The sequence below is a fragment of the Medicago sativa genome, chromosome 2 (genome assembly GCF_051527215.1).
Source record: "Medicago sativa cultivar Bolivia chromosome 2, Bolivia_mono, whole genome shotgun sequence".
NCBI classification, from domain to species: Eukaryota; Viridiplantae; Streptophyta; class Magnoliopsida; order Fabales; family Fabaceae; genus Medicago; species Medicago sativa.
The window spans coordinates 65387668-65459756 of record NC_140750.1 but is presented as its reverse complement, the minus strand read 5'-3'; the positions used below and the strand labels follow the sequence as shown (position 1 = coordinate 65459756).

The window sequence follows — 72089 nt, the reverse complement described above, 5'->3', positions numbered from 1 at the left end:
GGGGATGAGTGAGGCGATTAACAATAACACATATTTGAGATTGTGGGCCACGATATGAGAAACATGATTATTTCTTTTCTCACCTTACTCTCTTTTTTCCTCATGTGTCCTATGAATTTCAAATTTTATAATTCGAACAACATAAACGTCTTTTCAAACCCTCCAAAACACTTTCAAATTTTTTTTTTGGATTTTATAATTCGAATTGAGTTTGTAAAAAAAGTATGAAAAAAAAAAATTCAAAAACCTTAAAAAAACCTAAGAATCCATCTACTTTTTTATCCATCCGGTAAAAAACCTAAGTTACCCCACATGTTCAAAGTTGAAACAAGAGCACAAAGACAAAGTTTCATTTTGCCCTTTTCTTTGTTCAACGCAACGCAACGCAACAAACCCTGTCGTTTCGTATTCTTACACATCAAAGGGCAAACAAAGAGTAAAAGGTTCCAATAACCATTAATCAATTTTCCCATTCTCATAACAAATTTCAATTTACTAGAAGGTTCAATTCAATGGGTAACGCGCAAGTGCAAAACGGTGTTGCTGTTCCTTCTTCCTCTGCTTCGAACCAACCAACAGCACCAGCAACTGCAGCAACGCCGGCAGCGCCATCAACAGCAGCAACGCCAGCGACGGCAGAAACGGCGGCAACGCCAGCAGCATGTGAAGTGTCAAATGCTCCGAAGAAGAAGAAAATCTGTTGCGCTTGTCCTGACACGAAGAGGCTGCGAGATGAGTGCATAGTGGAACACGGGGAGGATGCTTGTGCCAAGTGGATTGAAGCTCATCGAATTTGTCTTCGTGCTGAAGGATTCAATGTTTGAGATCAATCGGTAATTCTTTGGAATGATAATAAGAATTGTTATAGGATCATGATAATGATAATGATGATTTTTTGTTTTTGTTTGAATTATAGAATGCTTATTTAGTTCAAATTAAAAAAATATTCAGCGGATTTATGGTTTTATAATTTGGTTTAAATTCTTCTTATGATAGTAGTATAGTGTACTACTGATTGTATTCAGCGAGTTATTTAACATTTGAATAACACTTCTGATAAAAGGCGTGTCTACAGGCCATAGCATAGCAACCGATGTGATTTAATGGATTTATGACATTTTCTCAAATTATTATCATAGTTGTCGTGTCTGTGTCCGTGTTTTACTATTGTTTTGGTTGATGGAATCATATGTTATCCACCACTGCTTTAATTGTAGATTATAGAATCTTAGCTAATCAACTTTAGTCCTTAAATCACAACAGCGTGAGTAGCTGTCTCAACTTGAGTCTTGATTATTTTGTTGCTCTGCTCTGTATCCATCGATTGATGTGAATTGTTTTGATTATATGATGATGAATTACATGAATATGAAGTAATCCTGGTAACCGGCACCCTTGATCGGCATAGTTCAATTTGATATTGTTCTTGAGAGCAAGGATGGCCACGGTTTAAGTTGGTTTGATTACAGTTTACAGAGAACATAGGTCTTTTTTTTCTTTTTTTTTATCTTTGTCAATGTTTGATAAGTCTTTGTAGGTGTAATATTAGTTAGGAAACTAATAAGTGCTTAAACTTTGAAGTTCAAACTCTGACCAAATCAATGTTTATTTAGACTTTACTTAACTTTGGCTGAACTCTAGTCTCTAAAGAATAGAAGTTTCCAAATCATTTAGATTAAAATCATGGGGGGTTGGCTAGCTCAACGGTTTAAACTTTAAAAAGTTGGAGTTCCTGGGTTTAAACCCGGATGAATAGTAACTAACAACTAATTACTAACATTAACCATTAAAAAACTTAGATCAAAATCACTTCTATTTTAGTCCATGACTAACTTAACGATCCATTGTCGTTTGACTAAATCTAAGGAGCCGTTTGGACCTAAATCATGGTTTTGGTAAATCTTCTTCCTCAACCTCTTTGTACCAAAAACATCTTACCTTTCATTCACTTTTGTCTTGTATGCCTACGACTTGTTATTAGTCGACCCCAAAACCCATTTTATGATTTCCAATTTTTCTTCCATAATCACATCATACTTTGTTTGTGAATGAATTTTCCAATTGTTACTGGTCCTACCCTAACAAGAGGGCCACCCAGCCAAGCACATCAACCCTTGATATAGCAGAAATCCCAACTTGTCATATAGAATTCCATTAAACATCCTCTCCATGACCATGGTAGCAGGTTGTATAAGGTTGATAGTCTTCAAAAACAGATCAGTTGTAGTGCAGTCATTTAATGCTTCCCCAAAAATATTTTCAACCCCTTCTTCGTCACCATCATAACACACATATAACTCCCCGCTGCACCACTCCCATCAAGGATGCTGAGTTTATTAACATGGATATTCAAATGCACGAGTATTCCAAATAATTGGTGTTTGCTGTAGTACTGTTTATATTACATATTTTGTATTGTGATTTTTATCGTGATGTTTTAATATCAATTTTGAATTGTTATTTTGATGCCATAATTTGCTAGAATTAGAGATATAAATACCATGTGACTGTGTGAGGGATTTTCTAAAATATTTGACATCTTCGAACAAAAGAATGATGAATGAGTTGTTTCAAAAGTGTCTCGTCATGGATTCAAAATTCAAATTAATAGGGTGTTTTGGTGTATACGCTTAGATGTGTTCAAATCAATCATTGATTAATACATGTTTTCATTTGAACGAATTTATAAAAGAATACAACTCTTTGTTGAGAGTTCTTTGTTCTAGTCAAGTTGTGCATATCAAGAAACTTGAAACTATCTTGAAGAAAATTGGTAGGTACTATGTTTTATCTAGTTTTGAGAAACTACTGAGAACAAATTGAACATAAAATTTAGTATCCACACACTTTTGGAGTAACTGTTCAACATCTTCATATTTATTCTATTTGCTGCAGCATTCTACTCCCATAAAATTTATCCAACATATCATGTATTAGTTTCTTTTGAATAATAGCTAGAGTTATTATAGGATCATGATACTGAAGATTTTTGTTTTTCGCTTGGAATTATGGAATAGTTGTTTAGTTCAAATTAAAATTTCAGGGGATTTATGGCTTATATTTTGGTTAAAATTCTTATGATATATATACTGCTTGTATTCAGCGAATTATTACAATTTTGATTTAAAAACAGAATGCCACATACATGCCTTTTACTATTGTTTTTTATTACTAATGATACATGGACACATCTTTCTCGGACACTTGCGTTACACTTGTTTGATCAAATGCAAAAATATGGTTAATTCAGTTGAGTATTTAGGTTCGTTCAATTCACCATCAACATTGTAGTTAATTCAACTATATGATTTACCAAGTATACTCTAAGCTATCAAATTTAAGCATCACTCGAACAACACATCGTCCTTAGACTGTCTAAACTAAGGAGCAGTTAAAACGTGGATATTCAAATGTAATGTGTACTATCTAATTAATATGGTGATGTTTTAATATCAATTTGAATTGTTATTTATATTGATTTTGATGGCACAACTTGCTAGGGTTAGTGTTTAAATTTTCAGTAAAAAAAAAACGGATCAAATCTACATGGATATGGTTCGACTCGGTTTTACACGTTTTTTAAGACTGGACTGAACCAAACTAACACACTGATATACATAGAAGAAAAAAAACTAGAAAAATATAGAAGAAAAAAAAAAACTAGAAAAAAATACGTATTTTCTTAACGCAGCTACTGCATTTATCATAATCGCAGTAGGAGGTTTTTCTCAAAAAAAAAAAAAAATTGTGGGGATAGTATTACACAGTGATGATATCACTTAGTTTCTCTATTGCTTGCTGCGCAAGTTATTGTAGCTAGGGTTTATATTCTACTGCATGTCCATAATAGCTTACCATAGCATTAGCTTCTTGTATATATATCAGTTGTAAACACTTCATTCAATAATAACAATTCATTTTCTCCTCATTTTACTCGTTTCCTAATATGGTATCACGCGCCTTCTCTTCACAAGAGAAAGGTTGTTACGATCCATAACGGTTTTGTAACCGTTTTTCTCCGCTGCTTCTTCTTCTCCGATCACCATTGTTGATCGTTTCTTTCTTGTTTTCCGGTGCTGATTCTTGTTTATCCACCGTGATTCTCGTTGCTTGTGGTTGTTTCAACCTTGTTGCGCCTTTGTTTTTCGCAAATTCACATTTTTCTTGCTTTGCTTCATCTTCTTCATTGAAGCTTTTCATACTCTGTTTTTCTGCAAACTTGAATTCTTCTCTGAATCTTCTATGGCGCCTCGTAATTCATCACCTGATACTGAATCAGTTTACTTCGTTCATCCTAGTGAGAATCCTAATTCTCTTTCTATTACTCCTAAGCTCACCGGTTCCAATTACATCGCATGGAGTCGCACTGTTGAGCGTTCTTTGGGCACGAAGAACAAACTAGGTTTCATCAATGGTTCCATACCTATGCCTGATGAAGATGACTTGAACCGTTCAGCTTGGGAACGTTGCAATCATCTAGTTCAATCTTGGCTTATCAATTCAGTGTCAGAATCTATTGCACCAACTATTGTGTTTTGTGATACTGCTCTTGAGGTTTGGCTTGATTTGAAAGAAAGATTTTCCAAAATTGATCGAATTCGTATTGCAAATTTACGTTCTTCTATTAACAACTTGAAGCAAGGATCTAAGAGTGTTTTAGAGTATTTCACTGAAATGAAATCTCTTTGGGAAGAACTATCTTCACACAGACCAATTCCCAATTGTGTTTGTGTTCATCCTTGTCGTTGTATTGCTTCAAGAACTGCTAAACTTCATAGGAATGAAGATCAAATAATGCAATTTCTGACTGGTTTAAATGATCAATTCTCTGTTGTAAGAACTCAAGTTCTTCTTCTTGATCCTCTTCCTTCTTTGAACAAAGTTTATTCTTTGGTTGTTCAAGAAGAGAGTAATCATGCTTCTCTCACTTCATTAAGTGTCACTGAAGAGTCTTCTGTTCAGATCAATGCTTCTGATTCAAGGAAACCCCAAGGTCGTGGCAAGGGTTCCTATGGTAACAAACCAACCAGATTTTGCACCTTTTGCAACCGTACAAATCACACTGTGGATTTTTGTTACATGAAGCATGGATACCCCAATGTTAACAAATCCATGCCTCGTGCTAATGCTGCTTGTCAAGAAGATACAGAAACTGGTGCCACATCTTCTTCTGGTTCAGGTGCTTCTGCAAGTTCTCCTTCTGCTGGTTTTTCTCAAGAACAACTTGCTCAGCTTGTATCCATGTTACAACAATCAAATTTGGTAGTTTCAGCAACTCCTCCTTCACAAGCTACTTCAAATCATATCACTTCTACCAGCATTGCAACACCTGATACTTCTGCAGGTATATCTGCTTCTGTTTCTTCTTTTACAAGTAAACCTTCTTTTTGGCTTATTGATTCAGGTGCTAATGAGCACATTTGTTGTGATCTTTCATACTTTAGTTCCTTTTATAGAATTAAGCCTATGCATGTTTCTTTACCTAATGGTAACTTGGTTTTAGCTCATCATGCTGGCACAGTTTCATTCAATTCCAAATTCACTCTTTCTCATGTTCTTTATTCACCCCATTTTAAACTCAATCTCATTTCTGTAGCCAAAGTTTGTGAATCCATGACTTGTTTCTTTCAATTTTATCTTGATAAATGTATTATACAGGACCACCAGTCTTTGAGGATGATTGGTTTGGCTAAACAAGAGGATGGCTTATACAAGTTTTATCCTTCAAGTCAACCTTCACATATGAAGTTTCCTTCTGTTTCTAGTATTTCTTGTAATAATGTTTCCTTTTCAAATTGTAATAAACATGATCATTTTGTTCCTAATGATGCCTTGTGGCACTTTAGACTTGGTCATTTGTCTCATCAGAGACTCCATAAAATGTCTCTTTTGTATCCTGATATTACTTCTAATAATAAAGACACTTGTGATCTTTGTCATTTTGCCAGGCACAAGCATTTACCTTTTACTTCAAGTTCTTCATATGCTTCTGCCAATTTTGAGCTTATACATTTAGATATATGGGGTCCTTTATCTGTTGCTTCTGTACATGGTCATAGATACTTTCTTACTATTTTGGATGACCATAGCAGATTCCTTTGGATTATTCTCCTTAAAACCAAATCTGAAGTGTCTCAACATGTTCAAAACTTTATTCTTATGATTAAAAACCATTTTCATACAACTCCTAAATTTATAAGATCTGATAATGGTCCTGAATTTCATTTACCCATCTTTTATGCATCTCATGGTATTATTCATCAAAAATCTTGTGTTGAAACCCCACAACAAAATGGTAGGGTTGAGAGGAAACATCAACATATCCTCAATGTTGGTAGGGCTTTATTGTATCAATCAAAATTGCCTCCTTCTTTTTGGTCATATGCTATTCATCATGCTGTTTTCCTTATCAATAGAGTTCCTACTCCTATATTGCAAAATCAATCTCCCTATTTCACACTCCATAATAAACTACCTGACATTTCTTTGTTTAAAGTTTTTGGTTGCCTATGTTATGCTTCCACTCTTCATTCTCACAGAACCAAATTACAACCTAGGGCTAGAAAGTCTCTTTTCTTGGGATACAAGACAGGTTATAAGGGTTTTACTCTTTATGATCTGCATACTAGAGAAATATTTGTCTCTAGACATGTTACTTTCCATGAAAACCATCTTCCTTATCATCATTCACCTTCTTCAACTTCACCTGACTGGGAGTATTTCTCTCATCAGTCTCCTTCACCTAATGTTGACACTTCTCCTTCCCAGCTTCCTATTATTGATGATATAGTGTCTTCACCTATTGTCTCCCTTCCTACTCCTATTACTTCACCTGTTGCACCTTTTGTTCCCAGACATTCCTCTAGAAACATTACTACTCCTTCTTATCTGCAAGATTATGTTTGCAGTAACATTCATGCATCTACATATCCCATTTCCAATTATGTTTCTCATCATTCATTATCTAATGCTCACTCTTCTTTTGTGTTGTCCCTTCATTCACAACCTGAGCCAAAATCATATGCTGAAGCTAGTAAACATGATTGTTGGAAGCATGCTATGCAAGTTGAACTTCATGCTCTTGAGAAAACTGGCACCTGGAAGCTTGTGGATTTACCACCCAATGTCAAGCCTATTGGTTGCAGATGGGTCTATAAAATCAAGTTTCATGCTGATGGCTCTATTGAGAGATACAAGGCTAGACTTGTGGCCAAAGGTTATAACCAAATTGAAGGCTTGGACTACTTTGACACCTATTCTCCAGTTGCTAAGCTTACAACTGTCAGACTTGTAATTGCTTTGTCTTCAATCCATAATTGGCATCTTCACCAACTTGATGTTAATAATGCCTTTCTTCATGGAGAACTACAAGAAGATGTGTACATGATAGTTCCTCCTGGCATTAAAACTGACAAACCAAATCAAGTCTGCAAACTGCAAAAGTCTTTATATGGTTTGAAACAAGCTAGTAGAAAGTGGTATGAAAGATTAACTTCTACTCTCTTGTCTCATGACTACCTGCAGGCTGCCTCTGACCATTCCTTGTTTGTGAAGAAAACATCATCATCTTTCACCATTCTTCTGGTTTATGTTGATGATATCCTCCTTGCAGGCACTTCTCTTCAGGAATTCACTCACATCAAATGTGTTTTGGATTCATTGTTTAAAATCAAGGATTTAGGTCAGTTGAAATACTTCTTGGGTATTGAGGTTGCACATTCCAAATCAGGCATTTCTTTGTGTCAGAGAAAGTATTGTTTGGATTTGCTGGATGATTCAGGCACTATAGGTTCCAAACCTGTTTCTACTCCTTCTGATTCATCTATCAAACTTCATCATGATTCTGGTCCATTATTTGATGATGTCCCTGCCTATAGAAGATTGGTTGGTAGACTACTTTATCTCAATACTACAAGACCTGACATCACATTTATTACACAGCAATTGAGTCAGTTCCTCTCTAAACCTACTCAAGCTCATTATCATGCAGCTTTAAGAGTTTTGAAATATCTCAAAGGATGTCCTGGCAATGGCTTGTTCTTTCCCAGAAATGCTTCCCTTACATTGCAAGGTTTCTCAGATGCAGATTGGGCTGGATGCCTTGACACTAGAAAATCTATTTCTGGTCAATGTTTTTTCTTAGGAAGCTCTTTAATATCATGGAGGACAAAGAAACAGATCACAGTATCCAGATCCTCTTCTGAGGCTGAATACAGAGCTCTTGCATCTGCCACATGTGAGCTTCAATGGCTTCTTTACCTTCTCAGGGATCTGCATATCTCTTGTTCCAAGCTTCCTGTACTTTATTGTGACAATCAGAGTGCCATTCATATTGCCTCTAACCCTGTGTTTCATGAAAGAACCAAACACTTAGAGATTGATTGTCACTTGATCAGAGAGAAGTTGAATTCTGGCATCCTCAAGCTACTTCCAGTTTCTTCCCAAGCTCAAGTAGCTGATTTCTTCACCAAAGCTTTACTTCCCAAGACTTTTCATGTTTTGTTATCCAAGTTGGGCTTGATAAACATTTATCAACCTCCAACTTGTGGGGGGATATTACACAGTGATGATATCACTTAGTTTCTCTATTGCTTGCTGCGCAAGTTATTGTAGCTAGGGTTTATATTCTACTGCATGTCCATAATAGCTTACCATAGCATTAGCTTCTTGTATATATATCAGTTGTAAACACTTCATTCAATAATAACAATTCATTTTCTCCTCATTTTACTCGTTTCCTAATAGATAGGATGTCAGATCCAATATAGTAATCAACTCCATTTCGCACGGGGAGAATTGTCTTTTTTCTTCTTTTTCGTTTCTTTCTTTTGATGGTTGATTAAATTAAAATAAGGGCAAAATTAAAATGGAATAGCATTAAATTAAAATAAGGGCAAAATTAAAATGGAATAGCCACATAACTAGTTTAGTCCATTGTCTTTAAAAATCTATTGGGTCATGTTGGATGATTGTTTTTTTTTTTTTTTTTAATTTTGCTTTTCACCCAGCACATTTCGTTCGCGCCCTGCAGTCATTCCTAATATGCCCTTGCGCTAGTTAAGTCACGCAGCGTGACTTAACTAACGCACCTTATAAACTCTGCGTGACTTAAGTCACGCCGAGTGAGTTAACTCACGCACCCTGCGTCAGTTAACTCACGCTAGTACTTTGGGGCAATATCAAACTTCCCTTGCCTTTATCAACATGTGAGAGAAAATTCTGAGAATCAAGGAATGATATTCTATGTGTCAGGTTCATGTTACCATAATAATTACCATAATTTATCCATTGGAATGTGTAGCAGGTAATTGTAGATCTAGAGCACATGAAGAAAGTGAAATGGATTTTAGTCGAGTAATGGACTCAAGTCTCTTTCATCATCATCAAATTTTTTACACTTAATTTTGGATGAAACCAATAAACATTGGGTCATGTTAACTTGTGCCCTAAGGGCACAAGTTAAGAATCTAAAAAAAGAATTAAAACATAAATTTTGTATTGAAAAAATAAGTTTCTGACTTTTCAAGACATTGAATGCACAATTTTCAAAAATAAGTTTCTATATTTGACTACTAAACTTGTGCCTTAAAGGCATAAGTTAACATTTTCCATAAACATTTGACTAATTGTTTAATGACAAAATATGGATCGGTAATGTCTTAACCTTTTATGCATTTAATGTCGGCTGATAATATTCTTTCTTCCATTATTATGGTAGTTCATCCGTTTCAAAATGAGTGTCGCTTTCAGTTTCCAATGCAATAATAACTTTTTCTTTTCAATTGTACCCTCCAATTAATACTCTGCACACTACTTCCAAAGTATTACTTTTAAAACTAACCAATAGTTAATAAGGATAATTTGGTAAAATAACCATTCTCTTTCTTTTAATCATTACATTTCTTAATATGTGTGTAAACACCTAAAACGACACTCATTTTGAAACGGAGGGAGTGCATGATTGGCTTCCAAATGCAACATGTCAGTGAAGTTTTATGCAGTAGTTGTTTCATGTCAGGGAAGTTTGATATTGCCCCAAAGTACTAGCGTGAGTTAACTCACGCAGGGTGCGTGAGTTAACTCACGCAGAGATTATAAGTTGCGTGAGTTAAGTCACGCTGCATGAGTTAAGTCACGCTGTGTGACTTAACTAACGCAAGGGTATTTTTGGCATGACTGCAGGGCGCGGGCGAAATGTGCTGGGTGAAGAGCAAAATTCTTTTTTTTTTTGTCAAGTAGTTTAGTGATTAGAGCTCACACATTTTAAATATGAAGAAGTGGGGTGTCAAGGGTTCGAACCCCTGCCCCTGTATAAAGCCCCTGTATAAATTATGCAATGTCCCTACCAACTGAACTAAGGTCACATGGACTGAACTGGAAGATTGGTTTTTAAAAGGAACAATTTTTTTTTTGAGGGATGGTTTTTTAAAAGGAACATTAATTGTGATCTCATAAAGTAATTTAAACAATAAATACACGTTAAAATGTAGTATAACTTCTGAGAAAAAAATTATTTTATCAATACGAAAGAGAGCAATGCACAACACACTACAAGAAAATGTACCATAAAATTGCAGTGTTTTAGGGATGTTTACGAGTTGAGTCGACTTTAACCAAACTAGTTATCCGACTCAATCAAATTTAAGTGATTTGAATTTGATAAAAAATTCGAATTTTCATGTCAAATTGAAACCAACTTAATTTAATGATGATCAAGTTAGTTTAGATTGGTGAGTTACAAGACTTTTTTTTTTTCAACGTCTAGCTTAAATTTTACTACTCCCTCCGTTTTAAAATGAGTGTCGTTTTAGGTATTGGCACACAGATTAAGAAATGGAATGAAATAATCATTAGATATAACATTTTTACTAAACTGCCCTTTACTTTATAAGTAAAAGACAAACATAAAGTTGCGTTGGAAATTGTGTGAGAGAAAAGTTGGAGTATTTATTGAGGGTAAAGTTGGAAGAAAAAAATTAAAGTTGTATTGAAAATGTAAAACGACATTCATTTTGAAACAATATTTTTTGGCTAAAGCGACACTCATTTTGAAACGGAGGGAGTATTATTTAGAATGTTAACGGTTGAATTTACTTAGGAAAATGTTAACCGGTGTCCGGGGGCACTGGTTAAGGATGCAAATGTAGAAGCTTTTGCTTTGAAAATTGTGTAATCAAGACTTTAAAATTCAAAAAAGTGTATTTTTTTATTTAATTTTTCCTTTTTTAGATACCTTAATCGGTGCCCCGGGGGCACCGGTTAACACAACCCATTTACTTAAAACACTCAAAGTTTAACACAAAAACTTAAAGTATATTAGAAAAAGAAAAATAACAATTTTTTTTAACAGATTAAATGCGCGAATTCACGAAATAATAAACTTGTTACCCGAACTAAATCACCACAAATTTAAAAACAGTTGTTTCAAGTTAGTCCCAAACTTAAACGAATTCAAATAAAATAATTTGAATTAAAGTTTAATTGTGATGGGTTGACAGTCCAAAACAATTTTGCACACACAACCAATCAAAACATTCTGAATCGCCACATCAATTAATGATTTTAATTTATGTGAGTCAAACGTGACAATTCAAAATATTTTGATTGGTTGTGTGTGCAAAACTGCTTTGGACTGTCAACCCACCACCATTAAAGTCTTTGAATTACTAGGTCAGTCCCCGTCCCCAGCTTATTTAAAAAGAAAAAGGTTAGACCCCAATGTTTTTTATATATTTTTTTATTGGATTAATTAAGTAAATGGTCCCTATAAATATTTAGAATTTTGTTTTTAGTCCCTACAAAATAAAATGACACTTTTTAGTTCCTATAAAATTTTCCATCAACATTTTTAGTCCTTATAAAATTTTCCATCAGCATTTTTAGTCCCTGTAAAATTTTTCCATCAGCATTTTTAGTCCCTAAAATGCTTAAGGAAAATGTCACAGGGGCTAAATAGTGTGATTTTATTTTGTAGGGACTAAAAACAAAACTGTAAATATTTATAGGGACTAAAAACTTAATTAACCCTTTTTTATTATAGTTTTTTTTTTGAAATAAATTTATTATAGAATTAAAAACCCCCTCAAATCAAATCAGAAAAAAAAAACCCTTATAAATTGAGAAAATTATTTCCCAAAATTTTCAGTCCCGCGCTATATGTCGCGCCTGTGTTGGAAGAAAACCCTCAAAATGAGAAATTGATCTGACTTTCCCAAATTTTTCACTTTCTTCCTTTCTATCTCGCGCTCGTCCGCCGCCCTCCCTCCGCCGTTCTGTTTCTTCACTCTCTCTCTCTCTCTCTCTCTCTCCACACTTTCATCCCATCTCCCATTCCGCCTCCTTCCAATCCACCGGCGGCAGCGTCTCAGCCGCCCACCACCGCCAATTCTGCCCTCTGCACCGTCTCTCTCCTAGTCTTGCACAATAACAGGTATCCTCTCTCTCTCTCTCTCTCTCTCTCTCTCTCTATTGCGATTTGTGTGACCTTAGCTCCAAAATTTGTGTATGAATTTTACATTTTTTTTGTGAATTAATGTAATGGTAGTTGTTATGGTATCTGATTGGGAATTTGTTTAACCTTTTGATTGGTAATGAAATAAAGATTACAAATTTCACTGTAACAAGTGAAAAAAGTAAACTCATACCACTGTATAAAATTCAAAATCGTGAATTAATCACCATTTCGTAGAAAAAACGTATAGTGATGGAAATGTGAATATTAGTGAATCACTATGAACCACTAACACAATTCTTATTATACCTTAATGGCTTTGCCATTTGATGATCATAAAAACCTCCTCCAAGGGAAAAAGAAGATTGTTGAGGGTGCTGCAATCTACGAGGTACTAACACAGACACAACACTTGCACCGACACGTTGACTGGCAATAATATGAGAAAATGAATTAATTGAAAGTAATCAATGTGCCAGTGTCGGAAACTGAAACGTATCAGAGACTGACACGTGTCCAACACTTCTTAGGTCAGAGGTGTCGGTGCTACAAAGGTTGCAATAGGGTTTGCTGTTGAGTAGTTAAATGCTGAGGAATATCATGCGTTGGTAACTTATCGATATCAGATTAAAGCACCAACTCTTCGATATATTTCTTGCTGGAAGTATCCCTTCAAGTAACCAATAACAACTTTACTAGGTTGATTTAAACCAAGTCTGTCTTGAAGATCATATAACTGAGTTGCTGTGGTACAGACAGCCTATTCTGATGATCTCTTAGTCCACTAATTGTGCACACTTTGCTGTTTCTGTCTTTTCCACTTAACGAACGTGGCACTCTCACTGTTCTTGCGTTTCTTCATGATGTCCACTGTCTTGTTGTAGCTACTGCTGACGCTGCTTTAGAGATTTTATGATCTGTTTTCATTATTCCATGTTGACCATCTTGCTTTGTTGCTTAATTATAAACTTTACTACTTGAGTTTACTACCATCATCAATTTATAACCTTCTTTTCTCCTGCATGCACAACTCATAAACAGTTATGTTTTACTTGATTGCGTTTGCTAATAGAATAGACATCTATGTCTTGGTAAAAGTTGAACAAAATTAAGAAAGAATTGCAGTGGGAACGGAGGGCAGATTTGCACCACGATTCCATCAATTTTTTATTGTTTGTTTCTTCTCATATACAAATGCAAACTTTTATTGAATTTTTAATTTGGTATGCATCTGCGTCACATCTTAATTGTTGTATAAAATCGTGTTTAAAAAAATCTTTTTTTAAGAGGTGATTAAAAAAATTTTGTTTCTTTATTTTGAATAGTTCTTATTTTTATCCTTCAGTTAGGATTATAATGTCTATAGCGGACTCCCTTTTTTTAGTTTGTCTTTAGTTGTAACTTTTTCTTATAAATGAGATCAAAAACTTCTTTTATAATTAAGACCGGAGAGAGTGATACACAGCGTACAATTACAAAGGTAACAATTAAAATATATGTTAAAAAATAATAATAACAATAACGAAATTCCCTTAATTTAGGCTGTCATGCAGCTTCACCAACGTCGACATGCTCCTCCTTCAGTTTGAACTTCTTTTTTCCGCAACCTGCGATTGATAACACTAATGTTTGTATTCATGTGCTAACTACCACTACTTTATATTGGAAAACACTTGTGCTTAATCATTTGGTTGTCTAGACATGCTGCTCTAGATTTCATTAAAATTGAATCCCTCATTCTGCATCAGGAAATAAATGCTCATTCTGCATCAGGAAATAAATGCATATCCTGTTTGACTTGTTTCTCAAAGTGTCTACATATGATGCTTGTTTGTTGATTTGGATGTTGCTCAACATAAACTAATTTTCTAGACATTTATTTTCTAGCTCTAGTTAAGTTTCTAGAAACTAGCTAATTCTTCACTTGTAGATCATTTATTGTAGTTTCCCGTGCTCATATTCATTATTATGCTGCTTGTGAATTGTGATGGACTTGGGGGGCATTGCCTTGGTTGTGTTCAGGTTGAACGAAGCGGTAGTTGCTTTTCTTTTGGTTTTGAGTATAAATTTGGTGCAGTCCAAACTCAAACATAAGTAGTTTTTCTTTATTTATATGTATAATGAGAGTTGCATTGGTCAATAAATCCTTACAGTGAAGTCCTTACTTGTTATTTAGTCAATTACCTTAATTGTTTTATTAATTTTTTTTTATATATTTCATATTTGTAATCAGTGCTGGTACCAACTACCAGGCAAATTATCTCTAATATAATCCACTCCTATACAATCCCCTACACCTCCACACTCACACACAGAGACAGAGAGAAATAAATTTTAAAACCAACCATGTATTGATCTGTATTTTACTCTTTTATTTTGTTTCAGTTAAAAGGTGTTGTTAGGATATGATCTATGGCACTTGCATCACAGCTTTGAAGTCATTGTAAGAGCCCTTTGCTTCTTCTGGTTTTAACTTCAAATCCAATTTGTTAAAAAATTCAGCCTCCGTTGACTTTTTGAAACATTTTCAATTTTCATTTTCTAAAATATGGTAGTTTAAACTTGCTAATAAGAAGATTTGTCACTCTTGAAGTGGACTGTTTTGATGGAGAGAAGATGAAATGCTATTAGGGCTTATGTGATTTTAGAAATAATGAAAACAAACTCTTTGGCATTTTCATTGTTTCCGAAAATGCACAAAATTGTTCACTTCAAGAATCTATTATCTCTTTGTGAGCAAGTAAAATTAACACAAAAACACAAAGAAACCTGATAATGTATTAATCAGATTCTGTGTTTGTTTGTTGCCATTCAAAAAAACAAAAGATTATGTGTTTGTTGCTTCTTAATTAATATTTTTATTATTAATTTTGGTTATGCTATGTCTGAACTTTGAATTTTACTTGACCTATAATAGCCTGCAGTTTTAAATTCATTGTTTAGTTGTGCTGAGATTTCTCAGCAAACAAACAAAGGATTGAGGGAAGTAGTTTATGAAGTTGGTTCTTTTTTGTTTTGTTTTGTTTACTTTTGTTTGATGCATGACACAATATAGTAACGATTGATCAATGTTCCGATGTCCTGTTGAAGAAGATTTCTGTTTTTTTTTGCTTGTGTTATTTTTTAAATTCTGCTTCTATAAGGAATGGTTTTTCTTTTGCAGGAGTTTCAGAGCACTAGTGTTGCAGAACTCATTGAATTTTCAAGTGAAGTTGTCCTCCAAGTGTAATCTTCGGCAGATAAGAATGGAAGGTGGTAACCTTAATTGTAACATAGAGGGTAAAAAGGAGTCTAGAGGTGCCCTTATTGTGCTAGAAGGTTTGGATCGTTCTGGGAAATCTTCCCAGTGTAGCAGACTAGCGTCCTACTTGGAGGGACAAGGGCTCTCTGCTGAACTATGGAGATTTCCTGATAGAACTACGAACGTTGGGCAAATGATATCTGCTTATCTTACAAACTCATCACAGTTGGATGATCATACTATTCACCTTCTCTTTAGTGCTAATCGTTGGGAAAAGAGGTTTGTGCTTTTGTTTTTAGTTCCGTAACATTTATATTATTATTGGTAAAAAGTAGCATGGGAAGAACAAAGAGAATTCTTGATTCATGACTTGGAATTTTATATATGGCCATTGTTAACTGTCTAGCTAGAAATTGGATACAGTATTCCTAGATTGTGATATAAAGCAGGAAATGGAAACCATACCCGCTTAGGCATTTAAGTTTTTTTGATAAAAAAACCCTCGTTTACATAATGATTTTGGAAGCCTAGTAAGTGATATCTTCATTCACACACACACACACACACACACACACACACACACACACACACACACATATATATATATATATATATATATATATATATATATATATATATATTATGAATGAGCAATTCTCCAGTGCATGATGTAATTTAGCAAATAACCCGCATGACTATGTATGTGGCATCACTCTTTTTGTTTAAATCAAATTTTAATTAAAATAAATTTAAAAAACTGAAATAGTGTGTTGGTGGAATACACGGTCGTGTGTATTTTACTACAGCATGTGTCATGCCATTAAGCATTAGTCATTATGAATATATGCTATATATAATCAGAAGAAGCAAGCTGTGTTGCATCACTGCTTTTGATGACATGTAGCGTTGTAAGGCTGACATGGGCTCTGACTCTTCGGGAATTATTCAACGAGCTTGCGACATGGCTCCAGTTATTAAGTTAATATGGCTGTTATGCCTGGTGATATCTTGACTAGTTTTATCCTTGAATGTAGTGCTTATTAGCTGATGTTGCATGCATATTTCTTAGCAAATGTACCACATGCATGTTTCATGACAAGTGAAATTTCATGATTTCTTTGATTAAGTTGTGTTGTCTATGCAGGTCATTGATGGAAACAAAATTGAAAAGTGGAACAACCCTTATTGTTGACCGTTATTCTTATTCTGGGGTGGCTTTCTCCTCTGCTAAGGGACTGGATATTGACTGGTGTAAGGTAAAAGATTCACAAGGAATTCCTAGGAGATCTTCTATTTTAGTTCACTTTAGAATTCGTACAACTGCTTATGTTCTCGATCCATTAGTGAACAGTGAGTTTTAAATTTTGCAGGCCCCAGAAAACGGATTGCTGGCTCCAGATCTAGTAGCATACCTTGACATATCACCAGATGTAAGCAACACTTGCTGTTTGGCCAATATATAGTGATTTGTTTGTTGTAGTATTCTTCATGCTGGAAAAAGTTTTTATTCTGTAAGACCACACTTATATCCTGTGGTGTTTCCTTGATCCCTTTTTTGTGGAGTTGATTTACATAAGTTAGATGTATTACTTTTCTTGAGGGTGGTTCAAGTCCTAATACATAAAAGGGTCCGGCTCTCTTGTTTAAAAAATTTATCCACCTTGATCTTCTGATTTTTTTTTCTTTCACTATTGATTAGCTACATTTTTTGAGTTTGGTCAAGCTCATGCATGCTTCCCTGTTTTTCTTATTTATATTATTTGCACATTCATATCAGAAAGCTGCAGAAAGAGGAGGGTATGGTGATGAGAGATATGAAAAGCTGGAATTCCAGCAGAAAGTTGCCGAACATTACAAAGTTCTTCACGATGCCTCCTGGAAGGTAATGAACTGTTTTTATGACATTTCGTTCTTAGATTGTAAGTTCCGATACTAATACTTTGTGTCATATATGCCAATGTGTCAAAATGATAGATTCTGTTTCTATAATCTCCAAATATTGGCACCAGTTGGAAGAAAAAAAAAACTCCGCATGTCTTGCTTGTTGGCAATGAAAAATAGTATTTTACTGCATTATGCTAAACCTCATTTGGTTCTTGTTTTCTTGTTGTTTTTTCTTTTTCTTTCCCCCGGCTTGATGCAGATTGTAGACGCTTGCCAACCCATAGAAGACGTGGAGAAACAGTTGCAAGAGATTGCACTTGCTTGTGTCAAAGAATGCCAAAAGGGGAAGCCCCTCTCCTCCTTGTGGTCGACATAGACATGCACTATTGAAAGAGATGACATGTATGAACAAACATGCCATATAAATTATGTACACTGAACCTCATTTATGAATAATTCCGGTTGATTTAATCCTACATCACAATGTCAAATTTGTTTGCCAAGTAATTTGAAGACGACTTGGAGACTTTTAATATGCTCAAGTTGGAAGGAATGTACAATTTCTGATTCAACAATTGTCACAACTTTCTCTACCCGGACACGGTCGAAGTTTGACTGTGCCTAAATTTTATCAAGACTAGCATTTGGCCTGCTTCGAGAGTGTTTCATGTATGTGCTGCCAGTTGCCACATAAAATATATTATGAGAAAAAGTCGAATTGGTCCAAAGATTTTTATTAATCGATAAATTGTTACCCTTGTCTATGTGCCTTCAGAGCCACTTGTTTGTTTTTATCAAATCTTGTTTATGTGCACATTAATTTAGACTTTTATTATATATAAGTTTGCCAATATTAATCAGGATTCACTTGACTTTGACTTCAACTTGTCTCACTTTTTTGCCTAGTAAGAATCAATTTTTTTTTTTTTTTTGAAATGAATAAGAATCAATTGTTGGATTGTACAAAATTTAGGTGTTTTATATTTTTATTTTGGTGAATCGGTGTTTTATATTTTTTGTTTATGTTGTTCACCAATTTGGAGTTAGGATATTATCAATGAATCATCGATTAATTACAAAGGTATCAAACACCAATACTCACCTGGGACATGATATTGCTGAAGAAACTTATGTTTTAATCAAGAAAATCACACTTGTTAGAATAATTGTACTGCCACAACCACTGGAGCAAATCGTAGGCATCACACAAAGTCATCCTTATCAGTATATACTGCCTCTAAGATCTTTAACAAGACAGGGTAACCATGGGAGTACAGTGGATCTTTAGTATATGGGATTGGAATGAAATGAGTTGCTGTGTAGGTGGGATTAAGTGAGAGGGTCACTATTTGATATCCACGCATGTTTGGCAATCCAAATGGTGTCAAACCACACTAGAACTCATTGTATGGATATATTTCGTATTCTATAAACTGAACGTGTAAAATGTGTGTCCAGTTTATAGAATTCGAACCTCGAAAACACGAAATGTAATCTAACATTAAAACATGTACTCTTAAAATTAGGGGTGTTCGCGGTGCGGTTTGGTTCGGTTTTGAGCATAAAAGTCATTCAAACCGCGAGATAAAAAAGCATGCGGTTTGGTTTGGTTCGGTTGATTTTTAAAAAGTCATCCAAACCAAACCAAACCAAACCAATGTGGCTTGGATTGGTTCGGTTTGTGCGGTTTATCGCGAGATAAAAAAAATATTACATTAACTATAATATTGCCAACTTGTTACAAAATAAACATAGGACATTTTATTTTGCTGTTTATATGATAAAATATTAGGTAAAACTTATATCAAAATAGGTAAAATTAAGAATAAACATAAGCATGAAACAAATTATTGGGAAGTAAATGAAACAAATTCATCACTGGAAATGATTTGAATGAGATGGAAAAGAATTAGAATCGAACCTAATGGTGCAACAACGGAAAAATCGAATCGAAAGAGATTATTCTTGAGCTATGTAATTAGGCTAGTACATGTTTAAGCAATATTCATTATTCTTGCGGTTTGGTTTGGTTCGGTTGTTGAGATGCAAACCGTAAACCGAACCGAACCGCGCGGTTCAGTGCAAAAGTCATCCGAATTCATCCGAACCTAGTGCGGTTTTTTGCGGTTTCGATTTGGATTGGTTTGGTTTGCGGTTTTTTTATTGGGTTGGTTCGGTTTTGAACACCCCTACTTAAAATAATACCAACAACATGCACTCTTAAATAATAACAACACGCATCAAAACATAATCAAACTCTAATAACCATCAAAATTTGCCGATGAAACTTTGGAAAGGATATCCAATTGCATATGGTTTTATGGTTTATGTGTAGGTAGATTTATCATTTATGGAAAATGAATATAAATTAATTGAAGAGAATAACGTAAGGTTGTTAAGTAAAGTAACGGTGCTAACAAAGTTAACTTTGAGGGGAGGTGAGTGATTTATCAAAACTAGAGGGTGTGTATCTATGAAGCTCGGATACGGATACGGATACGGGTGCGGGTATGATATGATACGGGTACGCGGATACGTAAATTTTTCAAAATTTAGGATACAATACGGCTAAGATACGTTAACAAAAATTTTATACTAAAACTTATATGTATGTAAAATACTTGAAGAAAATAAACATTCATTAAAAGAACTCAACACAAATTTTATCTAATGTTGATTAACTGAATCACCTCTCTCGTTGCTTTCATCCACAAGAAATTTTGGGTCTTTGTTGATTTATCCTTTTTATTTTTAGCGACTAAAATTTATATTATAATATACTCTATCAATTAAAAAAAAATTATAGTTTATTTTTGTAAAAAAAAAAGAAGTTTTTTATTCTAGAATATATAGCCGCTAATTAATTTTATAACTTTATAGCAGACCCAAAAAATCTTTAAAAAAAATATCTATATTCCTAGAATAACTTTTGCAAAACAAAAAAATTAAAGAAAAGAAATGAGATAAAAATACTAGTAATTTCATAATTTACGTAAAAATATATCAATTATTTCGTAAATTCCGTTACTCACTCGCTCTTCCACCCTTTCTCTCTGTTTTCGCCACACGCAAAAGAAGGGTTTGATTCTTCATGGACCAACAACACTCTCGCAAATTCAAAAAGCACAACAAACATATTTCCCTCTTCAAAAAAATGAAGAAAAAGGTTTCAAACTTTTTTCTTTTTTTCAATTTACTTATGAGAGTTTTGTTTTGTTTACTTTTTTGTTTCTTTTCTTTTGTGGGGTGTTTTCACTTTTCAATCTCTTCAAAGTTTTCATTTTTATTAAAATCTTAATCATGGGTTTTCACCTTTCAATCATGATCAGTTTTTAATTTATGTCCCCTGATTGCAACATGTCGATGTAAAAAATATTACACCTTCATACATATGGTGTTTTTCATCATATGCATGCGTTATTTTATTTATGTCTTTATATAGTTTTGCTATACCTAAGTTTTGGATTCAAGTTTTCTCTCTTATATACTACATAAATAAATTATTTTAGAAACCTAGAAAAACCATTTAGGATCTTACAGTTTGAGGATATTTGTTTTGGTTTTCAAAAATAGAAGGGATTGTTTAAGGAGGTTCCTTTAAATGTTTCTTAACATCTGTCTTTTTCTTTATCAACAAATAATCATTGTTTGTTACTTTTGTAGTCCATTGTCCATGATGGGATTGACATTAACAACGGCAACAATGATGATGATAATTTAACAGTACTTGCTGAAATAGCTCATAAACATAACAAGGGGAAGGCACTCGAAGTTGAAGCCATTCATGAGGACGTGCTTGGTAAAACCGGTGCTCTCAGGTCTACCAGAGCTAGACGTAAGAGAAGAGCTAGACCTAAGAGAGCAGCTGCCTCAGGTTTGACAATCCCCAAGGAACCCGAAAATGCAACTCTGAGGAAACTTAGAATGTTTAAGCAATTCAACACTGTCACTGACACTTCAGACCATTACTTTATTAAAAGTCATTCCTCCATGGAGCAGGTTAGTTTTTCTAAACAAAATCTTTTAAAGGCATACTTTGTTTCAGCTCTAATCTTAATTATTCGGATATACATACTATTTCTTGATCAGAATCCAAAGAGTTGGGCTAAAAAAATCCAGGAAGAGTGGAAGATTTTGGAGGAGCATTTGCCGGGTGAGTTTAGTATTCTTGATGCTAAATAGCTTGTAATATTTTCATTGTCATATTACAGATCAGATCACAATTAGTATCAATTTTCCTTTTTTCGAGCTGATGGACTTTACCGTATAGGCTATATCTACATCCAATCATTGTTAATTTTTTCTATCAAACTCTGTTCATTGCTATTGACAATGTAGGTCTAGTTATTGCCCTATTGAAAAGGTCTTGGCTTGTTTTCTTTATGATAAATCCTTGTTGAAAGATTCCCAAATTTTTCCTTGGTGGTGTCCACTCCATACATTTGTTCTAAAGTTGGAATCAAGAACTTATAAATACCGAAATGTGAAACCAGCTTCTGGCATATTGCTCAACATGACAATTTCTTTCACTTTTTTCTTTAATGCTCATCAGATACAATATTTGTGAGAGTCTGCGAATCAAGGATGGATCTCATGAGGGCTGTGATTATTGGAGCAGAAGGGACTCCTTACCATGACGGTCTTTTCTTTTTTGATGTTTACTTTCCCCTTGAATATCCCAATGAACCCCCGGTATGTGGTTGACAATACTTTATTTGGCCGAAATTATTTTCTTGTTCACTCTTTTAAATTCAATTCCGACAACGGGTCCATTTTTTTCATGGCAGCAAGTCCACTACCACTCTGGTGGTCTTCGGCTCAACCCTAATTTGTATGTTTCTGGCAAAGTATGCCTCAGTCTACTTAACACCTGGTCTGGCGACATATATCAGAAATGGACGCCAGGTGTTTCGACAATGCTACAGGTTCTAGTCTCCATACAAGGTCTAATCTTGAATGCAAAGCCTTACTTCAATGAACCTGGATGGGCACCTTTAAAGGGCACACCGGGCGGTGAAGCGAGTTCCCTGCAGTATAATGAGGATACATTCATTCTATCGCTGAAGACAATGATGTATATGATTAGAAAGCCTCCAAAGGTTTGGTTCCACTCTTGGTTCATTTATTTTATATCTCTGCTAAGTTGGCCTTGCCACGTTACACATGTAGCACTTGTTTTTTTATTTTTTTTTATTTTTTTATTTCTTCTTTTTTTCCCCTTCATCTAACATAAGTTTTACACAGACATCTGATTATATTCAACAACAACGTTATGTTATAATATTATCGAATGTCTATAATTTCATTTACACCGTCATTTTCAAGTATTTAAAATCTTTTTCCTTTCTTGGGGTTCAAGAAACTGATTTACGTCATTTTTGGTTTTCAGAATTTTGAAGACCTTGTTGTGGGGCATTTCTACAGCCGAGCACATGATATTCTAGGGTCATGTAAAGCATACATGGAAGGTGTTCAAGTTGGTTGTTTTGTCAAAGGCGGGGTTGAAAATGTTAACAAGGGTAAAGGAAGTTGCTCAACTAAATTTAAGGCTGATTTAGTTGAATATGTGAAAATTCTTGTCAGTGAGTTTGAGAGAATTGGAGTTAAGGACTGTGAGAAAATCACATCTGGTACCGCTTAGCACCCGCGGAAAGTGATTGGCTGATCAAGAAACTTTCTTTTTTAAAACAAAATTGAGACTGATGATTATCAAAGGCTTATTACATCAACTGCAATACTGCATGCAAGTTCTTGTTTTTAACAGTTAGTTAAAAACTTAACATAATTGTATATACTAGTTGCAAATTATTATTGATTAGTTTGTTAGGATTTCGTTAGCGGCGGCCTTAAGCAGCCAGAAAGGCCAAAGTACTCATATTTTTCCCTGCTCTATATTTAATATTTGGATTTTAAATGTCTATTCTCTAACTAAAAAAAGTTTAAGAATCAAGAAAAACTTTGTTGTGTTTTCTTTAAATTTTGACACATCACCAAAAGGGATGGTTAAATCTTCTTGTTAGAAGTTCATTCTGTTTCATTCTTCAGAAATGAAAAAAAAGAACTTCATTCTGTTTCTATAAAAAGTACATTCTCCAAACCTCTGTTTAGCAGTTTCCTTTTCTTTCTTTCTTACATTTATTTTTCATTATCTCACTACTTCTCTTTCTATTGCTTCCTTCCTAATTCAAATCTAAAAATAAATCAACCTCCCAAATTTCTGTCTCACATTTCTTTCTCTCTCTCACTTCCAAACTTTCACACATTCTGCTTCTTATTATCTCTTTAGATTATTCTTTCCACCATCCTTTTCCTTTTCCTCTTCCTCTATTCTTCGAGATCAAATATCATCACTTTTATCTCTATTTTTGTTTTCTTTCTATTATTTTCTTCCTAAAATAAACACATTTAAACTAACAAAAAAGATTATAAAAATAGTTACCAAATGTTACAGGAGATAGAATAGAATAGAATCAACTTGATATGGTTGAGATCTTTAGATGATGGAGAACCGGAAGTAGGCTCCTCGGACAATGGTGTTTGGCCAAAATCTTCGTCTTTGACCCTTTCTAGAGAAAGGGGATGTACCTGCAAAAGATACTCTAACACTCAAGTCGGTAGTGATTGAGGCGGCTGATTTGGGTTGGAATGAACCATACCTTATGAGGTTAGGATGTGATCCTTGTAAACAAGAACTACCTGATAGCTATTCAGAAGTTGGTTATGTTTAGGCCGGTGGAATGTGTCGTCTCTCCTTTTATCTCTGACGTTGGAACTGGGTGGTTCCTGAGACCTCATCGAAGGTTGTTTTCTTGTGTCATATGTCGTTTTGATTCAAGAAGTTTCTTAAGGTGGTGCATGAGGCTGAATCCCATGTTGCACGATGTGATAAGATGAGGTGAACCACCTTAGTGGACTTGGACTTGACTCGTTTATTGAGCCTTAATGTCATATTACTTTATTCTCTGTAACAAGAGAACATTCACTTTTTAGATTCATTCAACAATAAATAATATATGTAATGTATATTAGAAACTAAATACTCTAATTATTAAATGAATTTTAATTTTTTTTTTCTTCTTAGAACAAAGATCAGATGGATCATTCTTAATGAATTTTGCTCTTGAATAATCTGAAGGATAACTGAGTTGCACTTTTTAGGCATTTATCATTTCAATTACTTTAATATGTTTAATTGAAGATTTGATTTTGATGTTCAAACTTATTTGCAGTAGAAGATTCAATTTTGAACAAAAGAGAGAATTAGGGATTTGAGATGTAGGCATTTAGGGATTTGTGGATTTCTAACTTCAACTTTCACTTTAGTCCATGTCCATGTCCTTTAATTCAATTCATTTTCTTTCACTTCAGTCCGTGAAACACATCATGCACATTGTTAGCACAAAACATTTGCCACCTCATAAGTTAACAATTATCGTCAATGACTAAACTGATAACGGAAGTGCACATCGATATCGATAGACTATTTATATTTAATCTTGAGTCAGACAACTTTGTAAGAGCGAGATGGTCAGAGAGCGAAGTAACCATTTTCCCTATTATTTTTAGTCTAGTGTCTTTTTTTTTAGTCTCTTTGTTTCACTCTCTTCTCTCTTTTAAGAAGGTTTGAGAATAGATGCCAAACCCAAAAAATCTATATAAAAAAAAATCTACATTCCTATAATAACTTTTGCAAACAAAAAAAAAAAAGAAATGAAATACTAGTAATTTCGTAATTTGCGTTAAAATATATCAATTATTTCGTAGACTCCGTTACTCACTTGCTCTTCCACCCTTTCTTTCTGTTTTCGCCACACGCAACAAAACAAGGGTTTGATTCTTCATGGACCAACAACACTCTCGCAAATTCAAAAAGCACAAGAAACATATTTCCCTCTTCAAAAAAAAGATGAAAAAGGTTTCTAACCTTTTTCTTTCTTTCTTTTTTTTTTTTTAAATTTAAGAGTTTTGTTTTGTTTATTCTTTTGTTTCTTTTCTCTTGTGGGGTCTCTTCAATCTCTTCAAATTTTGATTTTTATTAAAATCTTAATCATGGGTTTTCACTTTTCAATCATGATCAGTTTTTATGTCCCGTGATGGATAGTGGTTTCTTTTATTTATGTCTTTATATAGTTTTGCTATACCTAAGTTTTGGATTCAAGTTTTCTCTCTTATATACTACATAAATAAATTATTTTAGAAACCTAGAAAAACCATTTAGGATCTTACTGCAGGTGCAGGGTGTAGGTTTAAAGTTTGAGGATATTTGTTTTGGTTTTCGAAAATAGAAGGGATTGTTTAAGGAGGTTCCTTTACATGTTTCTTAATGTCTGTCTTTTTCTTTATCAACAAATAATCATTAGCTGTTACTTTTGTAGTCCATTGTCCGTGATGTGATTGACATTGACAACGGCGACAATGATGATGATAATTTAACAGTACTTGCTGAAATAGCTCATAAACATAACAAGGGGAAGGCACTTGAAGCTATTGACGAGGACAGGCTTGGTAAAACCGGTGTTCTCAAGTCTGCCAGAGCTAGACGTAAGAGAGCAGCTGCTGCCTCAAGTTTGACAATCACTGACGAACCCGAAAACGCAACTATGAGGAAACTTAGAATGTTTAAGCAATTTGAAACTGTCACTGACACCTCAGACCATCACTTTATTAAAAATAATTCCTCCATGAAGCAGGTTAGTTTTTCTAAACAAAATCTTTTAAAAGCATACTTTGTTTCAGTTCTAATCTTAATTATATGGATTTACATATTACCTATTTCCTAAGTAGAATCCAAAGAGTTGGGCTAAAAAAATCCAGGAAGAGTGGAAGATTTTGGAGGAGCACTTGCCGGGTGAGTTTTGCATTCTTGTTACTAAATAGCTTCTAAAATTTTCCATGTCACATTTAGTATCAATTTATCTTTTTGGAGCTGGTGGACTTTACCATATAGGCTATATCCAATCATTGTTAATTTTTTCTATCAAACTCTGTTCATTGCTATTGACAATGCAGGGCTAGTTATCGCCCTATCGAAAAGGTCTTCGCATGTTTTCTTTATAATACATCCTTGTTGAAAGATTGCCAAGTTTTTCCTTGGTCTAAAGTTGGAACTTGGAATTATAAATACCGAAAGGTGAAACCAGCTTATGGCATATTGCTCAACATGACAATTTCTTTCACTTTTTTTTTTTTTAATGCTCATCAGATACAATATTTGTGAGAGTCTGCGAATCAAGGATGGATCTCTTGAGAGCTGTGATTATTGGAGCAGAAGGGACTCCTTACCATGACGGTCTTTTCTTTTTTGATGTTTACTTTCCCCCTAGATATCCCAATGAACCCCCGGTATGTGGTTGAGAATAACTTTATCTGACCGATATTATTTTCTTGTTCACTCTTTTTAATTCAATTCCGACAAATGGGTCACTTTTTTTGGTGGCAGCAAGTCCACTACCATTCTGGAGGTCTTGAACTCAACCCTAATCTGTATGGCGATGGCTATGTTTGCCTCAGTCTACTTGGCACCTGGGAGGGCGACGAGGATGAGATGTGGACTCCAGGTGTTTCAACAATGCTACAAGTTCTAGTCTCCATACAAGGTCTAATCTTGAACGCAAAGCCTTACTTTAATGAACCTGGATATGAAAAATTGAGTGGCAAACCAGATGGTGAAAAGGAAGCCCTGCAGTATAACGAAGATACATTCATTCTATCATTGAGGACAATGACATATATGATAAGAAATCCTCCTAAGGTTTGGTTCTACTCTTGGTTCGTTTCATTGGTTTTTATTTTTTCAAATATAAAAAGATTTTTCCTTTCTTGGGGTTCAAGCAAACTGATCTAGGTCATTTTTGGTTTTCAGAATTTTGAAGACCTTGTTGTGGGGCATTTCTATAGCCGAGCACACTATATTCTAGGGTCGTGTAAAGCATACGCTGAAGGTGTTCAAGTTGGTTGTTTTGTCAAAGACGATGTTGAAAATGTTAACAAGGGTAAAGGAGGGTGCTCATCTAAATTTAAGGCTGATTTAGTTGAATGTGTGAAAATTCTTGTCAGTGAGTTTGAAAGAATTGGAGTTAAGGACTGTGAGAAATTCACAGCTTAACACCCGCCGAAAGTGATTGGTTGATCAAGGAACTTTTTTTTTCAAAACCCAATTTTGAGTTTGAAAGTGATTACTAAAGGCTTATTACATCAACTGCAATACTGCATTCAAGTTTTGTTTTGAACAGTTAGTTAAAAACTTACATAATTGTACACCCTCCGGTCACTATTATAAGCAAAAATCAACATTCTAGTTTCATTCATTAAATGATGTATGTGGTCTATAATAAAGACTATATACATCATTAATTGAATGAATCTCAAATGTGAATTTTTGCTTATAATAATGACCGGAAGGTGCATATAATGGCTGCATATTTTTCCCTGCTCTATTATTTAATATTTTTGATTTTAAATGTCTATTCTCTAACTATATTTTTTTAATAATCAGCAAAAACTTATTATTGTCTTTTCTTTAAATCTTGACAGTGATGGTTAGATTGTGTTATTAGAAAGTTCATTCTGTATATAAAAAAAAGTGCATTCTGCAAACCTCTCGTTAGCCGTTTCTTTTTCTTTCTTTCTCTTGCATTTATTTCTCATTATCTCACTACTTCTCTTCCTCTCTCTTCCTAATTCAAATAAAAAAATAAAACAACTTCCCAAATGTGAGTCTCATCTCTTCCCAAATTTCTCTCTCTCATATCTCTCTCTCTCTCTCTCTCTCTCTCTCTCTCTCTCTCTCTCAAATTTTCACATATTCTTCTTTTTATTCTCTCTAGTAGGTCTGAAAATGAGGGCGGGGTGGGGACAAATTTTACCTTCCCTGTCCCCATACATACTCTGATATACTTACCCGTTACCGTGCCCATACCCAACGGGATGAGAAATCGAATTTCATATCTATTCCTGACGGGTTCAGGTATCCCCACCCTATCACCATTGTGCATATTTTTCAACCCCGGATGCATTGTTGTAATATAGGGATGACAATTGGCCCCAATATAATGGGTACCCGCAAAAATACCCACGATGGGCGGATAAATACCCGCATTGTTGGGTATTGATATGAGCTTGGGTAATTACATGCAAATTTGTACAAGAATGAGCACGGGTACAGACTCTCTTGTGCCCAGCCCGCCCCACGCCCGCACATTATATATACTATAACTATAATCTTATGTAATATTAAAATTGGTTAATTAATTCCAAGCCTTTAAAATTTATTCACTTGTTTTTTATATTTTAGATCCTTTTTATTAAAATTGGTTAATTAATTCCAAGCCTTTGAAATTTATTGTAACATGCACTTGTTTTTTATATTTTAGATCCTTTTTATTTTACTAAATAGTACGATGTGTAATATTTTATAAGTTGATTTAAAAGATTTTCGATCATATTTTAATTAAGTTGTGATATTTTTTTTTGTTATTTATTGTCTTTTTGTTGTTGAAGTGCGGGTAATGAGCGCAGGTAATGTGCTTAGTTGCCCATGAGGGTATGGGTTCAAGTGCGTAGATTTTTTATAAACGCGGATATAGGGATGACACTATAGTACTCTGGCCAAAGGGTACCCAGAAAAGAGATAATGACGATCGATCACTATGGTGATGGTGAAGAGAGAGACCGATGATGTGAGATGAAGGAGAAGAGAGAGAGATCAGAAAAGTGAGTGTCGTCTAACAGACTGAGACTATGACTGTACGAAAGAAATAATTTATGATTTAAGTTTCTATTTATATAAAAGGGGTAGTAAATTGATTTTCTATATTTGAGACGGGTTTGGGTATGGGTTTCGGATGAGTACCTATGTCCCCGTTACTCGTCTAGTACCTGTATTTTGAAATCGAGATAAACCTAAACACATACCTAAACTCAGTCAAAGCTGGAAAAACTTGTCAAATTGAGTTTGGTACGGAGGGATACCTGCATGTATATGTTTTGTTGCCATGTCTACTCTCTAGATTATTCTTTCCACCATCTTTTCCTCTTCCTCTATTCTTCAATATCAAATATCATCATTTTTATCACTATTTTTGTTTTCTTCCTATTATTTTTTATCCAAACTTTTATTACTGATAAATATACAAAACTAAACATGAGATAATTTTTTTTCAAATCTAAATATTAAAATAAAATTGCAGCTAAGTATTTGTCATTGATAATATTAAAAAACATTGAACAACATTTTAGTTACGGATAAATATATAAAAATATATAAACCACGAGAAAAATCTTCATTACTGATAAATATAAAAAATACAAAATAAATATTTATCGGAGATAAATATAAAATAAACACAAGAGAAATTTTTTTAATGATTTTTTTAGCAAAGATTTCTTTTGCACATCGAAATATTATGAAAACTTTTGTCATTGACATATAATATAAGACAAATATTTTGTATAACTAAATATAAAAATAAAAAACATGAGACAAATATTTATCATTAAAATTGTATTTCACAAAACAAAAGTTAAAAAAGTAAATCAACAATTAGATAAAATATTATAAACACATTTAAACTAACAAAAAAAAAAATAGTTACCAAATTTTACGGTAGATAGAATAGAATCAACTTGATATGAGATCTTTAGATGATGGACAACTAGAACAAGGGTCCTTGGACAATGGTGTTTGGTCGGAATCTTCGTCTTTGGTCGTAGAGGAAGGGGATATTTCTGCAAAATATATCCTGAAGCCCAAGTCAATATGTGATTGAGGTGGAATGAGGTTATGATGTGGTCCTTATGAGGTTATGAACCATACCTTATGAGGTTATGATGTGGTCCTTGTAAACATGAACGACTTGATAGTTATTTAGAAGTTGGCCATGTTTAAGGCGGTGGAATGTGCCATCTCTCTATTTATCTCCGAGGTTGGAACGAGGTGGTTCCACAAACCCCGCAGAAGATTGTTTTTCTGTGCCATATGTCGTTTTGATTCAACATGTATCTTAAGGTGGTGCATGCGGCTAGGGGTGGCAAAAATACCCATGCTCACGGATATCCGTTGGTAAAATCCATCACGAGCACGGTGCGAGTAGCCAAACGGGTATCCACGGGCATAATAAACGGGTATTTGACTACCCATTAATATATGGATACAAATACAAATTTGATTGTATTCATACCCACGGGTACCCATACCCGATAATAAATTAAGTAAATTACTAAAATATCTTTATATATCTTATTTTATTACTTAAAGTTGTTACCTTATTGAAGGAAATTTTACCGCCCATCTAAGATTCCTCATTAATAACCTATTTTTATTTTTAATTTTTTTAATTCATCTTATTAAGTTCACCGTTTCCACTTCATTCACATTATAAAACATATCCTATGGATTATATAAGAATCATGAATTTTCTATGGATTATGTATGATTTATGAAATTTTGAATGAATGTTTAAAAGTTGAAATTTTTTGGTAATTAAAAAAAGTTATTATTTGTACCAAAAAATAAATAAATTAAAAAATCAGTGGGTACCATTGAATACCCATGGATACCTCAATAACCGTAGGTACCCGCATAGTAGGTACCCACGAGGATACAGGGCAGACACGTGTATCATATTTATCCAACGGGACGGAGATGGGTATCATACTATCCGTATCCATGGGTATCCATTGATATCCCTACATGCGGCCAAATTATGTGCTGCACCATGTGATAAGATGAGGTGAACCACCTTAGTGGACTTGGATTTGACTCGTTTATTGAGTCTTAATGTCATATTACTTTAGTCTCTATTATAAAAGAAAGATAACTTTTTAGATTCATTTCATAAATGATATATATAGTCTATATTAGAAACTAAATACTCCATTTATCAAATGAATCTTAAAAATATATTTTTTTCTTATATCAAAGATCAAATGGATTATTTTGAATGTGTTTTGCTGTTGAATGATCTCAAGATAATTGAGCCGGGCATTTTAGGGGTTTACCATTACAACTACTCATGTTAACTAGTGGCTTAAAGCATTATTTAAGAACTTTAAATGGTACTCACTTTTTATAAAAATTTGTGTAATAAAGTACATTGAAAATTGAAAACTTTGACATTTGATTATTATTTTTTTTTGGTCAAGTAGCCTAGTGGCTAGAGAAATTCACCTTAAAGATGAATAAGTGGGGTGTCCGGGGTTCGAACCCCGGCCCCTGCACAAATTGTGCATTATCCCTTACCAAATGAGCTAAGCTCATGGGGACCGACTATTTAATTTAGAATGATTGTCCATATTTATTTATATTTTGACAAAAACTACTGATAATATATTTTTGTTTTTTATATTATTTTAGTACTATCAAAAATATTATTTCCATTTTTTTAGTCTCTTCGTTTCACTCTTTTCTCTTCTTTCTGTGTTTACACCTCGAACAAAACCTTCAAACTTTTCTCACTCACTAACTAATTCTTCCTCTCAAAGGGTTTGATTTGATCATCATGGACCCTGATGTCGTTGAAATTCCTCCACCAATTCACCAACACCCTCCTCGACTCAAAAAGCAGAAGAAACAGGTACTTTCTTATATTGTTTGAATTTTCTATTTAAAGTTTTGATTTTTATTAAAATCTTAATCATGGGTTTTCACTTTTCAATCATGATCATTATTTATGCCCCCTGACTTTCCAGTTTCTGCTTTAAAGTTTTGATTTTTATTAAAATCTTAACCTGGGTTTTCACTTTTAATCCATGATCATTATTTATGTCCCCTGATTTTCCAGTTTCTGCTTTGAAGTTATTAACTTTGCTGATGCATATTGTTACTGCTCCTTTGATTTTTGTTGTTGCTTCATGTGAGCTTTGTTAGTACTAGAATCGGTTTACCAATAGAATGTCCTGATTGCAACATTTGTAATTTTGGTTATTTCTCATATACTGAGTGAATAGTGGTTTTGCTATTTTTTTACTTCTAACAAAAGGAGGTATAACCCTTTGGATATATTGTTTATGGTTTAAATTTAGGTTGTTATATTTTTTTACTGATCAGGGCTGTGATTGTTGCTGCGACATTAGGTTTTTGATGTATGCAGCCGCGGTCACAATCAACCCTGATTAAGGACCGTGGCTGTGAGTGTGACCATAGTAGTCAATAGCGGTCAATAGCGCCGCTATAGCGGCCGCGCGGTGCGGTGCGGTGCCGGAGCACTACGCAACAAGCCATAGCGTTGCGGTGTGAGATAGCGGCGCAACGCTTCGTAGCGGTTTTGCAGTTTAGAACCGCTATTTCATTTTAAGAGAAAATACAAAATTGTCCTTGGTTTAAAAAAAAAATAAGGGTATTTCTGTAAATCTTCCTCTGCTTTTCTGTAAAACTTATTCACCTCTGCTGTAAATCTTCCTCTACTTTGTCGTGTTTGCTCTGTTATCCTGTTATTTTTTTGTTTAACAATCTCAAAACTCTGTTATCCTGTTACTTTTTTGTTCTAGTTTTCTTTGTTATTATTGATTCCAAACTCCATTCTGCTCTCTCTGTTTCTGTTTGTAGTTTGTACAAACAATCCTCTGTTTTGTTCATATAAAACTCTATTCTGCTCTCTCTGTTTCCTTATTTTTGTTGTTTTTGTTTTTATGAAATAGCGGTCATAGCGCTATGCGCTATCCCGCTATAGCATTTTTGGGGTCGGCCGCTACGCGCCGCTATCCGCTATTAACTACTATGAGTGTGACCACAATTGTAGAGGAACTAGACCGCAATTTTAGTTGCATGAACTCTAATTAAGGTATAGTTTTACAGTTTGAGGAGGTTTGTTTTGGTTTTCGAAGTAGAGAGGACTGTCTAAGGAGGTTCCTTTGTTGTTATGAAGCTACTGGTACTTTTCGAAATAAGGGGCTAATAACCATAAGTTCCTTTTTATTTTTTTATCTCTGTTTTATAATTGTTTCTGAAATTCTTATCTTTTTCTTTACAAACAAATGATCATTGTTTGTTACTTTTGTAGTCCATTGTCCATGATGTGATTGACATTGACGGCGGCGACAATGATGATGATGATTTAATGGTAATTGGTGAAATAAGTCGTAAACGTAAAAAGGGGAAGACACTTGAAGAGGACGTGCTTGGTGAAACCAGTGTTCTCAAATCTACCAGAGCTGGACGTAATAGAGCAGCTGTTGTTCCCCCGGGTTTGACAATCACCGATGAACCTGAAAATGAAACTCTGAAGAAACTTCGAAGTTTTAAGCAATTTGACGCTGTCGCAGACAGTTCAGACCATTACTTTATTAAAAATAATTCCTCCATGAAGCAGGTTAGTTTTTATTCTATTTGTTTATTTAAATTATTTTAAAGACATACTTTGTTTAGTTCTAGTCTTAATTATATGGATTTACATAATACCTTTTTATGAGCAGAATCCAAAGAGTTGGGCTAAGAAAGTCCAGGAACAGTGGAAAATTTTGGAGGAGCATTTGCCGGGTGAGTTTAGTATTCCTGATACTATATAGCTTGTAATATCACATTTAGTATTCAATATACTTTTGGACCTGATGAACTTTATTAATGCGTATGTCCGATCATAGTTGATTTTTTCTACCAAATCCCGTTCATAGCTATTGAAATGGTTGGTCTAGTTCCTGTCTTATCGAAAGGGTATTGGCTTTCCTTACAATACATCCTTATTGAATAGTGCCATAGGTTGTGTTCACTCCGTATATTTGTTCAGACGTTTGGAAACAAGAAATTGTAAACACTTTAGTGTGAAACCTGTTTCTGGCAAATTGCTCAACCTGACCATATCTGTGACTTTTTTGTAATGCTCATCAGATACAATATTTGTGAGAGTCTTCGAATCAAGGATGGATCTCATGAGGGCTGTGATTATTGGAGCAGAAGGGACTCCTTACCATGACGGTCTTTTCTTTTTTGATGTTTACTTTCCCCCTAAATATCCCAATGTACCCCCGGTATGTGGTTGATGATACTTTATCTGACTGACATTATTTTCTTGTTCACTCTTTTTAATTCAATTCCGACAACGGGTCCATTTTTTTCATGGCAGCAAGTCCACTACCACTCTGGAGGTCTTCGGCTCAACCCTAATTTGTATGGCTGTGGCAAAGTATGCCTCAGTCTACTTAACACCTGGTCTGGCAGCAAGAATCAGAAATGGACTCCAGGTGTTTCGACAATGCTACAGGTTCTAGTCTCCATACAAGGTCTAATCTTGAATGCAAAGCCTTACTTCAATGAACCTGGATGGGCACCTTCGAAAGGCAAACCGGGTGGTGAAGCGAGTTCCCTGCAGTATAATGAGAATACATTCACTCTATCGCTGAAGACAATGATGTATACGATAAGAAAGCCTCCAAAGGTTTGGTTCTACTCTTGGTTCATTTCTTTTATATATCTGCTAAGTTTGCTTTGCCACGTTATTCTTGTAGCACTTAGTTTTTTTTTTCTTCATATAATATAAATTTTTTCAATTTAATGAAGTATTACCATACATTTTTTTGGTTATAAAGCTAATGAAAAAGAAAAACAACCAAGAAAAAGGTAGAAAAACTAAGATCTATGGAACCAAGTTCCCTTATAGTCCGGAGGAATGGACCATGATATCGGAGCTAGAAGAAGCTCCTAGCTTAGATAGAAAGTCTGCACTACTATTTCTTTCTCCGAGGGTGTGAGTGTTGCAAACATGCCAATCTTTATGAAGATCTTTGATGTCTTGGATCAAAGTAGCACACTTGTGAAACCTTGGCGTTTGATCTTGAAGGATATTAACACAATGAAGAGATCTTTGCTTAACCATACATCTGATTATATTTCACAGTAGCATTATGTTATAATTTTATTTTCTAAATACCTACACAAATATCAATGTGGTGATATATGATTGGATTTTTGTATTTTCTTTTACACCGTCATTGCAAAGTATTTAAAATCTTTTTTCTTTCTTGGAGTTCAAGCAACTGATTTACGTCATTTTTTGTTTTCAGAATTTTGAAGACCTTGTTATAGGGCATTTCTACAGCCGAGCACATGATATTCTGGCGTCATGTAAAGCATACATGGAAGGTGTTCAAGTTGGTTGTTTGGCGAAGGGCGGGGTTCAAGATGTTGATGAGGGTGAAGGAAAGTGCTCAGATAAATTTAAGGCTGATTTAGTTGGACATGTGAATAATCTTGTCAAAGAGTTTGAAAGAATTGGAGTTAAGGATTGTGAGAAATTCACGACTGCGCCGGTACCACGGAGCACCACTGCCAGGAAATGACTCGCTTAACCACATGAGTTTGATCAAGGAACATTAGTTTTTAAAACCCAATATTGAGACTGATGATTATTTAAGGCTTTAGTACATCACCTGCATCTAGGTTTTTGATTTTACATTAATTAAGTAGTTCCAGGTTTTTGATTTTTCATTAATTAAGTAGTTAAAACTTAACATAATTGTATATACTAGTTGCATATAATTATTGATTAGTTTATTAAGACTACATTTTGCATCATCATAACTTGTTTCTTGCTATAAAAGAAAGTAAGCAAATCTAGTTTATATTTTTCGTTGTAATTAGTTAGTAATTATAGAAATTTTATATTATTTTTCACTTTGTTTAATTTTTCTGGATCCCAGAGTTATACAATCACCCCTTCCTAAACTTAAACACATTTTTATTGATAATAGTTGCAATTTATTCATGATTATCATTCAAACCCGAAGCTTGAATCAAATAAAATTGGGAATTCAGTTCCAACCAAACGGTTAATAAAAATATCGAGTGCTCAATATTGAGAGTTCAAAATAAAAGATGGTCAAAGCCTCCAATAAACGAGTCAAGATTACGTGATTCGTTGAAGGTAATCTAGTGTGGAATTCATCTGTGGAATTCATCAATTGAGATTGAAGATCTTAAGTTTGGGAAACAACTCAACATAAGCATAAATAGAAAGTATTTAGAGGAACATAAGCATAAAATATTGAATAGAATGAATATTCCATTAATGTTCTAAATAGTTGGTACCTACATGCTGACTACCTAGCCGATTCAAAGAAATATACACAAAAAGCCAGAAGATTGATCTTGAATAGTCTCCTCACCTACAATTGCCTAACCCAGAAGAATGGAATACACCCCATCGGTTGCCATTAGCTGAGATAGTAAAACCCTAAAGGCAGTCACTTTATCCATGTCAATAGGGATGTCTCCTTGTAGCATCACATCCATTTTATCAAGATTTGCTTGCAGTGATGAAGAAACTACTACTGGGAGATCAGCCTCAACAAAATATCGCCCTAGTTATCCTTCTAGGATACATATCGACAAAGGAGGGGTCATAGACGGTGAATCAAACTATCTTGGTGTTTGCACAAAGATAAGATAAGAATTCTTTAGCGGATTAAAATAATTCACATTTCGAGGCTTAAACATGAAGACGACTTACCTTCACAACATAACTCCAAGATGGTTCAGAAGTAGAAGGTTCCCAATTGTGGATTTCGTTGTGCTTTGACCTATTTTTTAAGTCAAAGATTGTCTTTCGTGTTTCTTCTCTCCCTCGTTCTCTGAATTATTGAGCTTATTGCCTGCAAAACAAAAGAGTTAGAGAAACAAAATTGTACAACAAAAGAAAATATCAAGAGTACCTAACTGGACAACCGAAATAACTCGACTCCTGGTATTTGGTCTTGTAGACGAAGGACACAACATATTGGTATGTTAGATTTCCCAAATGAAGGAGGACAAAAGATTCCAAGAAAATAAGGAAAGATTGAGTTATAGATGAGGGATATTCAGGAAAAGAAGATAAATGGTTAAAGTGAGGAACACACACTATTTGATTAAGATTATTTTGAAAGATGGTTTATCTGATGACCAGACAAAGCTATCACTAAAATCACTCGAGGAGGTCATGATTACCGTCCAAGTACTAAAATATGCGAGACTTAATAAGTATAGGGTTTCTAACAACTATTTTTTTTTTTTTGTTTTACGATGCAATGTTGACACCATTCTTGCACATTAATTACTATTTACCTCGCATCATTTCACATATCATAGTTAACCAATAATGCAATGTGGGGGTATTCGTTTACACCTAAAAATAAATTACATGTTATTTAAAATCAACAAAAAAATGATTTACGGCGAGACGAGTTTCCTTCAGCCGATGAAAGGTTTTGTGAGTGCAAATACAGTCGAATACGAGTTAGTTGAATCTTACTCAAGTCTACTAAGGTCTATGAAGATCGTGAAGATATCAAACTTAATCAAAACTCAATGGAGTTAGAAAATCAAACAATTTACTCGTGCTCTATTTTTATAGCACCATTAACCGAAGAAACCTATGAGCATGGATCCATGTTATGAGGAAATTAGCGCACATGTGAATAATATCAACAAAATATGCCGCAAAACTGAAGATATCAAGCTAAACGTGGGGCACCATGCATGTCCCCCACAACGAGAGAACTCACGCATTACCAGTGTAAATAGCTGATCAAGGCTAATTTCTGTATGTCACGTCATTTTGGTTATTAAGACTTATGTTTGCCTATAAATGAACTAGTAATTTTTTTGTGACACACACATAGTCAATCAAACAGGCTAGTTTATGCATTTCTATCCCTTTATCTTTATGTCGTCATCTTTCATTTATGAATTTCTTAGTTTAGTACCTTGTACACAAAAAATACCATACTTAACGCTCTTTAGATTAGTTAAGAAACTCACAATAGAGGGACAATGTTCCTTCCTCAGTGTAATCGCTTGAAAAAAGATAATCACTCTGAGAACTATTAGCCAATAATTTAGTTAACATTCAAATTCGACAATAAGTTGTAAAACGGCAGACCTTTAATCCAAAAAATTTGGTTTTGCGTCCTATTAGGTCCTTTAGAGGACTGTAAAGGTATATCCCTTGTAAGATTTTATGAGTCCTAAGATATCTTCTATCTTAGAATGAAGCAGAATTCTTTCACTCCAAATTTTCATAAGAAATGAAAATTTCATAAGAGATGAAAATTCGGTCCCAAACACAAGATAAAATTTAGCCAAATTTCTTCAAAAAAAGCTTGCGTTAAAGTGAACTTGGCAACAAAAGCAGTTTTATTAAAAATGATTAGATAACCAAATTTCATGACACTTATCTATTAAAAATGATTGAAATAATCATATGAAATTCCCCCAATTACTTTTAAATATTAGATAACCAAAGTTTTGATTACAATCATGGCTACTATGATCTACTCCCTCCGTTTCAAAATGAGTGTCGTTTTAGGTGTTTACACACATATTAAGAAATGCAATGATTAAAAGAAAGAGAATGGTTATTTTACCAAATTATCCTTATTAACTATTGGTTAGTTTTAAAAGTAATACTTTGGAATTAGTGTGCAGAGTATTAATTGGAGGGTACAATTGACAAGAAAAAGTTATTATTGCATTGAAAACTGAAAGCGACACTCATTTTGAAACAATTTTTTTTGGCTAAAGCGACACTCATTTTGAAACGGAGGGAGTATTTCACTTTGCAGATAGAGCTCAAACCACCACTTTTGGGAATCTTTTTGCATTTTCTCAAGTTATAAATCTAGAGAGAGATCTATATAGAAATAGCGGAAGGCGGAGAAGATCATAGCAACGTCTTCAACGTCAACTCGTATAGTTTGTCATAAGTTTATTTTTTAGATACGTATCAGACATTTCAAAAGTCTATGTGACATATCAACATGTTTAAAAGTCTATTTTGTATAAACACATTTAAATAAATAATATAATAATATATGTTTAAATAGCTTCGTAGACAAATGAGATTAAACCCTCCTTTATATATAACATGATATTTTAAAAACTTTGTACGCAATATCTTTTTTCAATTGTAGTTTATAAATTATAAACATAGATTTAAATATGCAAAAATCTATTGTAGACTAATAGGTTTTAATTGCTGAAAAGGTTAATAATTTTATAATTTAATTAAAAATAAAAAATTTAAAATAATAATAATATTAATAAAAAAAATTATATTTATTTATGTAAGTCGATTATGTAGACCTAAAAGATTTTATATATATATATATATATTGTGCCTTTACTTTTTCAACTAAATAGACTTCTACAACAACCTTAGTTTGACCTCTTACACTAATATAACAAACAATCTTATTTTTATATATCTAAATTATATATAAAGAGAAGACGTGATTTTACAATGATTTCTCTCCAAAAAATATTTACAGTGATTTTTTCATGAATAATGCCATGTATCCCGACATTTGTTGACCTGACAAATTCACGACCGTGTGAAATAACATGATCATCACCTCTTTTGATTTTTTTTCCCGCACATGCACTTCATATAAAGGGAAGATTTGACAGCGGAAAATAATTTGGGAAGCTCTCTGGACGAAATGTTTCGCTTTAAATAGCAGTAGTCATTTTTCATTCTCAATTATACTTTTAAACAAATTTATTTATAAAAATGTTATACGATTCCCTCAAAAAAATAGTTATATGATTGGTGTCATTGAAAAATTTCTTAAAAATTGCAGTTCGTAATTTATACATTAGCGTAGTAATAAAAAGAGTGAATAGATCAATATATACTAGCTTAATAAAAAGAGTAAATAGATAGACACGGAGAGGCATTTGAGCGCAAGTTAAAAAAAAAAAAAATAGATCCCCCGTGAGCTTAACTCAGTTGATTAGGAATATATGGAAGGTTGGGTTTCAAACTCCGGCCACCACAACAAAAAAAGTGTGTTTTTGTGAGCTTAACTCAGTTGACGAGACAATGCATAATATATGCAAGGTCGAGGTTCAAACCTCGGCAAAAAAACACAAAACAAGAGTCTGCCTTAACCGAGCTAGCTTGACCTAGTTGCCTAGTAGACTAGACAGTAGACTCACCTGGTTGCCTATTCCCACGCCCAAATTCTCATATTCTTTCTTTACGTGTGAGTGATGTGTTGTGTGTAGCACCCCGCGCAAAACCATTGCTTCTCTGGTTTTCGTCACACACAACAAAAAAGGGTTTCGTTTGATTAAGGTTTTTGCTTGATGGACCCTGACGTTGTTGAAATTCCTCCTCCAACTCACAAACATCCTCCTAGATTCAAAACACACAAGAAACATGTAGTTTCTATCTTTGTTTTGTATAATTTTTTGTTCCTTTTATCTGGTTTTGTTATATTTTTTTATATACGGATGAATAGTGATTTTGCTATTTTTTTTTATGATAAAAAGTGGTACAACGCTTTGGATTTGTTGTTTATGATTTAGGGTTTAAATTTTAAAAACTGATCTAGGGCTGTGACTGTGGCTGCAACGTTTAGGTTTTCGATGCATGCAGCCGCGATCGCAATTGCAGCAGCATCAACCCTATTTTGTGAAGGATTGTAGCGCAATATGTCGGGTTTTTTGCCCTCCCCGATCCCCCAATGATAACATTGCTTCTGATTGTGATAGGCCATTGGTTATTTGTTATCGACTCATCGTTAACATACCTATTTGTTATAGGCCATTGGTGAAACGTATCTAGTCATTGAACTTAGGAAACTGTAGAATCAAACAGCTGTGTGTTTGATAGTGGTTTCTTTTACCGTTGCGCCAAAACTCCCCTTTTCTAATACCGACAAAATAAATAAATTATTTTAAAAACCTAGAAAAACAATTTAGGCTCTTGCTGTAGGGTGAGTTTGTGAGAAGTAAAGGAAATAAAGTGAGGTTTCTGTTGGTTTATCAAGGTTTGTTTTGGTTTTCTTTGTTGTTATGAAGCTACTGATACCTTTAGAAACTAGGGGCTAATATTTGATCATAAGTTCCATTTTATTTTATAAATGTTTCTAAAAGTCTATATTTTTCTGTACCAACAAATAATCATTGTTCGTTATTTCTGTAGTCCATTGTCCATGATGTGATTGACATTGACGACGGTGACAATGATGATGATGATTTAATGGTACTTGGTGAAATAAGTCGTAAATGTAGCAAGGGGAAAGAACTTGAAGCCATTCATGAGGGTTATTGTGATCAACAAGTTGTGGTTTGTATAAGATGTTATTTGCTATATCTTGCAGTATATTAATGTTATCATTTTGTTCGCAATCCTTTTGATGAATCGTTTGGTTTTACTTTTTAGCAGTCTATTATGGTAAAAAATGGAACAGTTAGCGCGATTCAGCCTTCTAACGATCAACCTTCAGTATCACATGATGTAATCGATGTTGATAGCTATGGTTCTGATCCATCATTATTTGCTATATCTTCTGGAACAAAATCGTCTTCTAAGGCTTGCCCTAGTAAGAAGATATCACGTGCATCACCGTGCTTTGGGCATGACTTGAGTAATTCATTGGGAGTAGAGTCATCTAAGTCTCTTCAGTTTATGAAATCTTTCCATTGTAAAGTGAAGTCTGCTTTTTCCGGTTCAAAAAACTGCGGTTTGGCTGACGGTCCAGATGCAATGAAGCTGCCACATGGAGGTAAGTCGTCATATTTGGAGCAATTTGAAAGTGATAAGAAGGGAACTGGCAGTAGCAGTTCATTCCAATCAAATTTCAATGGACAGGATGGTTCATTGTATCCTTCAGGAATAGAATGAGGAAATCCATGGTTTAAGAGTTCTCATTACATGGATGCCACTCCTGGACGTAATGGAGCAGCTGTGGTTCCCCCAGATTTGACAATCACTAATGAACCCGAAAATGAAACTCTGAGGAAACTTCAAAGTTTTAAGCAATTTGACACTGTCACCGACACTTCAGACCATAACTTTATTGAAAATATTTCCTTCATGGAAGATATTAGTTTATATTTTTCAAAGAGTTGGGCTAAAAAAATCCAGGGAGAGTGGAGGATTTTGGAGAAGCATTTGTCGGGTGAGTTTAGTATTCGTGACACAAAATAGCTTGAATGTCATATCACATATCACATTTAGAATTCGATTTACATTTTCGAGCCAATGGACTTTACCGTATGAGCTGTATTCAATCATTGTTTATTTTTTTCCTATCGAACTCCATTTTTTGCTATTGAAAGGGTCGGTCCGGTTCCTGTCTTTTCGAAAGGGGTTTTGGCTTATTTTCTTTATAATACATCCTCATGGAAAGATTGCCAATTTTTCCTTCTGCGGTTTCCACTCCAGATTTATTTTTCTTCTGAAATTAGAACCAAGAACTTAGAACTTCTAAATATCATAGTGCAAAACATGCTTCTGGCATATTGCGTAACCTGACCATTTCTGTCTTTTTTCTTTAATGCTCATCAGATACAATATTTGTGAGAGTCTGCGAATCAAGGATGGATCTCTTGAGGGCTGTGATTATTGGAGTAGAAGGGACTCCTTACCATGACAGTCTTTTCTTTTTTGATGTACCCTTTCCAAGTGGCTATCCCAATGTACCCCCGGTACGTGGTTAAGAATACTTTATCTGACAGACGTTGTTTTCTTGTTAACTCTTTTTAATTCAATTCTAACAAAAGGGTGTTATTTTCGTGGCAGCTAGTCCACTACCACTCTAGAGGTCTTGGGCTCAACCCTAATTTGTATGCATGTGGCAATGTTTGCCTCAGTCTACTTGGCACATCGCACGGCGACGAGAATCAGATGTGGACTCCAGGTGTTTCGACAATGCTACAGGTTCTAGTCTCCATACAAGGTCTAATCTTGAACGCCAAGCCTTACTATAATGAACCTGGATATGAAAATATGAGTGGCACACGAGATGGTGAAAAGAAAGCCCTACAGTATAATGAGGATACATTCATTTAGGGCTGGACAGCGGACGGTTCCGGACGGGTTTCGGTTTCAAAATCCGGAACCGTGCAAACCGTCGGTTGGAAATTTACAGTCCGCTGCCGGCCGTTTAAAAGTTTCGGTTACGGCGGTGTCGGGTTGCGCGGTCTACGGTTAAAGCGGTCGAGTTGAATCGGTTCTGATCCAACAACGTTGAAAATTTTAGTGAAGAAAAATTCCAGATCATAAAAATTCCAGAAAAAACTAATAAACACCATTGATGATGAAAAAGGGAGGAGAAGATGATGTCATAGTTGTGTTCTAAGATACAACTATTTTGATTCAAATTTGTAGATCCATAGTTAAACTAACAGATCTAGTAACAAAGAAGTAGCAAGAAGAAGATGATGGTTGAGAGAAGGTGGTGGATGAACAAGAACATTGCTGAAAGAGAGAAAGAGATGTACAGTAGAATGACATGTGATAAAAATAAAATGATGAAATAAAAAGAAATGAGGAAGGGAGCATGTGATTTTCAAAATAAAAGGTATAAAGATGAGTTGAATTGAGAGTTCCTATGCCATAAAAAATGGGGTAGCGTGTACAAAGAAGAGTGGAAAGAGAAAAATTAATGGCTTATTAGTAATAAATAAATCAACCAGTCAAGTGATACTGCTACTGTCCGGACGGTTTCGGTGTTTCAACGGGCTGGATATTAAAAACCGAAGCCGACCAGTATTACCCAGTCTTAACCGAACCAGGAAACCCGATGACCCGCTGAACCCGGTTTGCTCCACCCGTTTGTCTTTTTATGCTTGCGGGTCGGCCCAATTTGTCCAGCCCTACATTCATTCTATTAGTGAGGACAATGATTTCTATGATAAGAAGTCCTCCTAAGGTTTGGTTCTACTCTTTGGTTTTTATTTTTTCTAATATAAAAAGGTTTTAATGTAACAAAGTTGAACATAAGGTTTGACTATGCTATATTAATGGATAAGTGTAATTATATTTTACACTGTCATTGCTAAGTATTTATAATCTTTTTCTTTCTTGAGGCTTAAGCAACTGATTTAGGTAATTTTTGGTTTTTAGAATTTTGAAGACCTTGTTGTAGGGCATTTCTACAGCAGAGCACATGATATCCTGGGATCATGTAAAGCATACATGGAGGGTGTTCGAGTTGGCTGTTTTGTCAAAGGCGGGGTTAAAAATGTTAACAAGCGAAAAAGAAACTGCTCAACTAAATTTAAGGCTGATTTAGTTGAATATGTGAAAATTCTTGTCAGAGAGTTTGAAAGAATTGGAGTTAAGGACTGTAAAAAATTCATGTCTCCAACTCCTCCGATACCGCGTACCACTCGCAGAAAGTGATTCGCTTAACTACATGATGGTGATCAAGAAACATTCTTTTTGAAAACCCAAGTTTGAGACACTGATTCTAAAGGCTTGTTACACATCAATTGCATGCAGGTTTTTTTTTGTTAACTTTTTACATTAATTAAGTAGTTGGAACTTAAACAAAACTATTAGAGATATCTAGTTTAGTTACAAGTAGTATTAGCCCTATTAGTATATATAGTTGTAACCTCCCCATAAGTGGGATAACTTTCTCATATTGTAATATTTCATTTTCCATCAATAGAAAGAATTTCATAAGCCTTTCTCTCCTTCATCAATGGATGCCATGTTCCATAACATGGTATCAGAGCTAATCTGGTATCCTCCTTGAAGGATTTTCCGATGCGTTTTCTCGAGAAAATCCATAATTTTCTCACATCCTTTTTCACTATTATTTTCTTGTTTCCTTTCTCGTCAGTTTTCACTATCAATTTACGATTCGTCGTGAGTTCGTCTTCGTTCTTTTCTTTTCTGTTGAATCGATCCTTTCTTCTTCTATTTCCTAATTCAATTTCCATTTTTCTCGTTCAATTGCGTGTTTTGTGTATCTTCTCCTTCGTGATTCTGTTCGTAATTCGGTTTGATTTTGTTTTCATGCAATTGAATCAAAAATTCGATTCTGATTCGTTTTCCTTGCTTTCTGTCCTTGATTCGTGTCGATTGAATTCGTTCAATTTGTACTCGTCGTATTTGTTTTTCAAAATTCTAATCATGTATCGTGATTCAGTTTGTGTCCATTTTCCCCAAATCTCCGAGTTCCGCGATTCCGAGTTCTTGTCCTTTGTTGATCGAACACTGATTCATCTCATGTTTTTCCGATTTCGAGTTGAACGATTTCTTGTTTCGTTCTTCTACATTGTTTCTTGTAACAGCTCTCATTCTGCTTCAATTTCATGTTCAGTTCATCAAACTGCTCACAAGGTGTTTCTTGAAATTCTTCAGTGAAGATAGATTGGTGATTGTGTTCAGTTTGAAATCTTTGTTGGCTTCTTCTCTTCAATTGTGATTGGTGTTGAGTATACTGAAAAATAAATCAGTAGTTTGGAAGCGCGTGGTATCGACTCAGACTCTTCTCATCAGAACTGGAATTCTGTCTTCTTCAGAAGCATTTTTGTATTCTTCAGAAGCTGTATTCTTCAAAAGTTGTATTCTTCAGAAGCTGTATTCTTCTCATGCACTTAATTCTTATCAGAAGCTGTATTCTTCAGAAGCTGTATTCTTCAGAAGCTGTATCCTTCTAATGCACCTAATTCTTCTCAGAAGCTGTATTCTTCAGAAGTTTTTTTTGTTCAGAAGCATTCTTTTTGTGTTTCTCTGTTCAGAAGCTGTTTTTGTTTCTACTGCAACTCAGAAGCAGAAACGCGTAAGAGACACAGAGTCTGAAGCTTCCTCACATGTTCTCAATTGTAATTTTCACTGTATTTCAAACTCAAATTGGTAAACTTTCCCACTTTGAGTTTGAGGGGGACTATTAGAACATAGTGTGAAGATAACTTGGAGAGCAAGTTATCTAGATAGCTTGGAGAGCAAGCAAGTTTGTTAGGGAGTTAGTTACTCCAACTCACTCCTATAAATACTTCACTCTATCGTACTCATTCATCATCTTTGGATATTGACTTTGAGATGGTTCTGAGGCTCACCTTTCAAATTCATTGTTTGAGGGCATTAGAGATTTATAAAACAAAATATTCTGATTCTATACAATTCTTGAGGTTTGTCTTTGATGTTCATCAGTTTTGTTGAAGACCAAACTGTTTGATTTGGAAGTTTGATGGTGAATCTGGCATTGCTTGATGTTTTCGTTTGAGATCCTTACACTTGTACTACACTGCTCTCATTTCAATTTTGTGGTGCAACACATTGTTGAATGCTGCTCTTAGTTGTTGTTTGTTGATTGAATATGATTTAGATGCTTGCTTCTGGCTTTCTTCATCAGTAGTTTTATGGATGCACAATTGTGCTAGTTTTTGGCAGATTGTCTTTACCACTTGGTTCCCTTCCTTTATGAGCTCTACATGGAACTTTCATGCCCTTGGTGTGGTATTTGGTGAGGTTTATGACTGTGGCTCAGTTTTGGATTGTTGGAAGATTCTTAGATTGATTACTTTTCCTCGGTTTCTTTGTCCTGGATCGTTGTTTGGAGTGCTTCATTATTGGAAGCATTGGTTTTGGCCTATAGTTTGAATGCATCAACATGGATTTGTTTTCTATGGTTTGAAGACACATCACATGGCTATGCATCTCTATTGGCTTGCTTTTGGTTTTTCTTGTCTCGGCTCGGCATTGAAGGGCATCTCTTTTATCTTTGGAACCTTGGTCTTGTTGCTTCATAGTACCTTTGGTGTGAAGTTTGTTCAACATATGACCTCCTTCCATTGTAGTCTATGGCTCTTCCTTGCACTTCTTTTCTTGTCTTGTGCTTCTGTTCATGATGGTTAAGACATGTTGATATGCTTCTGTCATGAATGGTTAAGCGTCGTTGTGCTTCTGTCCAAGGATGGTTAAGTGTCATTTTCTTCTTCTTCTTCTTGTGCTTCTATCTTGAGTGATTGAACACTCTTGATGGTTAAGCGTTGTGCCTTAATTGGCTTTGTTGATATTGGTTTCTACCGGATGGTGGTTAAGCGTTGCTTTGATGCTTCTTCCTTCAATTGGTTCAACCTTGAGTTGTGGTTGCTTCTTGTTGGATAAGCACTTGTTTGTTGACTTTGGTTTTTAGCCGATGTGTTTCCGGCACCTTTCCTTGTATTTTCATTTGCTTGATGTATTTCCTTGTATTTTCTCATTTCAAGTTGGAAGTGTTTTGAACACCTTCCAACTTGAGGGGGACTATTAGAGATATCTAGTTTAGTTACAAGTAGTATTAGCCCTATTAGTATATATAGTTGTAACCTCCCCATAAGTGGGATAACTTTCTCATATTGTAATATTTCATTTTCCATCAATAGAAAGAATTTCATAAGTTTTTCTCTCCTTCATCAATGGATGCCATGTTCCATAACAAAAACCATACATATAGATATATAGTTGCACGTAATTTTATTATTAGTAGTTTTGTTAGGATTACATTATGTTTGGTTGATCATCTTTTATTACTTACTCTTGAAGAGAGGCAAATAAATCTATTATTTATTTTCCATCTTTGTTAGTAATTACCAAATATTGATGTTAATTTTTACTTTTTTATGGTTACATGTTAATTTCTACTTTGTTTAGTCTCTTTTTTTTATTACATAGTTATATCGTCACCGCTACGTATAATTAGACACATTTTATCTGTAAAAATCCTATCTATATAACTATTTATTGACAAATGTGGCTTCTCATATCGAGTCAAAGTGAAAACCTATAGCTGCAATTTATTGAGGTTGATATACTCTATATAACCATTTTTTTTTTGTAAGGATACTCTATATAACCATTTATTTGTTTCATTATATGTATGATGATATGAAAACTTTTCATGCATCAATAACAACATATGTTTCGTAAAAGTTTGGATCCTCTCAAGTGAATGGAGAATCTAGTGAAATATTGGCCACACAAAAATAAAAAAGTTAGGAATTTTAAATATTAAAAATAGGCTTTAAGGGTGTAAGTTGCACCATACAAAAAACCATGAGGGATTATCACTTCAGAGAATCCATTTTTGTTCTATATTGATATGTACCATAAATTACAATTAATTTAATTTATCATAAATTTTCTCACACATTTATATACAATATATTCAAATGACACATTAAACATTTCTTTTTTAAGCCGTGAAATATATTCAAGAGTTGATATCTCACTTCTCCATATTTATGAGAGTTTCATCGCTAAAAGAAATGTGAACCTTAAATTCAAATGCAAATAAAAAAAATAGGTCTTTTAACAAAACATACTTTTACTATATCATTATATAAGAAGTTTGTTAAGGACAAATCATTCGACATAATTCGAGTTTAATTTACGTTGAAACAATCCTTGGTCACACTTGATTTAGCTTCCGATTATACACATGGTCCCACTTCGCTCAGGTTAAATTTTAAATATTAACAAGGAAACAAGGATTGTTTCAAGTGTTAATAGTTGATAATCGTTCAGTGTTAATATATGGTCTTGTTGAATTTTTGTCTTGGTCACACTTGATTTAGCTCCCGATTAAATAGGGATAAATTTCCTAACTTTTCATCATTATGCATAGAAAATGTTAATATTTATGTATGTATATTAACCTCAAGTGAGGTTCTTTTGTTATAGAGAGGAATATTGGCTCCAATTCCATTTCTTAAAGCAACTTGGTCTGTAATCTATAGTTGCAATAGTTGGGCATGAAATCCATTTAAGCGATATCAAATGCTCCACAAGAAGTTTTACCCTGTACCCCTAGATATACCTTCACTTATAATTCCAATTACTTTTACCCTTTCGTACATTTGTTTAGTCTACAGTGACACCTCTGATAGGTGGAAAATATGATGGTTGCTCTTTTGGTCCCCAAAAATGCACAAATTGATCGGGAGATAACTCCCAAAAATATAATGCGTGTCGTTCTCATCAAACCTTCAATCCTAAAATGGATGAAATGTTGGGGTTAAATAGGGAACCGGAATCGAATCATCCAAGTAAAAACTGCCCGAGCTTCCAAAGAAGAACTGTACTTCGCCGGACGTGACGAAGAAGGTGGCGATGTCGAAGATCACTGACAACGTCAACATCAGCGAGGTGTCGAACTGGGTTTACATAGTTACATCCGTGCTTCTTCTGCTGCTTGGTGGGGGGTATTTCCTCTGGAAGAGAGCAGGAAATGGCTGGAATGGACGAAGTTCCCGCAGGAGCAAGAGCAACGTGTATTTTAACTTTATTCTATTTGGATTTGGATAAATACATTGCTGAATTTAAATGATATATTTGTATATTTAAAATAGAATTATTTGACTTTTTTAAACAATGACTTCTTAATTTAGCAACACCCAAATAATAATAATTATGACTTTACATATTGATTTGTTGTTCCAAAAATGAAATGGAAAAAAAGTCCTTGTAGAAAATCCTTAATAGGATTCAGTTAAGAATTATTAAATTAGTGAATCAATCCCAATTACAACAAAATAAGTTTTGCAGATAAGTGTTTTTTATTTTGACAAGGTTTATATGGGTTTTGACAAAACTACCCTTCATTAAAAGATGAAATACCAAAACTATTCTGCCACATGGGGGGTGTACAAGAGTGTGTTGCCAGCTAAGTGTGTTCACCTATCAGGACTCTACATTTTTATGTCAACCTTGCTATTATTCCCAAAATAACTTCAATTTGTGGGCTCTGTATTATTACTTTTTAGGTTAGTACTCATTGTACTCTTATTTGTTATAAGAAATTGTTTTCCTTTGGGGTAGTTTTTGAAGTTTTTCTTAAGGATATACTCAACGTTTTGAGGGTTTGAGGTTATTGATCATTCATCGAAAAGCTTCGAAGAATGATCAAAAGCATTTGCGAGATTTGAAAAGGGAAATGATGGAACAAGACAACATGGTTCTAATAATCCAAACAAGAATTTACAATGTTGTCGAACAAGAATCTTATTCTAATAATATCTTGCATGTCCAAAAAAAATCCTCATTTTAAGTAGAATCTTCATCAAAACCCCATTTCAATTTGTTTTTATGTTTTTTTTTTTCCGTTTGGGAATATGATAAGAGTAGCTAGAACTATGTGGAAGGAGTGACAGGGCTGTCCCTAAAATATTGAGTGCCCTCTGAGAAGTGGACAATGTGTTCGCTATTTTTTGTATAAGTAACATGCACGCAAGCATGCATGCACGTACACATAACATATGAACAAACATACTAAACTATAACCGTTTATTATACACACTATTTCCCTTTAATTATTACTAGTACACTATTTTCAAAGTACTATTTTCAAAGTACTATCTTTTACTTTACAATTAATAATGATTAGATATATATACACATCAATAGTTTTTTTTTACAAATACACACCAAATTAAAGTTGATAGGGTTAGTTTAGTAAAAATGATATTTCTTTTGACTATTTTATTGCATTTTTTTAATGACACTTATTTTAAAATGAAGGGAGTATATTGTTGGTGTCATCAAAATATATAAGGATTTATATTATATTTGTTACATTATTGGTGTTATAGAAAAATGAGTTTTTCTATCATATGAAAATTTGCACATGTTAAGAAGTTAAAAAAGTAAGTTTAAATTGGAACTTGTACATTTAATAATAATTATGTATCTTTTTAATAAATATTTGTTGTTTTTCAATAAAAAAAATTTCAAGTTTAAGTTACTTTAACATGTGCAATCTTGCACATATTAGACAAACCCTTGAAAAATATAAGTTTTTTTTTCTTCAAAAGATTGAAAAATATAAGTATAATAATTTGTTACAATATGAAAGTATAAAACATTTATACAACATATTAGACAAACCCTTGAAAAATATAAGTTTTTTTTTTCTTCAAAAGATTGAAAAATATAAGTATAATAATTTGTTACAATATGAAAGTATAAAACATTTATACAATATAGTATAGATAATTTTAATGAAATCAAAATAATTTTAATAAAAGCAAATAAATCTTAATAAAAATCAATTTAATAAAAACTATTGTTAAGAATTCATTCACATTAGCGCACTAAAAACAGCGGAAATGATGTCTGTTTAATTTAAAAATAAAAAAAAAGTCTTGCCCTAACTGAGCTTACTTGACCTAGACTAGACAGTTGACTCACCTAGTTGCCTATTCCCACCCAAATTCTCACTTTCTTTCTTTACGTGTGATGTGTAGCACCCTGCTCAAAACCTTTGTTTCTCTGGTTTTCCTCACACATAACAAAAAAGGGTTTCATTTGATTAAGGTTTTTGCTTGATGGACCCTGACGTTGTTGAAATTCCTCCTCCAACTCACAAGCATCCTCCAAGATTCAAAAGACACAAGAAACAAGTAGTTTCTATATTTGTTTTGTTTAGTTTTTTTTTCTTTTCCCCTTTTCTCTGATTTGTCCGATTCTGCTTTGAAGTTATTACCTTTGCTAATTCAAACTGTTACTGCTCTTATAAATTTATAATCATGAATTCATGATTACCTTTCATTTTTTTTGTTTTGTTGCTGCACATGAGTGAGGATTCCCTTAATCTAATTTTTGTTGTATTTTTTATATACGGATGAATAGTGAGTTTGCTATTTTTTTTTTTTTTTTATGATAAGAAGTGGTATAACCCTTTGGATATGTTGTTTATGATTTAGGGTTTAAATTTAAAAACATATGCTGTGATTGTGTGGCTTCAAAATTTAGGTTTTGTTGTATGAAGCCGCAACTGCAATTGCAGTAGCATCAACCCTATATATTTTGTGAAGTATGGCGGCGCAGCATATCGTTTTTTCGTTCCCAGTGATCCGCCATTGGTGAAATGTAGAATCAGACTGCTTGTGTGCTGGATATCGTTTCTTTTATTTTGTATTTATTTTGTTTTTGTAAGTGAAGTTTTGGATGTGAGATATTCTCTTATACTCATAAATAAATAAATAAATAATGTTAGAAACCTAGAAAAACAACTTAGGCTCTTACTGTAGGGTGAGTTTGTGAAAAGTAAAGGAAATAAAGTGAGGTTTTTGTTGGTTTATCAAGTCTTGCATCATGCACAAACTAATTTCTACTATTAGATCAATAAATCTCACCATTAATAAATTAAATAAGATATGATGTGACTTATTGATTTAATGGTGAAACGACAATTGTGCATGATGCAAAACCATTTTACTTGTGTATTTTCTAGAAGCCTATTTTTTTCTCTACCAACAAATAATCACTTTTTGTAACTTTTGTAGTCTGTTGTCCGTGATGTGATGGCCATTGACGACGACAACAATGATGATGATTTAATGGACATTGACGACAACAATGATGATGATGATTTAATGGTACTTGGTGAAATAAAAAACCGTACACGTAAAAGGGGGAAGACATTTGAGGGTGTTGGACATAATGGAGCAGTTGTGGTTCCCTCGGGTTTGATAATCACTGATGAACCCGAAAACGAAACTTTGAGGAAACTTCGAAGTTTTAAACAATTTGACACTGTCACCGACACTTCAGACCATTACTTTGTTAAAAATAATTCCTTCATGGGAAAGGTTAGTTTATTTTTTTCAAAGAGCTGGGCTAAAAAAATCCAGGAGGAGTGGAGGATTTTGGAGAAGCATTTGCCAGGTGAGTTTAGTATTCCTGATACTAAATAGTTTGTAATATTTTCCATGTCATACATGTCACATTCAATATCCAGTTTAATTTTACCCTATACCCTGATAATTATACATTTATCCTTACAAACAATAAAAAATATCAATTTTAACCTTTTCCCAAATCACATCCATCCACCCCGTCAAGAAGTGAAAATAGTTGACATGTTTTCTAGATTTTTAGAAGTTGAAACTGAACATCAAGACGAGGATCGGCGGTGAAAACAATAGGTCATAAGTTCTAATAAACTTTGATTATCTCCCTTCAATTCTATGATGCATAGGTACGGGTACGGTACCCGGTACGGGTACGGGTACCGGTACGTAATACGTCAAATTTTAAAAAATGAAGGTACGGGTACGTTGGTATAAAACATCAAAAAAATATTATTCAAGTGAATTACTACACTTCTATCATCATGTTACTTGAGAGTTTTATTTTTTTTGTGCATCCCCTCTACTATTTTCATCAAAAGCAAGATAATTTTGGCTATTTTTTCAACGCCCGTACGTTTTTGCTGCACCAACTACGACGAAATAACCAAATAAAAATAGATATGGTTCGGTACTAAATTACGAGTACCATACGCGTACCCGGTACGGGTGCGTACCCGGTACCGGTACTTCTCCATGTTTGGAGTACCCATGCTTCAGAGCTTCAATTTCAACGATGGCCTAAAACTCATCTACGAAGTTCCATTCATCACAAAATGGAAGCAGATTCATTCACAATCCCCTTTACCAAATTCCATTCACTTCACATCCACACCAAAACCACAAGAATCCAATCTTCCAACTTCACTTGTCCTCTTCACCCTTCCCCAATTTCAATCAAACTTTTATACTGGGCATTGTCTATTGAGATTGATTTATCCACGTTGATTGCTTACTTGAGCATAATTTGCGAGTGAAGATTCAATTATTTTGAATGGTTCTACTGGAAGTCTATACCATGGATTTAATTTTATCTCTAGGACACGATATAGGTTTTGGAAATGTAAAACACACGAACTGAACTAGCAAGATTAGGGTTTGGTTTTTAAGACGGCGCAGACTTAATAAACGCATCTCCAGTAAATCTAAAATAGTTACATTTAGCACACTGATATCATGCATCTGTTTTATACGGTTTGTTGTTGTTTTTCTTGAAAGACAATGCATCACTGTGACGGGTTGCCTTTGGAAGCGATGGAAGAAAGGGAGATTTGGTTTAAAACCCTGAAAACTTGTCAACAATTTTCAATTCCGGACATGTTGATGGGTGAATGGATGTAATTTGGTAAAGGGTTAAAATTGCTATTTTATAGGTTTGTAGGGTTGCGGTATAATTGTCGGGTTAAATGGTAATATGTACCTTTTTCAAGAGAAATGCGTCTTGGTACGAGAATGCAATCCACAGAAAAAAGACGAAGTGTTATTTTTTGTCAATGTAACTTTTGACTGCCTGTGTTTTGTGCTAATAGCCAACTAGTTGTAAATTCATCTAATTGAAAAGATACATGTAATGGTTTCGTCGGATTTTGTTTGTTAACTCTCGTAGCTTTTTCAAGCTTACGGACTTCTCCATATTGAAATGGTAGGTCTAGTTAATGCCATAGTTAATTTTTCCAATTGAACTCAGTTCATTGCTATTTAAATGGTAGGTCTAGTTCATGTTTTATCGAAAGGAGTACATTGGCTTGTTTTCTTTATAATACATTCTTATTCAAAGATACCAAATTTATCGTTGGTGCTATTATGTCCAAATATTTGTTTTGACGTTGGAATTAAGAACTTGTAGACACTATATAGTGTGAAACTGGTTTTGCATATTGCTCAGCCTGGCCATTTCTTTGATTTTTTTTCTTTATTGCTCATCAGATACAATATTTGTTAGAGTCTACGAATCAAGGATGGATCTCATGAGGGCTGTGATTATTGGAGCAGAAGGGACTCCTTACGATGACGGTCTTTTCTTTTTTGATGTACACTTTCCAAGTGGCTATCCCAATGTACCCCCGGTATGTGGTTGAGGATATTTCATATTTTTTTTGAACAACAAATTAACATATATTAGATAAAATAGGAAAAGTACAAATACTTGACACAGGAAATTAGAAGAAGTTTAAGGGGCACTCGATCCATCAGGAATACAAAACAAGAAACTTAAAAAAGAATACAAAATTGAGGATACCTTATCTAGTTGACAATATTTTCTTGTTCACTCTTTTTAATTCAATTCTGATAAACGGATGAATATTTTTCGTGGCAGCAAGTCCACTACCACTCTGGCGGCCTTCGGCTCAACCCTAATTTGTATGGCTGTGGCAAAGTATGCCTCAGTCTACTTAACACCTGGTCTGGCAACAAGAATCAGAAATGGACTCCAGGTGTTTCAACAATGCTACAGGTTCTGGTCTCTATACAAGGTCTAATCTTGAATGCAAAGCCTTACTTCAATGAACCTGGATGGGCACCTTCAAAGGGCACACCGGGCGGTGAATTGAGTTCCCTGCGGTATAATGAGGATACGTTCATTTTTTCGCTGAAGACAATGCTGTATACGATAAGAAAACCTCCAAAGGTTTGATCTTACTCTTGGTTCATTTTTTTATATCCATATATGCTAAGCTTGCTTTGCTACGTTACATATAAAAAGTTTTATACAGAAATTTGATTATATTTCACAATAGTGTTATGTTATACTATTATTTTCTAAATATATACACAAATATCTACGTGATGATATATGATTAGATGTCTATAATTTTTTCGTTTATAACATCATTGTGAAATATTTAAAATATATTTTCCTTTCTTGGGGTTCAACAAACTGATTTAAGTCTTTTATGGTTTTCAGAATTTTGAAGACCTTGTTGTGGGGCATTTCTACAGCCGAGCACATGATATTCTAGGGTCATGTAAAGCATACATGAAAGGTGCTCAAGTTGGTTATTTGGCGAAAGGCAGAGTTCGAATTGTCGATAAGGGTGAAGGAAAGTGCTCAGATAAATTTAAGGCTGGTTTAGCTGGACATGTGAATAATCTTGTCAAGGAGTTTGAAAGAATTGGAGTTAAGGACTGTGAGAAATTCCAAATAGGATCATCTCATTCCGTTTCCTCTACATCTCCCTCCTTACTCTCTATCTTTTCCCTTTCCTCTATATCTATCCCCGTACTCTCTATCTTTCTCTTAATAATCTCACTATCTCTTTCATTAATTAAAAAATAAGGAGAGATATAGAGGAAAGGGAAGGAGAGGATCCAAATCCGAGAAATTCAAGTCTCCTGCAGTACCGCTTACCACCTACCGAAAGTGATTGGCATAATATTACACGAGCGATCAAGGAACATTCTTTTTGAAAACCCAAAATCTTGAAACTATGATACTAAAGGCTTATAACATCAACTGCATGCAGGTTGTTTTTGCTTTAGACATTGATTATAGTTAAAAACTAGTTGCATATGATTATTTATTAGTTTGTTAGTTATGACTACGTAATGTTTGCTTTATCATCTTTTCTTTCTTGCTATAAAAGAAAGACAAGTGAATCTAGTTTATGTTTTACATCTTCGTTAGTAATTATAGAACCAAAAACACTTCCCCTTTGAACCACTACCTCCTTATACAATCTTCAGGGTCCAACGCCATTCATATTATAGACAAGGAGTGGTTTTAAGCCTATGTATATTTCATGTCCAAGAGAGGACTTTGGCTTCCTCCACCAACTCATCCACCTCCTTATCAATTTTCTTAAAACACCTTGTCATTTCTCGCCAAATACTCCAAATAGTGGCATGCCAAATAGGCCAATATCCTTTCCGCATCTTCTTCCATCTCGCTTCCCCCATCCAACACTCCAAATGAATAAAAAGGTTTTTAGGAGTAATGAAGTTAATTCCAATTCATCTCAATTTTTTTTGCCACATGTTGAACGCCAACCTACGATGCAAAAAAAGATGAGTTGATGTTTCCACCAACCCCTCACCACCACACACAATCCGTCGAAGCATTCGGGTCAATAAAACACCAGATAGAGAGGTTTCTTTTTGTTGGAATATGATCACATAGTAATTTCCATGAAAATGCCACCACCTTACATGGAGCTTGGCCTCTTCCAAATAGAACCAAAAACCTGTCTCCTTTTCTCCCAAATTGGCAACCACCTTCCGCCGGCTTTCAAACCCAAACATCCTCCTTCGGCTAACTAACATATATGATTTCTCGATTTTTTGTTGGAATATGATCACATAGTAATTTCCATGAAAACGCCACCACCTTACACGGAGCTGGGCTCTTCCAAATAGAACCAAAAACCTGTCTCCATTTCTCCCAAATTGGCAACCACCTTCCGCCAGCTTTCAAACCCGAACATCCTCCTTCGGCTAACTAACATATATGATTTCTCGATAAAAAAATATCTTAACAAAATAACATAGTTTTTTCGTTTATTCTTGATGAGAATGATATAATCAGTGGCGGAGCCCTTCATGGGCTGGGGTGGGCCACGACCCACCCGGAAAAATTAAAAAATCAACGATTATAGGTCTATTTTGCGAGATTTTATATAATTTTGTGTCGGTTTTAGGTTTCGGTTGATCCAAATTCCCGCAAAGTGGTGTAGTAGCCCACCCGAAAAATTTAAATAATTCAATTATAGGTCTATTTTGTGAGATTTTATACAATTTTATGTCGGTTTTAGGTTTCGGTTGATCCAAATTCCCGCAAAGTGGTGTAGTGGCCCACCCGAAAAATTTAAATAATTCAATTATAGGTCTATTTTGCCAGACTTTAAACAATTTTTCAACGGTTAATTTTAGTGGCCCACCCCAACTTTTTTTTCTGGCTCCGCCACTGGATATAATAACATGTTACTTTTTAATTTATAGAGATAATATAAATGTTTATATACTAACATATAATTGGTTACTTCATCTTAAATTTTAACTTAAAATACAATGCACATCAATCTCGGTAATTTTTACTGTTTTTCAGTTATTTTTAATTTCTTATTGTTGTTCTTGTGTAGCTGGATTTGTCGTCACCGTGTTGTATGGTATGTGGTTTTTGCTTCTATTGTTGATCAGAGATTGGTTCGGTGGTTGAGATTCAAAAACCCGAAAGGATCCGATTACTAACATATTGAACTCATTCTTTGATCTAAGTTCTCACAAGTTTGTTTGAAACTTGTTGTGCTTGGTGACTTCATTGATTTTCTGATGTTCCATATCCGTTGAGATCTTCAAGTTTCAAGGTGTCATGTCTGCCTCCACTCTTGTATTCCATGCTCAAAAGAGCTTTTATGATTGATGATTTGTTTAGGGATGTTGGCATTTGGATTTTAATATCATGTTGAAGGTCGATCCATTCGCCATATTTAAACATGACTGGTCTTCGCAGATGACCACTCTTCATTTCTTTTGTAACCACCCCAATGTTTGTTTAAACTGAATCGCCAAGACAACTTCCATCAATAATATAGGATAGTTCGGTATATAATTTTATTTTTATTTTTGAGGTAAACAGTATATATTTTTCAAAAGTGGGTTATTTGAAGGAAATAAAAATTAATGTGTGTGCAATTATATGAAATTAATTTCGTTTCTACAAAAAAAAAATGTAGGAATTAATATCGTAAATTTCGTTATTCACCAGAAAAAAAAAATACAAAAAATCTAACGACCATTTCTCCTCTTTTCTTTCTTTCTATGTGGGATATGATGTGCTTAACAACCCCCGCGAAAAACTTTCCTCGCTCACTTTATTTCTCCGTTATTTATTAGTCATGTCACGTCACAAAAACAAGGGCTTCATTTTGTTTAGGGTTTTTGCGTCATGGACATGCACTCTGACGTTGTCCAAATTCCTCCTCCAAATCACCGACTCCCTTTCATATTCGAGAAGCAGGTTTCAGTTTTAAACTTTTATTATTCAAACTTCATTTGTTTAGGGTTTTTTTTTTTCACTGATTAGGGCTTGAATCTCTTCAAAGTTTTGATTCTTATTAAAAATAAAAACTGCTTTTATGAGTGTGATTACCGTTCTTTGTTTTTTGCTGTTGCTTCACGTGAGCTTTGTTAGTGCTACAATCGGTATACCGAGAGAATGTTCATCGTTGCTAGTTGTGTTGTGGGGGAAACTTGGGAGTGGAATGGCATTTATGGCTGGATTGTTTTTAGGATTTTAAGTATAATTTATATGCTGTTGTTGTATAAACAATTTACACTTTCATACATATGGTTTTTCATCTTATGATTGTGATAGGCCATTGGTTATTTGTAATCATTGATAGGCCTACTGTTGTGTTAATAATATGTAAGTTGAAGGTGGGATAGTGGTTTCTTTTATGGGGCTACTACGGTGAAGTCAAAAAATTGACTTTTTCAAAAAAGTTATTCTGTTTAGCCAATAGTATAACTGTTGATGTCATGTCAGCTAGTGTCCTGCTCGTGGACCACTCTAAAACTAAACTTGACCTCAGTCTTCATACAAAATATTAAGGGAAATTTCAATCTTAGTGCATAAATAGAAATCTATGTTTAACTTTGATTTAACCAGGGACACAATTGCAATAAACAAAGATATAATGACACGTCTTATGGGTAAATATGCAATACACTATATAATCTAACGTGGCATGGAGATTAAATACATAAATGCTCAATGATTGACCATTTAACTTCACCAAAAAAGTCATTCTCATGACTTCACCATAGAATTTTCCTTCTTTTATTTATGTATTTATTTAGTTTTGATGTATGTAAAGTTTTGGATTTGAGATTTTTTTCTCTTATATATACTCGTTTGATCCTTAATTATAAGCATCTATTGCATATTTCACTTGTATTAAAAAAAAATTATAGTGTAGTTAATGTGTTATTTTATGTATGAATATGCCTAAAATACTTCCTTTGTATATGTGTATAGTTCATTTTGACTTTTCATATCTCAGACGCTTAAAAACCTAGAAAAACTATTTAGGCTCTTGTTTTGAATGTTTGTTTAAGATTCCTTCGGTACCCTTTGTTGTTATGAAGCTACCGGTACCTTTAGAAAAGAAGGGGCTAACATTTAACCATAAGTTCCATTTTTATTTGATAAATGTTTCTAAAAGCTTATCTTTTTTCTTTACCAACAAATAATCATTGTTTGTTATTTTTGTAGTTCAAAAAGACTAGAAACGGTACATTACAGCACAAAAACTCTAAAATCCAAGGATCTAAAATGGATAATTCTTGTTTACATATCAAAAAAGATAATGTTGGTCAATCTTCCGGAACAAAATTGTCTTCTAGTTCTAAAGTTTCCCCTAGTAAGAAGAAATCAGTTGCATCGCAGAGCTTTGTGCGTGACTTGAGTAATTCATCGGGAGTAGATTCATCTAAGTCTCCACTGTTAATGAAATCTTCCCACATTAAAGTGAAGTCTGCTCTTTTTGGTTCAAAAAGCAGCAGCAGCAGTTCATTCCATTCAAATTTCAATGGACAGGATCGATCAATGTATCCTCCTTGGTTTAAGAGTTCTCATAATACCGACACCACTCTCGAGCACATGCTTGGTGACAATGCGATGAAGCTTCCACGAAGAGGTAAGATGCCAAACATGGGGCAATTTAAAAGTGCTAAAAAGGGAGCTGGCAGTAGCAGTTCATTCCATTCAAATTTCAATGGACATAAAGGATCATTGCATCCTCTGAGCATAAAATCAGGAAACCCATTGTTGAAGAGTTCTCATAATGTAGATGCCACTCCTGAGCACGTGCTTGGTGAATCCAGTGTTCTCAAATCTGCCAGAGCTGAACGTAATGGAGCAGCTGTGGACACAGCGGGTTTGACAATCACTGATGAACCCGAAAATGAAACTCTGAGGAAACTTCAAAGTTTTAAGCAATTTGACATTGTCACTGACATTTCAGACCATTATTTTAGTAAAAATAAATCCTCCATGGAGCAGGTTAGTTTTTCTTTTCTTTCTAAAAATGTCTCTTAAAGACGTACTTTTTTTCAGTTCTGATCTTAATTATATGGATTTACATATCACTTATTTCCTCAGCAAAACCCAAGTTGGGCTAGAAAAATCCAGAAAGAGTGGAAGATTTTGGAAAAGCATTTGCCGGGTGAGTTTGGTATTCTTTATACTAAATAGCTTGTAATATTTTCGATGTCATATCACATATCACGATTAGTATTCAATTTACTTTTTTGAGGTTATGGACTTCACCATATGGATTGTATCCGATCATTGTTAAATTTTTTTAACAAACTTCGTTCATTACTATTGACATGGTAGGTCTAGTTCCCGTCTTATCGAAACGGTCTTGGCATGTTTTCTATATAATACTTCCTTTTTGAAAGATTTCTAAATTTTTCCTCGTTGGTGTCCACTCGACATATTTGTTATGAAATTGGGATCAAGAACTTTTAAATAACATAGTGTGAAACATGATTCTGGTATATTCCTCAATCTGATCTTCTTCTTTTTTTTGACATTTTTTTAATGCTCATCAGATACAATATTTGTGAGAGTCTATGAATCAAGGATGGATCTCTTGAGGGCTGTGATTATTGGAGCAGAAGGGACTCCTTACCATGACGGTCTTTTCTTTTTTGATGTTTACTTTCCCCCTGAGTATCCCAATGTACCCCCGGTATGTGGTTGAGAATAACTTTATCTGACCGATATTATTTTCTTGTTCACTCTTTTTAATTCAATTCCGACAAATGGGTCAATTTTTTTCGTGGCAGCAAGTCCACTACCATTCTGGAGGTCTTCGACTCAACCCTAATTTGTATAAGACTGGCTATGTATGCCTCAGTCTACTTAACACCTGGTCTGGCAACAAGAATCAGAAATGGACTCCAGGTGTTTCAACAATGCTACAAGTTCTAGTCTCCATACAAGGTCTAATCTTGAATGCAAAGCCTTACTTTAATGAACCTGGATACGAAATAACGAGTGGCTCAATAGATGGTGAAAAGAGAGCCCTGCGGTATAATGAGGATACATTCATTCTTTCGCTGAAGACAATGATGTATATGATAAGAAGTCCTCCTAAGGTTTGGTTCTACTCTTTGGTTCATTTCTTGTATATCCCTAGCAAGTTTAGTTCATTTCTCTGGTTCTACTATTGGTTTTATATTTTTCTAGTATAAAAAGGTTTTAATATAATATTCAAAATACCTACACAAATATCTACGAGTTGATATATGATTGGATGACTGTGTAATCATTTTTTAGACTATCATTGCTAAGTATTTAAAATCATTTTCCTTTCTTGAGGTTCAAGCAACTGATTTACGTCAGTTTTGGTTTTCAGAATTTTGAAGACCTTGTTGTGGGGCATTTCTACAGCAGAGCATATGATATTTTGGGGTCATGTAAAGCATATATGGAAGGTGTTCAAGTTGGTTGTTTTCTCAAAGGCGGGGTTCAAAATGTTAACGAGAGTAAAGGAAATTGTTCAGCTAAATTTAAGACGGGTTTAGCTGAACATGTGAATATTCTTCTCAAAGAGTTTGAAAGAATCGGAGTTCGATTTGTTGTTGAGGGTAAAGGAAATTGTTTATCTAAATTTAAGGCTAAGTTTGAAAGAATCGGAGTTCAAAATGTTGTTGAGGGCAAAGGAAACTGCTCACGCAAATTTAAGGGTGGTTTCACATTGGGTTTTTGGTTATTTGTTGGTATTTTGGTTATTTTGTTGGTTTTTTCTTTGTATTTGGATATTTAAGTTTTTATTAATTTTAAATAAACTAGTATGTGGACCCGTGCCAAGCACGGGCTAGAATTTCTCCGTACTTGAAGCGAGAATATGTTGTGATTTATCAAGTGTCAGTTACGGTCTAACATTGAATAGAACAGTGGAAGTTGAACAAACTCTTACACTTGCATGGTTGCTCTTTATCCAATGAGTCGACCCATACCAATGTTGATTCCCTTAGAAGGTCCGACGATGATATCATAACCCGATTCAACTTTGTGGGGAAGTAGCATTGGTTCATGATGGTATACCGCAGATGCAGAGAGTCTCGTACTTAAGGAATAAATGTTAATGTGTTAAGTGTGAGTTAAGTTTTGCATTGGCTGCAAGAGTAACCGTTGAATTCATATACCTAATGCCTTAAGGTTTAGTGTGGAGATGTGATGTCAATCTCACTTTTGTGGTATCTGTTCGTCTAATGTGATGATCAAATTCAATGTAGAATCAACCAGAAGTCACAACATTATGATGAACTGTTTTTTTAGTTTTTGGATTTATTATTTCAAATTCCTTTATTTTTTTTGTCTTTAGTGCATGTGACAATGGAAAATTGCATGAATGTTATGTTGAGTTGACAAAATACATGTTTATTAGACATTTACAATTATGTAATGTTTTTTTTAAATGAGTATAATTTTTCTTATCATTTCTTTCTTCTTAAAATTCTTTTTTCATCTTCATTCTATTTATAATTTGTTTTCTCTCCTTTCTTGTAAGAAAGAAACATAAACCTTCATCCATGAAACCACCATCAACCCACATGTTTTACCATGTAGTGATCCAATATGATATTACTTGTCTATGTCAACAAATCACAAATGCGAAGAGTCCCACACTTGAGAGAGATATGCTAATGTGTCATATGTGAGTTTATATTCTATATTGGATTCAAGATTAGATGGTGAGAAAAATATAAGTGAGAAGACTCATATACATAATGCCTTAAGATTTTTTGGTGAATTAGAGTGGTGTCAATTTATGTCTTAAATTTTATTTCTTGGATGTGCTATTTTTTTTATTCAACCTCTATTATTTCAAAACATTTCAATTTTGATCTTTGGCGAGATCTGGAAATAGAAAACTGTAGATGTTTTATGCTGAGTTGAACAATAAATGCTTATTTGACATTTTAAGTTAAGATATGATGTCAATATCACTTGTGTGATTGCCTTTAACCTAATATGATGATCCAACTCAGTGTATGCTACATATGTAGTCTCCCTTTGTAGTCTAAGTCTTAGCATTATGATGAACTATTTTAGTAATGTTCGGATGCCATTTGTTTGGTTTTTTTATCTAAAAATTTAGTTTTTGGATGTCTTTCTCTTTAATGCTATTTTTAATTCAATTTTGGTCTTTGGTGGCATGTGACAATGAAAAAATGTTTATGTTTATGTTGTTATACTAAGTTGACAAAATACATATTTAGTAAATATTTTAAAATGATGTGACATTTTTTTAATTAAGTATAATTTTTTGGTAAAATAGTTACCAAGAAATCTCTTACTCCTTTAACAATCTCATAGAAAAAGTACACACTACATTTTTTCTTTATCATTTCTCTCATGTTCAAATTTATTTTTCGTATTCATTATGTGAACCGTCGATACTTTCCTAAAGACTTGGTGCCCTCCAGAAGGGCCAGTCCCATATTTTCATCACTTCGCCTTGTCCCAAGATTCGTGCTTGGGGGGCTGTGAACCGTCAATACTTTCCTAAAGACTTGGTGCCCTCCAGAAGGGCCAGTCCCATATTTTCATCACTTCGCCTTGTCCCAAGACTCGTGCTTGGGGGACTGTGAACCGTCATAATATTCCTAAAGACTTAAAAACCCTCCAGAAAGGCTCTAAGCCCTCTAGAATGGCTCAGGCGCCCTCCAGAAGGGCTCCTGAGGCCTAAGCGTGCTCACCTTAGGGCGCCACCCTTCTTAGCTTCTAGAAACCTCTAGAAAATGCGTAAAATACACAAATACCACTGTTGCTTGGGAACCAAGCAACCGAAACCCAAGCCCATAGTAGGCTATAAATACCACCTTGAGAGCATTCTCAAAGCATCCAATAATCAGTCTAAACCCTAGAATACGATACTTAACCCTAGTATCCCTTATTGTGTTTTTTGCAAGTACTTTATGTTTCTTCTAATTTCCGGTCTCTATTCTCATGAAATAAAGGTACATAAACCTCCTCTATGAAATCAACATCAACTCACCTTTTTGAACACGTTGTGTCTCTATTTGACTTTATATGATTATGTCACATAATAAGAGGATGCATATAGTCACATACTTAATTAAATGATTTTAATGTGTGAAGTATAAGTTAACCTTCTACATAGTTGATGCAAGAGTATACTTCGGATAACATATTAGTGTGATATCTCATATACCCAGTGCCTTCAGGCTTTGGATGAATATTTGGTGTCAATCTCACTTGTGTGGTTGTTATTGGTCTAATATGACTATCCAACCTCATTTAGGCTTCTATGGAAGTCCAAAAAATATGATAAACTGTTTTGTTAAATTTTGGATGTAATTTGTTTGATTTTTTATCTTGAATTTTCGTCATTGGAAGTCATTCGCTTCCATACCATTTGTATTGTTCATATTGTTCATTTTCATACCAATTTTTCTTTGTTCGTTTTCATCATCCATATATCTAATGCCTTAATTTTAGGGTGAAAATGTGGTGTCAAAATCATTTGTGTTGATTCTCTTAGTCTAATATGATGATCAAACTTGACGTAGGATCTCTCGAAAGTCACAAACTTATGATGAACTGTTTTTTCTTTAATTTTTAGATGTCATTTGTTTAATTTGTTTGCTTAAAATATAGTTTTTGGATATCATTCTCTTCCACGTGAATCTTTTCATTCAACCACTCTTATTTCAAATTCATTTACTTTCGGTCTTTGGTGGCAAGTGATAATGGAAAACTGATTTTTTTAATCTGATGGAAATCTGAGTTGACAAAATATATGTTCATTAGACATTTAAAATTATGTGGATTTTTTTTAATTGAATCTATTTTTTTTGTAAAATAATTACCTAGAAATATCCAACTTCTTCAACAAACTTATAATATTACCAACAACTCTCATTATTCCATATACTCATGCGAATAAAACACATTTGTTTCCTCATCTTCTCTCATGTTCGAATTCCTTTTTCATATCTGTTTCTTCCTTTTAAATTTCTTTCTTTCTTCTTAAGAAATAAACGAACATAAATCGCCTTATATAAAACCACCACCAACCAACCTGTTAGAACATAATGTGTCTATGTTTGACCTTATTTTTTAACATGCATTTAAGCATTGTTTTTTAGTTTCACATATGTTTTCTCAACCGGAGGTTACCATATTTGAGGTGTATATCAACAATAAATGTGAAAGTCTAATTGATAGTACAGTAGAAACTCTTTAATTTAATACTTGGTAAATTAATAAACTCTTTAAAATAATAAATTTGTCCGGTCCTGGCTTGGGCCAATGTAAAAAATTGAAAAACTCGATAAAATAATAAGATAATAATTTTTCGGGAGATCCCTTTATAATTTTCGGTCCCAAGAAAATCATAAATTAATAATTCATAGAAACTGAAAAAAAAATATATTAAGAATACATTGAACACATTTGTTCCTCTTGTTTACATTTACTATTCTTCAAAAGTCATTATTGATTTCCAATGTATATGAACACAGTAGTTACTAATTTACGTTGAGTCCCAAGGTTCGCTGCAACGTAATTCTAAGAGGCATAGACTAATTTGCCTTTTCGTTCGATAAATTAATAACTCTCTAAATCAATAAATTTCTTCGGTCCTGGCATTATTAATTTATAGAGTTTTAACTGTAGTTTATAGCCTTATGTAAATCAACAGCAATGAATACGAATGAAAGTGAAAGTCATTTGGATTTGAGGAAATCATTCTAATTAGAAGATATAAGGATTTTTTTTGCCCTAATTTTTAATTTTATTTTTTCATAAGTGAATATGCGCACTTAATTAAAAATATACTAACATTAAATTGTAAATATTTTTAGGTCCTCCAAAAGTTAACTACGTCGGAAGAAATTATATTCAAAGCACTAAATGTGAATACTTCTTATATAAAGAATTCAAATATTAGTTCAACACCAAATTAGAGTATACACTATATGAAAGGAAACATTATCGGTAACTAAAATTAAGTTTCGCTTCCTTCAAAAAAAATTAAGTTTCGCTAGAGGTTTATGAGTAGTTCGTCCAATTGGTTTTGAAATATGTTCCAAAATTTGCCAGGATAGATATTACAGTCAAAGTCTAAATTTCGAATGGTGGAGTGCACATTAATATTTTGGTATTTTTTGTTAAAAATATATCGGTATTTGGTATATGTATTTTGATGCAAAAAAAAAAAAACAAAGATATTTTATTTATTTGAAATCCATAAATTTCTCACACATAGCTTCCCAAATATCACAAATATTCTTGTTATTGTCGTTGACAAACAATTTACATGAGAATGGAAATGGATCCAATACCTTTTGCCTTATATGTTTTGATAATAAGACCCGTAATTATTTACTTTCCTTATGAAAAATGGCACAATGAGTATCATTGTAGACAATTAAAAAAATTATGTCCGTGTAATCGTTTGTGGATCATGCCTAATTTATAAATAGATTGACATGTATATTCATTTTAAGAGCTATTCATTTGAATATTTCTCAAGTAAACAGGTGTGTCATGATTGACATCACGAACGAATTACGAACAATTTGAACGAATATGCTCTATGATTTCTTCACTGGATTGATCTCAGAGATGTTATCAGATCTTGATGTCATTACAACACTCTATGAAAGAGAAATATGCAAATGAAATGATTGAAGAAACATGAGGTACATATGGTTAATAGTATAAGTAAAATATTATTTGAAGCAAATTGAAAAAAAATGATGTAATAAAACCAAAATGAGGCACTATGATTGGCTCAACAACATAAAAATGACACATGTTAATTTGTCACAGTTTAATGATTGCCTAATCAAAATTAAAACAAATTGATGCAAATCAAAACATTGCCTAATTAAAATAAAAGCAAAATTTGTCAAATATTTTTTTTTTGTCCGATAAGATCCAAGATTTGCAGCAACACCAAAGTTACTCAGAATAGACATTTTCCTTCTTTAACTCCTTAAATATGTAGATTCAGAGTTCTTTGAACACCCAAAAAAAATTAATGCCAAAGGCATTCAATATTTTGTTGTCCGATTAGATATATACAACTCTACAACGTATGCATTCATTATATTATACAACTTTGTATGTATACATATACATATACAAATATTTCTGAGATGTTATACAACTTAAATTAGTTTCGTAAAACATACAACTCTAAAATATTTGCGGTGCCTTTAAAAAGAATATTATTTATAGTGTTGAACTTCAATCCTTATAGTCCCGTGCTTCTATTTTTGAATGAATCTACATAACTGAAAAAAAAATAGAACAAATCAATAAAATTTAGTCAAAACTAAAAAATAATTGGTCGAAGAACAACCAACATATTTCACTCCTTGCTAAAAAAGAAGAAAATTAAACAAAAAAGAGACATAGTCTGAAAAAATAGAGAGATGATTGAATATAAAATGATGGTTTTTAATATAATGGAAACTCAGAGGAATTAAGAACCAAAAAAAAAATGCAATATTTAAAGAATTCAGTTGTAGCATTATTTATAGGCACCATGAGGAAAAATAGGGTGGAACCAATTAACTTTGATTGGGTTGATATAAGCGATGTTATCAGATCTTGGTACCATGATAATTTTTTTAGAGTTTGACAACACTATAAAGAAGAGAAATAGGAAGATGAAATGATTGAAGAAACATAAAGTATATGTAGATAAACGGTATAAGTAAAGTGCAATTTGATTAAATAAAAAATATGATGCAAATAAACAAAACAACGTAATCTGATTGAATTATTAGATAAAAGATGCCACATGCTACATTGTAATTGGTTTAAGTGTTAAAATGTGACGATGTTATAAAATTTGATTGGTTTACTTATTGAGTAAAGTACACTCCCCTCCCCTCAAAGATGCTTGAATTACACTCCCCTCCCCTCTTATGTTAAAATATACACTTCCCTCCCCTCTTATTCAAAACATATTAGAAAATATTTCACTCCCCTCCCTTAAGAGAAGCTTGAATTACAGTCCCCTCCCCTTTTATGTTAAAATCTACGCTTTAGTCCCTCAATATTTTATTTTTTATTTTTAATAGTCTAACAAAAAAATAATCTAACACACTTAAAAGAAAAATAGCATTGCGGGTTCATTTCAATATAATCAAATTTTGAATACATATCTTTCTCTATTTTTTATTCACAATTTCATTAACATATAATTTTAAACCCTATTATAAAATACGAAACAACCCAAAATAAAATTAAATTATGTTAAAAATTACTAAAGTCGATTAAGTATGATTATTTAAAAGTGAAATTTATACTCTAAATTATAAAATTAACAACAAAATATTTAAATTTAATTGTTATTGACATTTAGATTATAAAGAAACAAATTATATTTTTTAAATGGTGATTCAAAATTAATATATATTATACAAATATTTATTTATGTTAAAATAGATTAAAATATAGTACATATTTAATTATTAAGGAAGGGAGTTGTAATTCAAGCATCTTATAGGGGAGGGGAGTGTAAATTCTATTTTTCAAGGAATGGGAGTGTATATTTTAACATAGGAGGGGGGGGGGGTGTAATTCAAGCATCTTTGAGGGGAGGGTAGTGTAATATACCGTTGGAGTGTATTAATTATTCTCTATTAAATTATAAAAATATAAAATGAATAAATGTTTCTAGGAGAAATAAATTAAGATCATATTATAGACCAGTTCAATCTCAACTTGAGAGCACTCACCCAGTCACACTCGTCGTATATTGGCAAATAAAATCACTCTAAATTAGGTACTTTTGAATTATGTCTAAAAAATGAATTGATTATATATAAAATGATTACAAACCATGGGCATGTATATATACACATCAAAATATGAATAAATTAAACAATAGATCGTGGATAGAAAAATGTTTGATCTTAGTGTTACAATGACAACCAAAAGAAAATAACACAAAAATTCAAAATCTGTCATGAAATAAGTACAAATGGGAATCGAACACAACCATTGCAAAATCTCACAAAAATATTCAAACATAATTGACCAACGTTCTAAAGGCGAAATCTTAATAGAATATGGAACCAAATATTCACATATATTACAAATGAAAAAAATCCAACAAATCGACATTCTCTAAAAAAATGTATTTACATTTTCTAATTTTCTCTTGGCACATAAACATTTCAAAATCTCCATGGTTAGATGTATGGTATCCATGTCATAAGCCGTTAGAACTTGAGAGTATCATAGGGTGAATATGTGAATTTGAACTAAATACATAGATATATACAACCTGTAGTGGAGTAATATCATAAATCGAATCAATTTTTAAAATTAGAGTGATAAAAAAAATGTTAAGAAGAAAAGTGTTTCAATAAGATTTAGAGAATAATTTCAAAATTTTCGTAAGAATTCTGAATGATGTCAAAATGTTGAGACTGACAAACTATATTTATATAGGAAAAAAGAAAGTCACAAACTATATTAAATAGAAAAAATAATTTGAATAAAATATTCCATTTATTCTTTTGTCATTATAAACCTTCTAGTCAACTTGCATAATCATGTCAATTACATAAGCCTTGCACAAATCACATGATGTGTACGAATTGCACACAGAAACATTAAATGCACCTTAGAATTCCAGGATATTACATTTTCTTGTGTAAATAGAAAAACATTAAATACACCTTATAATTTCGGCATGACACATGTACTATCAAAAAAAAAATTAAGGGAAATGATTAAAATAGAGATAGAGATAGAGATGTGGTTTAAAGCAATACCTTTAATATGAAGGATAACTTTTATATCAAATATGATTATATATATTATATAGAGTCAGGATCCATTGTCTCCAAGAGTAAGTCTTTAGACTTACTCCAAATCATTGCTATATATATATATATATATATATATATATATATATATATATATATATATATATATATATATATATATATATCGGTAAAAAATGAGCAAGTCAAGTAACACTATTGAAAGAAAAGTAACACTATTAAGTTGATTTATATATAAAAAAAATCAAATCAATCAAAAAAATAAAAAATAAAAACAATCCTTGAGAAATTCAAATTCGATATATAAAATTGTACAATAGAGACAGCTAAAAAGTAAATTAAGATTAACCTACATCATAAAACAAAACTAACTAATCGTGTCAAAAACCTTGTTATCCATCAAAACAATTTATAATGAGTAACATAGTATGTCCTTGTTATTATCTCTCAAAAACCACAGTCAAACCATTTAGATTGTAAAGAGGTACGAAGAAGATATATAGGTTAATTTCTCTCTTAATATCTTCTACAAACCACAACCGAAAACATTTGGATTGTAAAGAGGTACGAAGAAGATGTATAAAAAAAACTAACCAAATGAAAAGTTATTGTGATGTGAAAAATTTGCTAACCCAAAGGTCTAATTTATAGTATATTTTACGGGGTAATTTTGTAAAATCACAATATTTAACTTTACCAATTATTATGATTTTTTAGCTTTGCCATTAAGAAATACATTTTTATTTCTTTTTTTTTTTGACAAAACATTTTTATTTCTTTTTGTTAAGTAAATCAAGTAGCGTTTAATTTTTTTAGTTTGGCCAATTATTATTTCTAAATTCTAACTAATAATCTCCCGTGATATATGATTTCCTAGCTCTGCCATTAAGTAATACGTTTTCATTTGTAGCTCTGCCATTAAGTAATACGTTTTCATTTGTTTTTGTTAAAGGAAATCAATACCATATTGATATGGAAATTACTCCCTCCGTTTCGAAATGAGTGTCGTTTTAGGTGTTTACACACATATTAAGAAATGCAATGATTAAAAGAAAGAGAATGGTTATTTTACCAAATTATCCTTATTAACTATTGGTTAGTTTTAAAAGTAATACTTTGGAAGTAGTGTGCAGAGTATTAATTGGAGGGTATAATTGAAAAGAAAAAGTTATTATTGCATTGGAAACTGAAAACGACATTCATTTTGAAACAAATTTTTTTGGCTAAAGCGACACTCATTTTGAAACGGAGGGAGTAATAATGTTTAATTCTTTTTGTTAAGGGAATCAATACCATATCGTGTTGGTTAATTACATCCGATTTACGTTTTGTTTTGACCATTGATTCTTGTATCACATTTTGAATTTTTTTTTTGTTGACTAAGTATCATTACCTAAAAT

General features: G+C 33.5%; 5 protein-coding genes, 1 long non-coding RNA gene and 1 pseudogene across 7 annotated transcripts; all 7 read left to right on the top strand.

The window, feature by feature from the left end:
* The first annotated feature begins 512 nt into the window (after window positions 1–512).
* On the top strand, window positions 513–1127 carry LOC146949756 (uncharacterized). The gene has a single exon (XM_085745683.1). It carries the CDS (start codon window positions 513–515, stop codon window positions 822–824), a length of 312 nt encoding a protein of 103 aa, XP_085601809.1. The 3' UTR covers window positions 825–1127.
* Window positions 1128–12143: 11016 nt separating this feature from the next.
* On the top strand, window positions 12144–18340 carry ZEU1 (P-loop containing nucleoside triphosphate hydrolases superfamily protein). Of its 2 annotated transcripts, XM_085745681.1 has the most exons (7): window positions 12144–12430; window positions 14837–14894; window positions 15615–15971; window positions 16837–16948; window positions 17063–17122; window positions 17470–17574; window positions 17836–18340. In XM_085745681.1, exons 2-7 carry the CDS (start codon window positions 14857–14859, stop codon window positions 17950–17952), a joined length of 789 nt encoding a protein of 262 aa, XP_085601807.1. In that variant the 5' UTR covers window positions 12144–12430; window positions 14837–14856; the 3' UTR covers window positions 17953–18340. The 2 variants fall into 2 exon arrangements, with proteins under 2 accessions (XP_085601807.1, XP_085601808.1); XM_085745682.1 differs by lacking the exon at window positions 14837–14894.
* A 2033-nt stretch (window positions 18341–20373) lies between these two features.
* LOC146949754 (uncharacterized) lies at window positions 20374–27681 on the top strand. Its single transcript, XM_085748563.1, has 11 exons — window positions 20374–20742; window positions 21240–21575; window positions 21666–21729; window positions 22129–22268; window positions 22364–22675; window positions 22966–23211; window positions 25952–26266; window positions 26361–26424; window positions 26779–26918; window positions 27016–27327; window positions 27439–27681. The coding sequence occupies exons 1-11, from the start codon at window positions 20668–20670 to the stop codon at window positions 27679–27681; spliced, it is 2247 nt and encodes a 748-aa protein (XP_085604689.1). The 5' UTR covers window positions 20374–20667.
* Window positions 27682–31973: 4292 nt separating this feature from the next.
* LOC146949753 (putative ubiquitin-conjugating enzyme E2 38) lies at window positions 31974–36130 on the top strand. Its single transcript, XM_085745680.1, has 6 exons — window positions 31974–32149; window positions 33575–33883; window positions 33987–34050; window positions 34399–34538; window positions 34634–34945; window positions 35571–36130. The coding sequence occupies exons 1-6, from the start codon at window positions 32075–32077 to the stop codon at window positions 35844–35846; spliced, it is 1176 nt and encodes a 391-aa protein (XP_085601806.1). The 5' UTR covers window positions 31974–32074; the 3' UTR covers window positions 35847–36130.
* A 5347-nt stretch (window positions 36131–41477) lies between these two features.
* On the top strand, window positions 41478–42481 carry LOC146949752 (uncharacterized; annotated as a pseudogene).
* Window positions 42482–44152: 1671 nt separating this feature from the next.
* Window positions 44153–44965, top strand: LOC146949751 (uncharacterized). The gene is made up of 2 exons (XR_015027374.1): window positions 44153–44207; window positions 44402–44965. It is a non-coding gene; the product is annotated as an uncharacterized LOC146949751 (long non-coding RNA).
* A 6626-nt stretch (window positions 44966–51591) lies between these two features.
* LOC146949750 (uncharacterized) lies at window positions 51592–62771 on the top strand. Its single transcript, XM_085748561.1, has 11 exons — window positions 51592–51669; window positions 52555–52936; window positions 54826–54965; window positions 55217–55528; window positions 55805–56172; window positions 57975–58038; window positions 60110–60898; window positions 61028–61061; window positions 61471–61592; window positions 61690–62001; window positions 62262–62771. Exons 1-11 carry the CDS (start codon window positions 51595–51597, stop codon window positions 62670–62672), a joined length of 3009 nt encoding a protein of 1002 aa, XP_085604687.1. The 5' UTR covers window positions 51592–51594; the 3' UTR covers window positions 62673–62771.
* The last annotated feature ends 9318 nt before the right edge of the window (window positions 62772–72089 follow it).

Coding starts and splice junctions, on each gene's coding strand:
- LOC146949753 (XM_085745680.1), top strand. CDS start 32,075: ATGGACCCTGATGTCGTTGAAATTCCTCCACCAATTCACCAACACCCT. Junction 34,539..34,633: donor AATATCCCAATGTACCCCCG/GTATGTGGTTGA, acceptor TTTTCATGGCAG/CAAGTCCACTACCACTCTGG. Junction 34,946..35,570: donor CGATAAGAAAGCCTCCAAAG/GTTTGGTTCTAC, acceptor TTTTGTTTTCAG/AATTTTGAAGACCTTGTTAT.
- ZEU1 (XM_085745681.1), top strand. CDS start 14,857: ATGATCTATGGCACTTGCATCACAGCTTTGAAGTCATT. Junction 15,972..16,836: donor GCTAATCGTTGGGAAAAGAG/GTTTGTGCTTTT, acceptor TTGTCTATGCAG/GTCATTGATGGAAACAAAAT. Junction 17,575..17,835: donor TTCACGATGCCTCCTGGAAG/GTAATGAACTGT, acceptor GGCTTGATGCAG/ATTGTAGACGCTTGCCAACC.
- LOC146949756 (XM_085745683.1), top strand. CDS start 513: ATGGGTAACGCGCAAGTGCAAAACGGTGTTGCTGTTCCTTCTTCCTCT.
- LOC146949754 (XM_085748563.1), top strand. CDS start 20,668: ATGGACCAACAACACTCTCGCAAATTCAAAAAGCACAACAAACATATT. Junction 21,576..21,665: donor GTCATTCCTCCATGGAGCAG/GTTAGTTTTTCT, acceptor TTTCTTGATCAG/AATCCAAAGAGTTGGGCTAA. Junction 21,730..22,128: donor TTTGGAGGAGCATTTGCCGG/GTGAGTTTAGTA, acceptor AATGCTCATCAG/ATACAATATTTGTGAGAGTC.
- LOC146949750 (XM_085748561.1), top strand. CDS start 51,595: ATGGACCCTGACGTTGTTGAAATTCCTCCTCCAACTCACAAGCATCCT. Junction 54,966..55,216: donor GCTATCCCAATGTACCCCCG/GTATGTGGTTGA, acceptor TTTTCGTGGCAG/CAAGTCCACTACCACTCTGG. Junction 60,899..61,027: donor ATAAATCCTCCATGGAGCAG/GTTAGTTTTTCT, acceptor AGAAAAATCCAG/AAAGAGTGGAAGATTTTGGA.